Source organism: Pteronotus mesoamericanus, unplaced genomic scaffold (genome assembly GCF_021234165.1).
Source record: "Pteronotus mesoamericanus isolate MK-2021 breed Mesoamerican mustached bat unplaced genomic scaffold, CSHL_Meso_final contig_90, whole genome shotgun sequence".
In the NCBI taxonomy this organism is placed as follows: domain Eukaryota; kingdom Metazoa; phylum Chordata; class Mammalia; order Chiroptera; family Mormoopidae; genus Pteronotus; species Pteronotus mesoamericanus.
This window is the reverse complement of record NW_026555277.1, coordinates 22,026,639-22,078,943: the sequence shown is the minus strand read 5'-3', so window position 1 is coordinate 22,078,943 and position 52,305 is coordinate 22,026,639. Positions and strand designations below refer to the sequence as shown.

Here is a 52,305-nt window from a genome sequence, read left to right as displayed (position 1 = left end):
TTGAACATCTAACATTCATAACTGTGAGAAATAAATTTGTTGTTTAAGCCACCTAGTTTATGGTATTTTTTTATGGCAACCCTAATACACTCCTCTTTTGTTTTTTGGAAGACTATTTAAAGAATTAGATTTAATTTTTTCCTAAATTTTTAAAAATAGAATTCACGAGTGAATTTATCTGGGTAGGCTTTTCATTGTGGGTAGATTTTTGATTGCTAATTCAATTTCTTCACTTTTTTATAGGTGTACTCACGTTGTCCATTTCTTTTTGAGTCAGTTTTGGTAGTTGGTGTCCATTTCATTTAGGTTATTTAATTTGTTAGTATACAATTATTCAGTGTTCCTTTGTAATTCTTTCTATTTCTGTGGCATTAGTAGTAATGTCCCATCTTTCATTTCTGATTCTAGTAATTTGAGTCTATACACACACACACACACACACACACACACACACACACACACCCCACCCCCCCCCCCTTGGTCAATCTAGTTAAACTTTGTCAATTTTGTTCACCTTTTGAAAACGTCATCTTTGAGCTTAATTAATTTTCTCTATTGCTTTTCTCTTCTATATTTCATTAATTTCCACTTTAATCTTTATTATTTACTTTCTTCTGCCTGTTTTAGGTTTAGTTTGCTTTCCCTTTTTCAGTATCTTAACGTGGAAGAAACAGGAATATTGAAGGCTAAACCAAAGCATTTAACGCCACGCCGGCGTGGACCTTGTGTACCACGTCAGCTTCTAGGCTTTCGCTTTCTTTTTTCTCTTTTGTTCCTGTGCCTCTCAAGCTTCCGGGGTAGGGAATCCTGAGAGCTCACGGCCCGGTAGGATAGACCCCTGCGGACAGGACGGTAGGTGGCACCTCTCAACCCGCAGCTCCAACCCTCCTCAGACTCCCAGATCTTATTTTAGGTTTTAGCGTCACTATCGCTCACCCTGGGCCCCACTAGCCACCTCTCGCGCCCCTTGCCGAGCTCTCCAAACTTCTGCTTTCCGAACTGGCCCTGGGCGGAGGTGAAGTGGGGTGGGGTGCCGGGCAAGGGTCCGGGGAGGGGTGGCCCTTCTGGCAAGTGACTCAGTCCTGCAGATTCCTCATCTCTGGTTTGCCCAGGGGCACTGGTGGGGGCGGAGTCCCCCCTCCGCCCCCGCCCATTCCTGCCCAGGCTCCCACCACCTCACCTTGCTCTCCTGGCACCCCAGATTCTCAGGAGAGCTGCTAAAGGCTGCCGGGATCCCTGGTGAGGTCCGATTCACCAGATCCCCGGGGCGAAATAATCCTTGGCCCACACAGGCGGAAACAGGCCGCAAGCTCTGGTGCAGGTTGCCAGTGTCCTGTAATCTTTTGTTTATGATCCTTTTGAGAGTTGCCCAATACCTGGCGGAACTGTTCAAAAGATGTGGCCATTTTCCTTTCAAAAAATTGTTGAGAAAAGACGTTTTTTCCTGCAATAATATGTTCGCGCTTCCGTTTACTTGTCAGGAATTTTTACTTTCTCGAAATAGCCTAAAGTATCTCAAAGCAGTGTAATAATAGTATTTTGGCAAATTGCAAGAAAATGTTGCCCTGGGAAAGTTCAGCATAATAAAATTTATGTAAAGCCTTAGAAAAAACTTGATTTCAAGGTGTTCTTGCTGGATGGTGTCCGGGTTTGGACAAATGGCATGTTCTTTCAAATATTAACAGTGGATTGCAGTAGAACAAAGGTCACTGTAATCAGAATAAGTTTTTGGTTCAAGGAACAGAAAGTTCAAGGGACAGACAGAAGGTAAGTTCAAGGACGTTGAAACTCTCGCCAATATTTTCATTTGCTGACTTTGAAATTTGTTTACCCAACGAGAGGTAGTGCTAATAGGGTGATAGCATACGTCAAGCATTTTGGACTCCCGCAAATCCAGATAGTCTAAAAGTCACAACAGGCTCTGACTGGCCCTATCTGCCTTATTTGAAAGAGATTTCAAATAAGAACAGACTTTTGGGTATTTTCCCTCTGGCGGTTCCCTTACCTAATCTTATAAAAAGTTGCACTGGGAGGAGGAGCAAATCAACTTGGCCCAACTCCAAAACAAACAAAAAACCCGAAAACTTCTGTTTGCCATACTTAACTTTTCAGTTTTTATGCTAACACTTGTTTTGTTTACAGCTTCTAGGTTTGATGCTCTGATTAAAATGGCGTCTCAGAGACTTCGTGTTTCGTATTGTTTGTAACTGACATTCGCACTTCCTTTATTTTTTTACACGCAGCCTTACACCTGCTTTCTTAGGCGAATCCACCCGCAGGTCCGCAGAAACTGGGTGCCACTTGCGCCCTGGGGAGTCTTGCGCAGGGGCGTTAGGAGCGTAGTCGCGAGCAGATTTTTAATTTAGTTTAGTTTTTTCAGCAGTGGCAGAGTGAAACTAAAACTGAAAACTGAAGTATGTTTTCGTTACTGGGACGCCCTTGGCTCCCACCGCGGCCCTCGGGCTCAGTGGGGCGCAGCGTCAAGTGCTCACTCGTAACCATCTGCTGCAGGTTAACTTTCCCAGGCACCAGGGAGAGTGTACTATCCAAAGAGACATATCTGCCCCCTTTTAGGGTTTTAGGAAAGGGTCATAAAATTTTTGACTGGGCGGAGCTTTCCTAGAGGGCGGACTGTGGAGGAGGCGCACAGGGGCTCAGCAAAAACAAGTTTCAGGTCGCCAACAACCTGGTAGGCCACCTCCGACGCTCTGTCCCAGTTCGTCATCCCGTCCGGACAATTTTCAACTTCGATTTTTCGGAGAGTCAGATCCTAGGGCGCCTTTCCCGGCGGAGATCCAGCTGGAAGAGCCGGCGGCTGCCCCGGCGTGAGTAGACCGAGAACCCTCTCCACCCCTCTTCTTCCGACCTACGCCCCTGTGCTGGTATCGTCCTGGACTCTGGGGTTTCAGGGCACTGTCCCCCGCCCCACCCCGATCACGCAGAAACAGTACTCCTAGTCACCTGGTGTGTCGCTTTTTTAAATCTCCGGAATGGACACAGTTTGGCTATTTCTTCCTTGCAGAGGCCCCAAAGACTTATTAAACGCCTGTTTATGAGCTGAAATGCCTCCTTTCCTTTCAATTCATTATAGTCCTATCAATATTTATTAACTTCTCTACAGAGTTCTGAGTGCCGGGAACACAGAGATGGATCTGAACTTGGTTCCTTTGCTTTCCTTACTATAAACCAGAGGGACAAGGATTTATTATTATTATTATTGAAATGCTGTGTTTCCCCTTTATATTCGGCTCCTGTCACCTCCTCTAGGAAGCCTTCACAACCCGCCCAATGGGTTCCTATCCTCTATACTTGGATATACTCAGTGGCTATCTTTGCACTTAATAAGATTGCACTTAACACTCTGTACTGTCATATTTAGTTATTTATGCATTCATTTATGTTTTAGAGCTAGGGGAAGGTAGAGAGAAAGAGAGGGAGAGAAACATCAATGTACGAGAGATACATGATTGGTTGCCTCTCGGTTGCCCCCTACTCGGGAACCTGGCTCGCAGCCTAGGCATGTGCCATTACTGGGAATCGATCCTGTGAACTTTTGGTTTGCAGGCCCATGCTCAGTCCACTGAGCCACACCAGCCAGGGCATCAGTTTTTCTTTCAAGAACTTTTCAGTCAAATTGTATTATAATCATTTGGGTTAAAATACATGCAGAGTAAATAGAGGAAGCCCCCAGGAGTGCATTGCCTAAGATAACCAAAGGATACAACCTTTAAAGTGTTTTAAAAATATATATTTTCTCTTTTTTCCCTTATTTTGTATGATGTTTTTCCAATTGTATTCCAGAGCTGATGCTTTTTTTCCCTATTAATATGTCTTCTTTCCTCATGTAATTTCACTCCCCTCTGGCATTAGTGTTTCTAACAGAATTTTTTTTTCTTCTAATGACCACTTTTCTTGTTCTTGAGAATGTGTGTATCCACAGTTTACATTTCATTAATCTGCTTGTTCAGAAGCCTAAACGTTTTTTCTCCTTCCTCAACTTTGGGTTTAGAGAAATAATTTTTTTCTTTGACCCCATGCACATACAAATGAATAAATGACTATATTCACATATATAATATATATACTTTAATATTTTCTTTCCAGATAAAACTGCTTCCCCCATCCCCACTTTGACCTCGTTCAGTATTTATGTTTTCTGGTGGTCTCTGCTTTTATTGAGCCACTTTTTCTTTTTTGACCATTTAAGTTTTAGTGCAGAACAGACAAAAAGTTTCTTCATCATTTTCCTCTTATTCTAGATATTGGATTGTTGTCTTTAGTAATTCAGTATTTATAAAAGAACTAAACTCCACCATTTGATACTACATTTATCTGCATATCAAAGATGGTTTATGTCTTCTGCAGTGAACTCTTCAATTGGAAACATTAACTGATTACTATATATATCAATTTTTATAATTGTTATTTATATTTATTTCAGTGTAATTGAAAAATCCTCTTGTAGCTATGGGTTCTAAGGTTTAAAATATTTCCTAGGGTAATAGCGTCTGATTTTACAAATGGGAACTAAAACTTCCTTATGTACTTGGGAAATTCTAGAGTTTTTCTTGAACTTTTTTTTGGATTTTCCCTTTTGCTTATATATCTTTACTTTTTTACTTGAAGCATTCAAAAATAGTTTTAAAGTCCAAATCTTGTTTTAAATAGTAGGCAAGAGAAAAATATTACTTAAATTCAGAGAGGTTGGCCTGTTGCCTTTTTTTTTTGCTAAGGAATTGAAGTCTTGTAGTAAATTGAGAATGCCATGCATTGTTTTCTGTTTTTTCTCAATAACATGAGTGAATACAGCAACAGCTCATGGAAGATTAGTTGTCTGTTAAACTTACACCATCTTATACAAGGTATTAGTAATTTTGAGGCTGTCAGAAGACTGTCCTATTTGAGAAAAAAATAAATTTAAATTTCAGGCACTTTTGAGTTCATCTTAGGAAAATTATGCTGCATGTGGATGAGTGGCCTGGAGGTTTGGTAAAGATGGAAACTTTGACACATAAATCTTACAGTTTTAGAGTGTGATAAGTGCTAAAAATATGGGGAGACATACCTTTTGCTAAAAGGCCAGGGGATGTCTGGTGAGCTGGGCTGGAGATATTGTATTCTGCCAGCTCCCCAAATGCCCTACATAAGGGTTCGCTAGCTCTTACACTCAAACAAGAGCATGGTTACCTCATGTAATTGTAAGAGCTTTCTTTTACAAGCTCTACCTCCTGGATCTAAAAACCAAATTCCAACCAAAATACCTTACTTCACCACCAGCTCCATCATGCTTCATTGTAGGTTCTGAAATGATGAGTAGGCATTACATATGTGCAGGCGTGCTGAAGCTGTGTGGTAATGGCCAATTAGTTGGTTTAAGGCCTAGAAGGGTGAGCTTGGCAGACCTGGCCAAGCTACCACAGCCTAATGAAGATGAGTAGGAAATTAACCTATCACCACATGTGACAGGTACCCAAGGAGAATAAGATAAATGCCAGAAAAGAGTAAAACAATGTTATGAAGAAGGAGGAGATGACAAGATGGGATAGAGTTTTCCTAGGCAGAGACTAAGAAGAGGGAAGGAGCTTTCCAAATGGGGGAAAATACTTGAGCAAAGATGTTGGGACAGAAAAAACACTGTCCAGGGAACATTGAGATTTTTATTTGTCTTGAGTTAGATTATGGGTTGGGCAAAGGTGGGAGAAACTGTTAGGTGTTTGGGCTCTGTATGAGAAGTTTGCCCTAGTGAAAGTTGAACTTTGGTCAAGAAGGAGTGGGCCACTATATTAAATGGATTTAGCTTTATTGTCCCTAGTGACTCTGCTTAAGTTTCTATATTCAATTAGATAATTCATGATCTCTTTTTGATCTAGATCCTTTGTCATTCTGTGGTTCTTTCATTCCCTCATTTTCTCCAGCCTGGTTGTTACTGTTATGAACCAGGGAGGTCATGGACCTCAGTTACTGGAGGTCATGTTGTTGGAATCTGTGGGAGCTTCCCTGAGAGTCATGGGGCTGAGCCTCATCAAGGAACTTTATGAAATATACCTTTTAATTTTATGTCATTTTATAATTAAGATTGTCTATTGTTTGCAGGCTATTTGCTATAATTGAAATGCACTGCTTGTGAAGCCAAATAAGTTTTGATGTGTATTTTTAGCCACTGATGCATTATAATGATTAGTAACATCGTAATTTGAAATGTGTTTATACTTCAGCCTAAGCACATGGCCTTTTAGATTCTGTTTGGTATACATCTGCAGCGTTTCAGAAATTCCAGAAACTTTGTGATGAATGACCTCATTTTAAGTATTTGGGGGTGGAGCACAAAATGACATGTCACACTTGCAGGAGGAAAGATGTGTTCATCATATTAGCTGTTTGAATTGTTACACATACAGGCCTCCTCCACAGGCTCTGTACATGAATGGAGAAGGAAACTGGGTTCTGTTATCTTCAGGGTGAATGCACAGTGCTTGTGTGAGATGGCCACATTCTGTGTTGCCCAGGGGGTCATGTAACCCCTTCTCCTTTTTTTAAAATCCTCACCTGAGGATACGTTTATTGATTTTTAGAGAGGGGTGGGGGGAAAGAGAAAGAAAGAGAGACACTGATGGGCTGCCTCCCGTGTGCACCCTGACCAGAGATCGAACCTGCAGCCTAGGTGTGTGCCTTAATGAGGAATCAGATCCACAACATTTTGGCCTGTGGGACAACACTCCAACCAACTAACCAAACCCGGCCAAGGCATCCCTTCTCCTTATCTTTTCAGAAACTGCTGGGCGACTCCTTCAGGGACTTCATGTTCATATCTCAGTGGGGATTCCCAGACACCTGAAAGTTGCATTCTGCTCTCTGCAGCTGGCAAGACAGGCAGGTTTCTAGAAACTACATTTACTTCCATGCTGGGGCTCGGTGGACATGACCTTGCTTTCTTGCCATGCCATGACATTGCTTCAGGTAGAGAAGTGGCATAAAGAGTGGAATCTTATGTATGTCCTTGGATAGGTTAAGGCATCATGGGAACCAGTCAAGCTGTGCAACTGATTACAGAGACTCTTGTGTGTTTTGGATACCAGATGGTTTGGAGGCAAAGTTGACATTCTTTGAGAAGGATTGAGAAGCCTTACTAAGAGGGAACTACATTTTACTGTCACCAGTTAGAGCTAATGCTGGATGCTAAGGAGTTACGTACTTGGCAGAAGACGTTACTGACCAGGCCTGTGTGGGTTCTTCCCAGGAAAGCTTTACACAGTAGGAGACGCTTCAGGTGACGCTGAAAGCTGAGAAGGGTTTTGCTAGGCAGGTAAATGGAAGAGGAAATCCGGGCAAAGGCACAGAGTATGCATAGGAAAGAACTTGTTTGGTTGAAGCCAAATGGCAAGGTGTGTGTTAATGAGAGATGAGGGCAGGCATTAGACCACGAGAGGCCTTGAATGCAAAGAAAATTGGAGCTTGCAATGGGAGATGAGGAACCATTGGAAGGTTTGAATTAGGAAAGTGACTTGGTTCAAGCATGACCTTCAGAAAGTTTATCCTGATGGGAGATTGGTTTAGAGAGGGTGAATGCCACAGGCAGGGGGAACAGGAAGGCCGGGGGAACAGGAAGGCCAGGGGAACAGTATGGGTGAGAAATGGGAGCTAGGGCACACCCTCGTTTAAGGAGCAGGTGCAGAAAGAAGGTGTTGAGGAGTCAGAGGTTAGAGAAGAACTGTGTAGGGTATGGAGGTGCAAGGTCAACCAAGGGAGAAGGGTTTCAGGGAGGGGTTAGTCTGCAGGTCTTGGATGTGGCCCCTGCGAGGTCGCAAGTGCCTCAACACCAGCACTGTAGAAGGAATGGGACACTAGGGTGAGAAGGGGGAGGCACTCACCTCTGGCGCAACATTTAAGGGGATGCTTAAAAGCTCAGTAATCAAGATGAATATTTTAATGCGATATTTTGAAAAAAAATGACAGTGCAAAAAATCCACGAACAAAATACTAGAATTTAAAACAGGGATAGCATTAGTATTAATCATTTTTCCTTTGTTAGGGTCTAGTTTGGCTCTGCACAGAGTGTCAATGAGCAAAGGATATGGGGGGAGGGAGGATGCAGGTAGACGCATATTGAAGAGTGAATTGAAGTTGAAGTGTTTGAAGCATCGAGTGCAGACTCTTCCTTCATAAAGTCCCAGCTTCACATGAAAGGAAAAATTGCAAAGGATGGTCTCTCTAGGGGATCTCAGGCTTAAGGATTTTTTTAAAGATGAAAGAGACTTGATCATGCTTACAAGATGTGGGGAGGCGTCCTTGGAGGTAGGGGAGAGATTGATGAAAGAGTAGGAGCTCATGGAGCCAGGAGGACATGGGGAGTGGGTGGTCCTGGACAAGCCCAAGGACAAGTGCCAGCCCCACAGTGGGAATGTGGAAGGCTGCGGGAGCTCACTCCTGGTTAAGTGGCAAAGTCATTTGATGAGGAGTCATCTGATATGCGACGGCACCAGTGGGTGGCGTTAGTATGGAAAAAAGCAGTGAAGGCGGAGCCTTTGTGTGGAGCTGACCAAGGTCTTTTAAAAGCAGTCGTGGAGCAGCAGTAAGGGGCCTGCTGAGGTCGAAAACCTCGCAGTGTGGTGTGATCTTTTCCCATCCCTTCAGCAAGATTTGCTACTCTAGACATAGGAATGGAGGAGGCGCCCCACTGAGGATGGGATGCTGGGCTGACAAGCCATCCTGCTTTCCCGGAACTGAGGAATTTTCTGGGACACAGAACTTTTAGTCCCAAAACTGGACAGTCCTGGCAAATCAGGACCACTTGGTCACTCAAGGTGTCGCAGAGCTGGTGGTCAGGAGGCAAAATGGCAAGAGAGTTGAGGGTGCTGGCTGGAGTTTGTAGCAGGTGCTCTAGGTCCAGTCTGGGGAGAAAGGGAAGTGAGGCTATTACTTGGTAGTAATTTGTGAAAATTCATTCATTTGTTCATTCATTCATCCAATAGATAGTAATTGAGTGCCTACTATGAGCCAGGCACTGGGGTCCATGGAGAAGATTTAACCAAAAATAAGATATAAATGCCCTCATGCGCTATCTGTCTGTAGTGGCTAATGCCACTTGGTCCTCAGGACCCATCCTCACTTATGTCCCGAGAGTGAAAAAGGGCAGACTGCATCTCCCTGGCTTCTTTACAAGTAGGACGTGAACTTAGTTCTGCCACTTAGGTGCATTCAGGCAGAATTTATAAACAGAAGTGAGGTAGAGACCAATAGCTGGTTGCTTTTCTTAGTCTCTCTGCTGGCAAGCAAGCATTGGTGACCTGGGCACTTGGGCAGCAGCACTTACGTGTCCAATCACCAGCTTTGGAGAGTTTGGAGGCAGGTATGGTGGTGGTGGGCTGCCTTCTTATCTCTGGGTCACTGCAGGTGTTCTTTTAAAGAAAATTCTCACCAGAGAAGATGTTTATTGATTTTAGAGGGAGAAGAAGTGAGGAGGAGAGGACGGGGAGGGGAAAAAACATCGATATGAGAGGAACATTGACCAGCTGCCCTGACTGGGGATTGAACTGCCACCTAGATATGTGCCCTGACTGGGGATCAAACCCAAAACCTCTTGGTGCAGGGGACGATACTCCAGCCAACCGAGTGACAAGGCCAGGGCTCCCTGGAGGTGTTCTTGAGCTCGGTCCTCCCAGTGGCAGCCTCCTGATTCTCCACAGTCTTGTCTGAAACTCGGCCTTTGTGAGAGTCCCAGGAATCTTTCTCAGAAGCCCAGCCAAAAGCCCCTTCCTCTAGCTTTTGCAGCAATTTTGTTAACACCCATATTAAATGCCCGTCTAATGAAAATACCTGGTTCCTGTTTCTAATACCTGGCACCCTTTCTACCGGCCAGTTTACAAAAATCAGCTCTGGTAATTTAGTTCAGCTTTGTTTAAATGATAACTGGGATCCTCTCATGGCTTTCACTCAGGAAATGAAGCTGGAACTGTTTCAAGTCGATTGTGAAGATCAGGAACAGTTTGTACTCCGGTAAGGGTGTAGCAAAAAGGAAAGCATGTCATTCACTTGAAAGTTGACAGTCGCGGGGGCTGAGGGAAGAAAAGGGGAGTTTTTAAAGAATTCTGGACTATTCACACAGATACCAGTTTTGCCTAGATAGAGAAGTCTTAAAATAGTAGAGTGAAATGAAACTAACATGATATCAATCAGGAGGCCTGGGCATTTGAAAGCAGGAAAGGAAAAGGCTTGGGCTCACGTAGCTCCTCTACCCTTCACCTGAGTGGGGCAAAGCAAGTGACTCTGAGAGGAGGTGAGTGGAGTGCTGAGCAGGGCAGCTTAGGCGGAGGGTGGGAGTGGGGGCGGCGGGGGTCGCAAGTGATGGACAGTGTCCTTTTACTGAACTCTGAAGAACTCATTCTACCTGCTACCACCCTTCTTCATGCTCTACACCACATCTTTGGAGCACCATGTTAAATAAAATCTGACTTGTTCTTTTTGAACGTAACTTGGGGATGCCTCTAGGCTCTCTTGTTCAAAGGTTTATCTATGCATATACCAAGGAAGCCCTAAAAGCATTCTGAATGCTGTGAGATGTGAGTATGGCAGAGGCAGACACTGATTTTTCATTTTAAAAACCTATAACGTTTCCTTTTGGCTTGCTGTTGTTTCCTAATCTTCTTGTACTGTGGTCAGAGAATGTGGTATGAGGTATATTTATTTTAGTATCTATATACCTATTGTCCAGCTTATGAAGCAAAATATTACAAATTCAGTCATTTCCCTTCTGTGTTTTTATCTAGTCATGTTCCATTCATCCTGTAATGGAAAACAATTCAGTATTTATTATTACTATGTATGTTTTAATATTTTCACTACATATACACATATACACAAACTCCCTAAACAATATACAGGGTAGGGCAAAAGTAGGTTTATGGTTGCTCAAATGAAAAATAATACAATAATTAATAAATAATAGTACTAGAATAAACTCTGTTTCATGTACTCACAACTGGAAACCTACTTTTGTTCCACCCTGTATAGTATTATTTCGGAAACATTTAGGGTTTTGATGTATGCTTTAGCAATTTGCTTTTTGTCTAGGAAAAAATATTTGTTTTGCTTTTTGTTTGTGAGATTCATGTAGTTCTGGCTCATTTTCAGGGCTGTATAGTACTTCATTAAAGGACTATTACATTTTATCTAATCTCTTATTGGTAGGTTGACCTATCACCCTACCACTCCAACCCATTCTGACTTTCTAACCTAACATTGTCGCCTTGTTTTCATATAAATTTTTTTTCTACTTATGTATTTTTATGTAAGATGCTCCGAAACTTTTGTGAACTGAGATTATATATAAATAAAAATTTATTTATAAATAAAATAGATTCAATGTATATTTAGTGAGTCCTACCTCACTAAATATAGCTAGGTAAATATATAAATATACTTGTATGCAAATATGTAGCAGTAGTTAGCAGCTTGCCGTTGGGTTGTGTTTTCAGTTATTTATTTGCTGTGATTAACTTTTAACCTGACACGTGCTCTGATAGAAACAGACTAGGTACTCTCCCAGAACACAAACACTTCTTTACATATAAAACAGAAATTAAATTTTAGAGTAGATAGTGACTGACATTCACAGCTTAAAATTTGAAAGAAAATCAGTTGCTTTCCAATGGAAGAAGCTAAGAACATGCCCATAGCATGACCTCCCTACTGCTTCCACCCAGGTCCCATCCCAGGACTGAGATCTTTCCCCAGATCTTCTTGTCCACCTCCTTCCTGCCACTGGTACCAGCAGGAACTCTAGTGATAATTGCTGCCGTGCAGTAGGGTATTGAGAGGCAGGGGCCTCTGGCACTTTCAGGGGGGATGTGGGGAGGTGCTCTTGGCCAGAAGAGGTGATCAAAATTTGACAAGGTTCAGCTGTGGTGGCGGGTCCTATAGGCAGTCACGATGAAGCTGTGGTCAGGGCTTGGGACTGGCGGAGGATGGCAGTGAAGGTTTCTGCTTACAGGTAGAATGAGGGATTGTAAAGATGGAGAAAAACTAGGAAAAAGGGATGGGCTGGGAAGAGATGCCTCTTTCCACTATCATTTTTATATCCCACAGAGGGTGCCTTTTGCCATGACCAAGGCGAGGTCACTGGTTTCTTTCATGTAGTCAGCTGTTTAGTCACTGGGCTTTTCTTCTAGTGTGATTTCCCCTTCGCATACTACGTGGTCTACGCGGTAGTTTCTGATAAAGCATGTGGGAGGTATTTTTTCGAAAAACTTGTCTCTGGTTTCATTTCGTTTAAAATGTAAGTTATTTTCTTTGTCTGTGTTGGTTTGAGATGAGTTTCTTTATTAACTGAGGATTGCTTTTTATAGACTTAACAACCTGAATTTAAGCTGCTGGATTTGAGAGTCCAGTGAGAAAGGGAGAGCCCATATTTTGAATTTTAGGCATAAATTACATTGATAAGAGGCTTTTAAAAATTCCCTTTTAACCACAGAATACCTCCATTGGAAAGGACTCTGAGAGAAATGAAGAAAACCATCAGAAATGAAGTCAGTAGCCTTGTGGCCTTCTGTTAGCTGGACTGGTGTCTTCCTACTGCACTTCCTTGCAAGGACCCTCTACATGATGTCTGCTGAGGTCATCCATCAGATTGAAGAGGCACTCGATGAAGATGAGAAGGAGATGCTTCTTTTTCTGTGCCGGGATGTCGCTGCAGATGGAGCTGCACGTAATGTCAGGGACCTTCTGGATAGTTTAAGTGAGAGAGGAATGCTGTCTGCCATGGGCCTGGCTGAGCTGCTCTACAGAGTGAGGCGGTTTGACTTGCTCAAGAGGATCTTGAATACGGACAAAATGACTGTGGAGGCCCACCTGCTCAGGCACCCTCATCTTGTTTCAGAGTACAGGTAATCCTGGGATTGGGAGGGAATGAGGCAGTCTAGGCTTCTGAGCGAGAGAAACAAGCACAGTAAGAAAAGTCACCTCGCTGCTGTCTCTGTTCACTGATCCAGCTGATAGATAAGTTACTTCATTCCTTTATACTCTTTGCGTTCTCCTTTTTTCTTTTTTTTAAGATTTTATTTATTTATTTTTAGAGAGAGAAGAAGGGAGGGAGGAAGAGAGGGAGAGAAACATTGATGTGAGAGAGAAACGTCAATCAGTTGCCTCTCGTACGCTTCCCATCCCGGGATCAAACCCACAGCCCAGGCATGTGCCTCTGTCGGGCATTCAAACCAGTGACCTTTTGCTTTGTGGGATGACGCTCAACCAACTCAGCCACACCTGTCAAGGCAAATTCTTTGAATGCTTAGATTGTATTTGCTTAAAGTAATTGGAAGGGATAGATGGTATGTGTTTGCTGAATGAATTTAACAAGAAAGGTAGGAATGACTAAAGACATCATTAATTCTCACCAGCCTCTGAGATATGAGTGGCCTTTGTTAGCTTGATTTTCTATGATGTCAGACCTGGCGATTTTCCTACTGAGAAAGGAAGTAATTCTGGTGGTGCTCTTGCTCTGTGATCCCCTGGAAATCCTCACTGGTCTTTGGCCTGCTGGGGTAGCTAGTGAATTGGGCCTCCTTCTTGTGAAGACCCTGAACCCAGAAGCTGTGGGAAGCCCAAACTGAACATCTCTGCAATTAACCACCTCTCAGCCCCCATCAGTTCAAAGAGGAATGTCTGCTGGAGTCCTCTTTAGTTCAGACAGCCTTTAAATTGTTCCTTCTTCCTGTTCACACAGTATTCTCTTGGAGGTTCTGGGGTGCACAGGAGCCACCAGAAAAGCAGTTTTGGGGGGAAATGAAGAGAACTTATCTTAAATTAGCGGTTCATTTTTCTTCAGACCATCAGCCTTTAGTTATATCAAATAACGTATGTTTTGAGATGATGTATATTATTAAAACTATATTAAAGAGAGTTGAAAGCAGCATGGACTTTGGAAAGTATCTGAGACTTGAGGTCTGAAGGCCTGACTCAAGCCTCAGAATTGTCAGCTACAGGCCTGGTAGGCTGAGTCAGCCACAAACATTGGTTGGGGCTTCTCTTTCCTACTTGTAAAGCTAAGAATAATTTAATAACTAATTTCACAAGTTTGTTTGTGAGAATCAGTTGTGATAATTTAGTGGGTGAAGTACCTTTTAAAACTGTGAAGCTCTCTAAAATGTAATTGCTGTTGTTATTCTTGATCCTCTTCTACCTCTCCAACCATCATATAGCATCTATAATCTTAAAACCTTTTGGGAGGCACTGGCTGGGTTTTTGTGAATAAGTCACGGGGCATTCCCTCCATTTCCTGTTTCCTGTCTGTGGTACGTGGAAGCAGTTTTCAGAGGCCTCTGGGCAGAAAGGCCAAGGAGTGGGAGGTGAGTGCTAAATTCATTTATTCATCTGTTCAGTAGGCTTTTTGTGGGTTGTCATATGCCAGGTATTTGGGAAGTGCTAGAGCAAAATGAATGAAGACTCTTCCATCCTCAAGACTCTGAGGGTCTAATCGGGAAAACAGCCTTCTAAGCAGTGATGACAATTTTAAGGTAATAATGCTAATCATGAGGTGCCCTGGGATTCCAGATAAAGCAGGATAGTAGCTCTGACTGGAAAAAGGTGACTGACTCAGGAGGGGCTTCCTAGGGGACTACATCTGTGGTTATGGCCCTGAGGCTCTAAATGACCTTTACCCTTTGAGTTTCAGAGTGGGCTGGCACATCCCAGGTGTTACTTTGCTTTAGAATCTTGTGACTCAAAGAATAGTCCCTGGGTCATCATGAGTATTATCTGGAAGCCAGTTAAACAGAGAAGACAAGATCACTTTCAGTCCTATTTCTGTCTTCATCTTAGTCATTCAGGTTCTTTACTTACTTCTTCGTAACTCCTTGGGGACCTAGGGGATCTTCAGGAAAGTTTTTATTCTCTGAGTTGTTTTCAGAGCAGTTAGTTGGAAAGAAAGATACCATCTCCTATTGAAAACTGCGGGGGTGGGGGGGAATGAGTTTCCTTTTTGAGTTTCCTTAAGATCTCTTTTTACGGTAATCTAGGTTTTCTGTCTTATGGGGGGTACATAGAAATGGGGACAAGAATTAGTCTCTTTAAAAAAAATTTATATATTTTTTTGTTTGTGATATTGAAGTTGTCCCAATTTTTCACCCTTTGCCCCATCCTGTCAGCCCCCCTACTCCCTCAGGCAGTCCCCACACCACTGCCCATGTCCATAGGTCATGCATATCTGTTCTTCAGCTACTCTCTTCCTTATGCTGTACTTGACATCCCCGTTACTATTCTGTAACAAACAATTTGTACTTAATCCCTTCACCATTTTCCTCTGTTACCCTGACAACCCTCCCATCTGGTAAACCATCAAAACATTCTCTGTAACCCTGCCGGATGTGGCTCACTGGATTGATTGCTGGCCTGCGAACAGAAAGATTGCTGATTTTATTCCCAGTCAGAGGACATACCTGGGTTGCAGGCCGGGTTCCTAGTTGGGGTTATGCCAGAGTAACCAATCAGTGTTTCTCTTGCACATTGAAGCTTTTCTCCTTCTCTTTCCCCCTCCCTTCTTCTCTCTCTAAAAATAAAGAAATAAAACCTAAAAAGAAAATTTCTCTGTATCTATGAGTCTGTTTCTGTCCTGTTTGTTTATTTTAATTTTTAGATTCAATTGTTGATAGATATGTATTTATTGCCATTTGTGTTCATATGTTTGATCTTCTTCCTAAAGACCTTTAAACATTTCATATAACACTGGTTTGATGGTGATGAACGCCTGTAGCTTTTTCTTGTCTGGGAAGCTCTTTATCTGTTCTTTGATACTAAGTAATAGCTTTGCTGTGTAGAGTAATCTTGGTTGTAGGTCCTTTCTTTTCATCACTTTGAATATTTCTTGTCAATCCCTTCTGGGCTGCAAAGTTTCTTTTGAGAAATCAGCTAACAGTCTTATGGGAGCTCCCTTGTAGGTAATTAACTGCTTTTCTCTTGCTGCTTTTAAGATCCTCCCTTTGTCTTTAACCTTTGGCATTTTAATTATGATGTGTCTTGATGTGGGCCTCTTTAGGTTCATCTTGTTTGGGACTCTCTGTGCTTCCAGGACTTGTGTGTCTATTTCTCTCAGCAAGTGAGGGAAGTTTTCTGTCATTATTTTTTCAGATAGGTTTCCAATTTCTTGCTCTCTCTCGTCTCCTTCCAGCAACCCCATGAAGGAAATGTTGGTATGCTTGAAGTTGTCCTAGAGGCGAGTTACACTATCCTCAATTTTTTTGAATCTTTTTAAAATTCTAGTGTTCTGATGGGTTGTTTTTTGCTTTCTTATATTCCAAATTGCTGATTTGATTCTTGGCTTCATCCACGATACTGTTGATTCCTGTAAATTTTTCTTTATTTTAATTAGTGTATCCTTTATTTTTTACTGAATTTTTTTTATGCTCTTGAGGTTCACTGATCATTTTTATAACCAGTGTTTTGAACTCTGCATCTAGTAGATTGCTTGCTTCCATTTTGTATGGTTCTTTTTCTGGAGTTTTGTTCTGTACTTTCATTTGGGCCATGTTTCCTTGTCTCCTCATTTTTGCAGCCTCCCTGTGTTTGTTTCTGTATATTAGGTAGAGCTGCTACATCTCCCAGGCTTGGTAGAGTGGCCTAATGTAGTAAGTATACTGTAGGGTCCAGTGGCACAGCCTCCCCTATTACCCAAGCTGGGTATTTGAGGTATGCCCACCATGTGAGCTGTGCATACCCTCCTCTTGAACCTTGAGTGCTGTTGGCATATCAATGGTCAGCCACTGCCTGTGTTCTGTTAGGGGTCACGCAGCATAAGCTACAGAGCAATTTGAAGATGGCTGCTACTTGTGCTGGGTTTTTGGGTGCCTAGGAGAGGCCAAGCTTTGAACCAAGGCCAGCTACTGCTAGTGCTGGGCCTGAATCAACTTAGTGAGAGGTGTGGGAGATATTGAGGCCAGATGCTGCTTGTTTGAGAGAATTTAGGAAAATATGAAGCATGTGCCAAAATAAACCATTCATATGGAAAAGCCACTGGAAACAGGTTGGGTGGGCCCAAAAGTTGGGTGGAACAGGGCCTTAGGGGATCATCAGGGTGGGGCGAATAATGTGAGCCAGTTTGGTGAGTGTCAGATACAATGTATGCCTGCCAGCTCTGTGACTCTGTTGGGGAGGGAGGGCTCAGAAAAACAACAATGACCTCTGCCAGCACTTCTGTCTGGGAAGAAGCTGTCTCCCAGCTCTTGCCCTGATGCTGGACAATTCAGTTCCTCCCCACATGTGTCTGGTGCCTTTTAGTCTGCTTCCCCTGTGCTGGAACTCAGAGGGAGTGAGTCCAAGTAAGTCTTTGCATGGGCCCTTTAAGAGGAACTGCCTGAGACTCCAGCAATTTCTGTCTTTCACAGCCTCAATCCCTGCTGGGTTTTACAGCCAGAAGTTATGGAGACTTATCTTCCTGGCACTGGAACACTGGGCTGGGGAGCATGTTATAGGGCTGGCACCCCTCACTCCTGAGATATCCCTCCCGATTTTTATCTGCTACACATGGATGTGGGACCAGCCCATTCTGCATCTCCACCCTTCCCACCAGTCTCAGTATGGTCCCTTCCTTAATTCCATGGTTGTGGGATTTCAATTCTTCTTGATTTATGACGGTTCTGAATGATGGTTGTTCTACAGTTCAATTGTAATTTTGATGTGGTTGTGTAAGGAGTTGAGTCGTGTTTACCTACGTTGCCATCTTGACTGGAAGTCCAAGAATTAGTTTTTTAACCAATTATTATCAAAGAGGAGGCATAGACTCTTGGTATTCTCATTGGTACTGGTATCTGAATTTTAAAGAAACTTGTCTCTTTTACAGAGTGCTGATGGCCGAGATTGGTGAAGATTTGGATAAATCTGATATGTCCTCATTAATTTTTCTAATGAGGGATTATATGGGCCGAGGCAAGACAACCAAGGAGAAAGATAAGGTGAGGTTTTTTTTCTTGGTTCATATTCCCAAGAGCCTATCAGAAGTTGGAGGATACTCTTTACAGTGTGAAGAGAGGGAAGCAGGCATTTGAGCAGGGAGGCCCAAGATGGGGGTGAAGGCAGAAAGTGAGAAGAATATGGTTTTTAAAAAATTATTTAAAGATTTTATTTATTTATTGTTAGAGAGAAGGGAAGGGAGGGAGAACAAGAAGGAGAGAAATATCGGTGTGTGAGAGAACATCGATTAGTTCCCTCTTGTATGCTCCCCAACTGGGGATCAGGCCTACAACCCAGGCATGTGCCCTGACTGGGAATCAAACTGGTGACCTTTTGGTTTGAGGGACAATGGCCAACCAACTGAGTCACACCAGTCAGGATATTTTTTGTTTTTTAAATAATGACACAATGGTAAGAAAATTGGTTTATGAATTGAGAGGAAACAGGGAGATATCTTCTGGTATGGTCCTGTTTGTTTCTCTCATCCATGTTTTTTATTCTTTGCTTGTGTTAAATCCATAGGCCTGGCTTATACATCAGTTTTTGTCCCCAATTTGACAGATTGTCTGGTGTATAGGTGGTTTCAATTGCTCATGCTGAGTAGAAATAGGTGAGAAGTGTTAATCCACTCTCATCTTGCTCTCATACTTAGATGTCTTTCTCCTCAGCTAGCTCAAGGTCAGTGTGGAGTCATTAGGCTGCATGTGGAGATATGTCCTTGTGACTGATATATCCAGGGAATGGCATGAGTAGAGATTTGGGGTTGAAAACTAGGTAGGGGTGAAGATCTCAGGGATGCTGTGATTTCTAGAAGAGTATTTAAACTCCAGCTGGCCTTATATGGTACAGCTGACCTAAAGACAGGCCAGGAAGAACTCAGGTCTCTAGTATTTGACAGTACATCCATAAGGGACCTGTTGAGGAAATCATTGCTTGGGGATTCCCTCATGTTTCTCAGTGATTATAGTTTCTGAAATCCAGGAATACAGAGTAATTATATGCCCCCTCCATCAAATGGAAAATGGGGAAGGAAAATGAAAAAAATTGAACTCTTTTTTTGGTGTTCCCTAATCAACTTATCTCCCAGTCATTTATATGGATTTAATTATGGTTATTATATTTAAAAATGAACATAGCACTAAAGTAAGCAAATGTTAAACAGAAGGGAAATAAAACCAAAAGCAATGCCTATTTATGCAATATAGTTCTTTCACAATTACTGTGGTCTTGTGTAAATGAATAGCAAAGTGCCATACCCTTGAGATTTTGCCACCTCATATCCTCTGAGTTGGAGTGAGTTGAAATATCTGGCATTGATTAAAATGTGTCATTGGGATTTTTCTAGCAAGAACTTTCCCCAAACTACCTTCTCTCTTCCTTTTTCAGGAAAGCCCTTAGAGTTTTTCAGTAGAACACCAGCTTGACTTTCAAGAGAAAAAACTCAGGAGGATTTTACTTTATTTTTAGGCCTGCTCTCTCACCATACTCCTTGATGACACAAAATGGCCTATGTAGTCATCTCCAACCTAGGTACAGGTTGGCCACCAAAAGGCTTATGTCTACCTCTTTGCTGAGTAAAATTCAGGAGTGTAATTTGTATCTGGCCTTGGAGGGATTATCAAGCAGAGAGGTCTGGTTTAGGATCATGAAGGTGTGAAGGCGCTCCACTTGCCACCTCTTCTTGCTGTTGTGATCCACGGCCTGAAGTTTTGCATCTGGGGCTTAGTAGTCAGCCCTATTGACATTATTTCTTGTTGGTGCCTCTTTTAGAGTTTCTTGGATCTTGTGATGGAATTGGAGAAACTAAATCTGGTTGCTCCAGATCAATTGGATTTATTAGAAAGATGCCTGAAGAACATCCACAGAATAGACCTGAAGACAAAAATCCAGAAATACAAGCAGTCTGGTAAGCAGAATTTTGGCTTCTCAGTGGCCTAAGGAAAGTACCCCGTGCATGGTAGGTTTGGTTGGTAAATACTCATTGTTGGCTGGGTAGATGGAACAGAACCTGGATGTTCACAGCCCCTGCTAACCTGTGATTAGCGATCATATCCCTTTATATCCTTCATATCCCAGATCTGACTTCATTACTCCATGCCCATAACCACAGAATCTTGGCCTTCCCCAACATGTTACCAAGCAGTTCTTAACACTCCCGCCTTCAAGAAAGAGTTTGTACTCCAATTTTTTGCACCAGGTGGAGGTGCTTCGGACATTCAGGGCTTTTGAATATATGCCAAGCCATGCTGCCTTGCTCCAGTGTTTGCCCTGACCACTGTCCAACTCTGGGTGGTTTCTTGTCACTGGGGACTCATAGCTGCCATGCCTGTATTCTGAATTTCACAAAACCTTTTCATGAAAAAGGATATCTTTTCTGCTGATAACCCCTTCCTCTGTAAAGGGGACCAGATTCACACTGGCCTTCTCTTGTGTGCCACCCTTCCCCCTTTGACTTTTAGACTCAGCCTCAGCTTGGGCTCTGTTAGCAGTCTGCTGCCACCAGAGTCACAGCCTAAAGGGCATGGCTGACACCCAGTGATCTATAGACTCTTCCCCATGCACCCCCACACCTAAATGGTACAAAGAGTAGCATTTTTAGTCTATTCCTAAAGACACTGGTAGAGGAGTCATCCGACCTGATATTTTGAATTAAGGAGGTTGCTGGTAAGGTTAGGGTGTTTTCAAAGATGATGATTGACCTTGGACTAAACCATTGTTGAAGATTCGTTTGGTAATTGGAAAACCCTAACGCAGTCCCTCTCTCCTGCTTACAGCTCAAGGAACAGGAACAAGTTACGTAAACTCTCTCTCAAACCTGAGTCTTAAGGATCCTTCATATAACTTAAGGGTGAGTCTGGAGCAATATTATGGAATCCCAGCATGAAGGAGCTTCAGAAAGTTAATTAAAATATGCCTTTTCTCACAGCATGTACTTTATTATCTGAAAAAAATATGACAAATATGCATTCATTTTAATAATATGTATAACTTCTTATGATTACAATTCATTGAGATAATTGGGAAAACACAGAGATATATAAAAGAAGAATAAAAAAATTACCTCTACCCCACAACCCAAAGATAAGCACTGTAATCTCATTATATTCCTTTCTAATCGTTTTTCTATGTCTGTTGGTGTATGACATATATAATTGAACATTTTTTCATTGTTCACTTGTTCTTTTGAAAATTTAGCTTTTTAAATAAAATTGGGCAGAACATGTCTATGACAAAACAAATTCAAAATGGTACTAAAACTTTTTAGAGTATGTTTCCTTTTAGAAGCATCTGTAACTATCTTCTTCTCTAATCACCCAAAAATAGTCTGTACACATATCATATTTCATTTTTGTTTTATGCACATTGTCCTGTTTTGAGAATTCTTGGAAATTATTCCATATGAATCCTATGTAACTCCTATATTTGATCATTATTTTAATCGCTACACATGTTTCTACTCTTTAGATGTATAACAATGTGTTTAACCTTTTCGTATGTATGTATATGTAGATTACTCACAATCTTTTGTTATGCAAACAGTGCTTTAAAATAAATACCTTTATATTTACATCTCTGGGCATTTGCTTTTTATTGAGCTTATTTTAGTGATTTCGGCACAAGTGTTTTTGTTATTGAGAAATGTTACTGATTTGTGAACACAAATATCACATAGTCACTTCTGGTTTTTGTGTTAGTAGATGGTGCAAGGTATTCTCAGAATTATTTTTTGGTCAGTGTTTTATCCTGAGAAGTTAATCTTAGTGTAATCTCATCTTCGTCCCCATATAAAGATGTGTGGAATTTGTAGTGAGGACTTAGACCATAGTGCAATTTCATGGTTAAATTATAAACACTTTCATAACATAACTACCGTTGTGATGTAAATAGTTTCATGAAAAACATGAGCTGTAAAAGATACCACTGAGCAATGGAAATCAGAGCTAAAATGGATGTTAAGGATTATGGCATCCAGCCCCCTCAGTGAGCAAATAAGAAAACACAGTCCTACAGAACATTAAGTGATTACCCAACGCCAGCTATCACTAGAATTGGGCCCAGTCCCTGCTCTTTCCTCTGTACTGTGGTATATTTAATAAACTACTGACTAGACATGCCATCACTTAGATATAGCTATCATTTTTCAAGAATCAGTTATGATTTCCTTTGTCTTTCTGAATCCTTGTGATACAAAATCATGAGACAAAACTGATTTAGGATGCAGATCTAGATTTTTCTAAGCTTCCTCTGCTATTGTCTATCTAATATGAGTTGTATTACTGTTCTCAGTTAAAAGCCTGCCATATTTTTACTATTGTCTTTCTATTTTGTTAATGAAAGTAACTGTATTCATTGCTTATGTAGCCTATGGAGAACTCAGATGCTCTGTGTGTAAACTTCTTAAATTTGCTATGTTAACCTGTGACCTTGATTATTCATTCATTTAGTAATCAGGCACTGTGGCATAGGAATTCAGTGAATTTCTCACAAGATTTAGGAAATGAATATCTGGATATTAACTCATACAAAACTGCAAAAGTGCTTTAAAAATTACGGTGACATTAAATGACCTATGATACCAACATATTATAGAATCTAATCCTTTTTATTTTATATTTTTTGCAATATAATGCTATTAAAATCTAGCTTTGATGTAATGTTATAGATTTTTAATAGTATGCAGAAGTGAATGCATATCCATATGGGACTTGAACTTCTATTTAATATCATCTACCTATAGTTAAGTCACTGGTTTTTAGGGATAAAAGCAAATTACATGTTCTTCTTTAATTTAGACACACAGACTTAAAGACACAGGTTAATGAACAGTATACTTCTCTCTTTTGGCTAGGATAGCTTCAGAGGAGAACTGTCATTTGAAAGCTGAGCGTATCAAATGATTGACAGTATGTGATATGTGTACCTTACACAGGACCTGTCATCTGAGAAGAGAAAGGGTCGGTCAATCTTTCATTCTCTGATTAATCTCACTGTAGCTCTCAGAAGTGGTAGCAATTATCAAGAACCAAGCCCACATGTGGCTTATGTACAATTAGGCAATTATAGGAAAACAATAAGTGGGCATTTATTAAGCACTTCCATGTGCTTTGCATTGTCCTGAGTGCTTAATATACATTTAACTTTCACTTTTGAAGATAAAGAAACAGACATATAGAAGTTAAATAACTTGCTTTAAGTTACATAGCTAGTAAGTGGCAGAACTGAGATTTATAGCAAGGGTTGTTCGGGCTAGAGCTCCCACTCTTAACCATGAATACATTGCCTCTATGTTAAAGATCAGGTTGAAGGTCAATTGCATGTTTTAACAACTTGTTCTATCTTGGAGTTCTTATAGTAACTCCACCATAACATCTGACTTGTTTGAGCTGTTTTGAAACATTCTAATAGGCTAGTTTAGCATATTTATGCATTAATTGTATTTTTACTTTTTGAAAAAATAAGTTGCCTTGTTCTTTGGCTACAAGATAGAGGATTCATGGAGTTAATGGCTCTCGCTATTCCCCTTTAGATAATTTAATCTTGAATGTGATATTTTTATTTTTTCCTGGGTAAAAATCTTATTGAGATATTTAAAGAGATGTGCTATAATGTGACTCTGAAAAAAATAACAGGGAGTGTGACCTTTTTCTTTATATTTGAAGCTTCAGAATGGGAGAAGTAAAGAACAAAGACTCATGGTGAAACAGCCTGACATTCAAAGTAAGACTAACTTCTCTTTATATTTGTTCTTTATAAATGCTTGATAATTCCAGTACAAAATGTTTTATTTTTTAGAGTTGGCCGTTTTCTTTATCTATACATTCTAATTAAAAGCTCTTGAAAAATAAAAAGCAGTTAAACTCTTAAAATGTATTTGTTGGTATTTCTAGTTATTTACTGAATCCACTTACAGTATTTGAATTTAAACACCTCTTACTCTACCAGCATCATCATCTTGGCTATATATTTTTAAGAGATGTAACATTTCTGCTTGAAATGGAACAGTATAACCAGGCCAAACATTAAGCTAGCCATGATAATGAGCCAAGTTACACCAAATATCATGGAGTAGGATGAAGAAAGTTTACTAGGGTCTTGTTTTATAAGCCCACTTAATAAATCTAGGTACTCTATAGATGACATCCTCCTCCCCTAAAAAAAAAAAAAGAAAAAGAAAAATACAATAAAAATCTAGTTATTTCTATCTGTATGATCTCTCTCTTCTCTTAAAATATCAGCACTCAATCCCATATTTTTAAAAAAGTGTATTTCTTTTGCTTGTCTTGAGTCCTCCTTGAAGGGAGGGCTGAGACTCTGCAGTGGAGAGGGCTGTGCTTCGGATCTCCTGGAGGCAGGCAGGGATTGACAGGAGGGCAAGGAGGGCCCGCTCTGCCTCACCCGAGGAGCCTGGGCTTTGTCCTGCGTGCAGCAGGGATCACGAACATTGTAGTGGGGCAGTGGCCTGATGGAAGCCGTCTTTGTGTGGCAGCCTAAATGCTGTCTGCGTGCACCTGGAAACAAAGCCTTTTGTCCCGATTAGCCAGATGGTGAAGCTCATGCCTGTCATTTCCTACCTGAAGTTCCACTCTCCGGGAAAAGCTACTGAGAAGCGAATTAATTCCTGAAATGGCTTCATTTCTTAAAACACTGGTGAGGTGGTGAGAATTAGCATTCCCTAGTTCTCCTTCAAACAGAAAACTGTTTAAAGGGAAATAGGAGACTGGGTAGGTTTGGACAGGAATTAAAAGCAATCTGTGTTCTTTCCATTGTGCTCCCTGATGGCAGGTGTATCCTTGATCGGAATTATACAGGTGAGGTAAGTGAGGCCCCGACACCCTCGATGATACTGGGGGGCCTGCTTACCTGCTTTTGCCTCGATGTGATTTATTTGCTAATAAAAGAAGAAAACATTCTGATAACTTCACCTAAATCTAACAGAAGTTTAAAGTGATCATACCAAGTATTTATATTACTTTGGATTTCTGAAGAGATTTCATCTGGGTGATGATGATGATGATGATGATGACGACGACAAGGACTACAATTTATTACACTCTTACCAAGTGCCTTCAACTGAGATATACATATTATATAGATTATTTTGTGATTCGTTAATCTGTTTATCCATGATTGCCAAAATTGAAAAATATAAAGTGAAATTTCCTCTTAATTCCAAGTATCAGACATAATCACTATTAATGTTTGATTTATATGCCTCTAAGGCTCCTATTTTTCACCTGTCTATGTGTAAATATATGAACACAAATACATATTTTAAGTACAGTGGATCAATATTATATTCTTTAGTAATCCATTTTTACTTAATATATCCTGCATAGCTTTTCATGTCAAATATATGAAGAGCTCTCTTATCCTTTTTAATATTGCATAGTATTCCATTTTATGTACCATAATTTACTTACCCTGTTTCATCTTGGTAGATCTTTAGTTTCTTTCTAGTTTGGGGGCATTGTAAATAGCCATTCAGTGGGTGCCCTTGACATTTTTGCACACTTGCTCTGTAAACTTCTACAAGTAGAATGTTGTTTTAAAAGGCGTTGCTAGTTGTTTTTTAGAAAGGCTGTTTGAACTTTTGCAGCTTTGGTATTTGAAAGTGCTCATTTCTCCTAAACCTTATCAACTCTAACGTTATCTTTGCCTGTCTTTAGACATTATTTCCCATGTTTGCAACAATATTATAAAGTAGATACTGGTTTGCTCATCTTAGAGATTTAAAACCCCCCTGAGACTTCAGGGAGAAACTTGCCCAAGATCACAGAGCTTGCCAGTGCCAGGGCTAGGGATCAAGCCAGCCCTTCATGGCTTTGAAACTGGTGCTTTCTCTACCTCCTTGGGCTAATAGCCATTTCTGTCTAACAAAATGTGCTTTAGGCTCATCTACATTTGCTAAGCTCACTATCCCTTATCTTGCCATTGACATTTTATTTTACGATCTTCCAATATCACCGGACTAAGAAAACATGGCCATCTGTTCAGTCCCTAAGGCTGTTCCCTTGGGTGTTGTCCACAGTTTTAGCACATGTTGGAAATATTTATAATGTTTGCAGTGAAGTTATTAGATTCTCCCCATCAGGTTAAAAACTCACCAGTCACCTGGTCCTCACCTGGAGAAGGTCAAGGGAGAGCCTTCTTTCACTCGTTATTTAAGCAGTCTTTCTACATGACCCCTGTTTAGCAGGGAGACCTGGGTTTCCTTACCAGTTTTTCACTGAGGTTGGAACCTTGGGGCTGAATATAGCTGAAGAAAGTTGATAGGGGAAGAAAAAACAGGAAGAGACAATTGTGGTATGAAGAAATGCAGCCAGCATGGGAGTGGGTTTAGTTCTCTTTCAGCTTTGTAAATGGTTTCTGTCTCATTTTCTAGGAGAACCAGTGAAGACATCCATTGAAGAATCAGGAGCATTTTTGCCTCGGGTACAGAATAAATGATTGATTTGGTATTGTAGTGTGTGCACAGTATCTGTGGAGAGCCCTGACTTCTTTAAAAATATCTGTCCATTAAGAATTTGTTTTTGTGACAACAGTGGGGTTTTGAGAGTGTTACTCCACTGAGTACTTTTCTAAAGGGGAACCTTGGTTGTAGCAAAGAGAAGTGGATTTCATTAGTGGAATGCAGAAAAATTCCGAAGTGGCATGTCTCTTTTCAGCTGAGTGAGATACCACTTGCACAAATTCACGTTACTGAGAAAAGAGGTGATCTATCTTTTCTCTTTGTTTCAAATTATCTTTATCCTGCAAAGCTAAGACAACATGTATGGAGACTACAGTTCTCATTAAAATTAAATAAAAACCTGAAAAAGCTCGTTGTCTTCAGCACATTACCCGAATAGAGGAAAAATTTGATATTGATGGGAAATGTCAACTGTGATGACTTCAGGCTCTATCTGTTGACTGACTTACCTGCCAAAAGAATGTCCAAGAAAATCCAAAAGAAAAGATGGTATGTAGGTGGGACCTTGTAGAAACAGCAGTATCCAGAGTCTTTAACAATCCCTGCTTTCCTTTCCAGCACATACCAGAAGAAAGATACATGATGCAGAGCAAACCCTTAGGAATCTGCTTGATAATTGACTGCATCGGCAATGACACAGGTATGTGTGGCTGCTACAGATTAATTGAAGGAGAACTAAGCCCACTCCCACAGAGATCACAGTGAGATCACGTGCAGGCAAGCTGTGTTCATCAGTGTGATGACCACTTGCTGCTGTAACAAACTGCTGCCAAAATCTGTATAAAGGGGAATTTTTGTTCATGACACAGTCTAGTGTGGATTGGGCTATACCTGACTATTTAGCCAGGGCATTGACCTCAAATAACAAAATGAAAACAGTCAACATAATAGCCATCTGGTGTGAATGAATCAAAACTATACCTATTTTTTTTTGTCAGATTGATAAACAATACCTTTTTTTAGTGTGCTGCAGAATTTTAGTAATTAGTTTATGTGTGCCAGGAGATGAAAATGGTTGAAAATCGCTGGGCTAGGGGGAGCTTTGTTCCACGTGGCCATTTAGTAGCTTCATCATCTGAGGCCTTAGAGTTTTCTACAGGATCTTGTAGATCTAGCTGGTGGATAAAGAAGTGTATGATCTCACGTACATTTGTGGACCAGGAAGTACATTTCCATCCACATCCTGCTGGTCAGAGCTCACTCATATTGCTCCATCTAACCCCACTAACTAGGAACTTAGTCAGCTGTGTGTCAGCAGGAAACTGACAGGGGACTTGGGGAACAATAGTCTTTTGTCTGGCACAAATGTGTAATTTGTGAAAGTTAGTGAGCTTTCGTTTTTTTCTTTCCATGCTGGATGCTGTCGCAGGGAGGAGTCCTGGGGCCCTGGTGGCATTCAAATGGAAGGCTTTCTGGTTTCAGTGTTACCAGATGCCTCATCATGTCACCCACATAGACCATGAAAGTTTTTCTGGAGTACATTAAAGATATGATAAATGAGTGTTCTCTTAGAGGCAATGTGTCACTTAGTTCTGCTACCCTGTACTTTGGCTGCTGCCCTCCGCCTGCTACCTGGGTGCCACTATTGTTTGAATCTGAATGGATTCTTTTGTCCAGTTGTGGTTGGATGTCTGATTCAAACCAGATCAGTCACTGGTGATGCATCAAAAGGGAATGAGAAATGTCTAGATAAGTGGAATATGGTTATGTTTAATTATTCATCTCTTTGAAAAGGTTGGTCATTCTGTTTCCTTCCAGCTTTCCAACATTTAAAAAAATATATTTCATTGATTATGCTATTACAGTTGTCCCAGCTTTTTCCCTTTTCCCCCTTCTGCCTGGTACCCCCATTCCCTCCAGCAATCCCCACCTTAGTTCATGTCCATGGTCATGCATATAAGTTCTTTGGCTTCTCCATTTCTTATACTGTTCTTGACATCCCCCCTGCCTATTTTGTACCTACCCATTTATGCTTCTTAATCCCTGCACCTTTTTCCCCATTCTCCCCCTTCTCCCTCCCAGCTGATAACCCTCCGGATGATCTCCATATCTATGATTCTGTTCCTGCTCTGCTTGTTTGCTCAGTTTGTTTTTCAGATTCAGTTGTTAATAGTTGTGAATTTGTTGCCATTTTAGTTTTCATAGTTTTGACCTTCTTTCTCTTAAATAAGTCCCTTTGAAATTTCCTGTAATAATGGCTCGGTGATGATGAACTGATGGGAGACAGACTCTGGTCCGGCAAAGCCGCTCCGGGTCGCCATGGATGAAGAAATAAAATAAGTTGTTCCAGGCACTTCTCGGTCTGCCAGGGAAAGGGGATGGCAATTCCCTCTAGTGGAGAATGCCCCAAGCCCCTGTGCTCGATGGCTTTTATTGAAAGGGTTATCAGTGGAGCACAGGTAGGAGGAATGCACAGGTAAACGCATTACATCAGTATGTTAATGTTTACAGAGAATAGGTGATGTTTGAAGAAGACAAAGGGCAGGAACACACTGATCTGCATGGGTCCGAGACGAGTAAACATAAGAGCACCAAATGGTTTAGGGTCAGGGTCTATGAGTAATGTAAATTTCTTTTCCAGCTTGAGCCAGTTATCATAGCTTAGGAAAAACAAAGCATGTTTCAAGGAGAGTAATTTACTTCTAGGCCTGATTTCCCCCAGGAACTGCCCAATCCAATTTAGGGCTACCTCTAGTGTTGTTTCAAGCCTGAGCCAGGCGGGTGGAGCAGAGCAGCCAAGAAATAAAGGAGACTTCTTTCAGGTAGAATGAGGACTCTGGCCATAACAAAGCTGAAGGGTGAGGGTCTTTTGTCACTTCTCTGTGTCCCCCAAGTCCTTCCCTGATGGCTGCCATGCGGCTGTGTCTGTCTTAGGTTGCCCCTGCCATTGAAGGATCTTACCTGTTATTGACTAACCTGCCATCCTCTGGGGCCAAGCAGGGTGATGGAGGGAGGCAGGGGCATATGCCCCTGCCAGGGGGGACAAGTTTTGTTTCCTCAGTGGCCTATTTTCGCAAGGCCTCTTTGATTAGCTCCAGCCTTGAGTCCCTCTCACCTTTTGGTGAAGCTACAGTTCCTGAAACCAGGTGGGATGGTTCCCAACAATGGACTCCTTTAGCTTTATCTTGTGGCAAGCACTCTATCTGCCCTTCAATTCTAAATGATATCCTTGCTGGATAGAGTAATCTAGGCGATAGTTCTTTGCTTTTCATCACTTTGAATACTTCTTGGCAGTCCCTTCTAGCCTGTAAAGTTTCTTTTCAGAAATCAGCTGACAATCTTATGAGAAGTTCTTTGTAGGTAACTCACTTCTCTTGCTGCTTTTAAGATTCTCTCTTTATCTTTAACCTTTGGTATTTTAATTATGATGTGTCTTGGTGTGTTTGGGATTCTCTGTGCTTCCTGGACTTGGATGTCTATTTTCTTCACCAAATTAAGGAAGTTTGCTTTCATTATTTTTTCAAAGAATTTTTCAGTTTCTTGCTCTTCCTTTTACCCTTCTGGCATCCCAATGATTCAGATGTTGTTATGTTTGAAGGTGTCCCAGAAGCTTTTTATACTATTCTTGTTTTTTTTGAATTCTTCTTATTTCTTTTCTGGTTGAATGTTTATTTCTTCCTTATGTTCAAATCATTGATTTGAACCCTAGCTTCCTTCTCTTCACTGTTGGTTCCCTGTATACTTTTCTTTATTTCACTTGCATTTTGGGCCATATGTCTTTGTCTTCTCAGTTTGACAGCCTCCCTGTCTTTATTTCTGTGCTTTAGGTAGAGCTGCTTTGACTCCCTGTCTCAGTAGAGTGGCCTATTGTAGAAAAGACACCTGTAAATTTTGTAGGGGCAGAGCCTTAGATAATTACCAAGGCAGGGCAACCTGCTTTACTGCTTTGTGGCTCTGTGTGGGAGGAGGGCTTGGAGAGGGGACAGTGTCACTGTCAGCCTTCTGTAGGTTTGCCCAGAACTGTCCCCATTTCCAGTGACTTCACCTACTCCCCATATGTGACTGGTGCCCTTCCTGCTGTTGCCCTGGTGCTGAATCCCAGAGTTGGTGGGTTTGCATATGTTCTAAGATCATACAGGCCCTTTAAGCGGAGTCTCCTGAAAATCCCATAATTTCTTCCTCTGCCCAATCCTCACTGGTTTTTACAGCCAGAAGTTATGGGATTTATCTTCCTGGTGCTGGAACCCTGGGCTGTGTGGTCTGGCCTGGGGCTGGGATCACTTGTTCCCAGTGTATCCCTCCCAATTTTTATCCACTACACATGAATGTGGGACTGCCCATTCCACAACCGCCACCTCTCCATGCCACACTGCGTCTTATCTGCCTCTCCACCTGTCTCTGCCTCTCCACCCCTCTTACTTGTCTGGATTAATGTGGCTTTTTAAAATCCTTTGTTGTCAGACTACCATACAGTTCGATTTTATGACAGTTCTGGGTGTTATTTGTTTTGAAGTTTAGTTGTAATTCTCTCTGTGGTTGCACAAGGAGGCAAAGCGTGTCTACCTATGCTGCCATCTTGACCAGAAGTCCTTTCTTCTTAAAAAATGCTCTCCTGGTCTCAAGTGGGCTCTGGCTGACATGGGGTTCTGTAAAAACGTCACTGCTGTGGCAATCAGTGGCTCTCAGTGCATCACATTTTCACTTCCTGGATAGAGTTTGTCTGGCTTGGCTCCTTTGCCTGCTCCAAGGACACCATCTTTCTGAGGCCTGACTCATCTTCCAACATTTTCTTAGAACAAGTCAGAGATATCTGTTAGACTCACTTAAAATGTGACTGTGGTGAGATTTATGGGAAGAGAATCAAACAAGAGATCGAATTAACAAATACTAGGCCGAATGTCCCAAGATTTCAGATATGATCTCCTGTTCTCATGTCCTATTTTTGGTTAAATATGACACATGCTGTTTCCTTAGCTATTGATAAATGTTTATTTTTTTTATAGCTGTTAGAACCCATATAAGGAAGAGAAAATATTTTTTCAATGAGTAATTTCCTGCTTTAAAAGAGATTATATAATTGACTTGTATTTTCCATTTTAATCAGATCTCTTTCTCCCATTAAATTTCCCCTGGTGCAGGATGTATATCTGTTGTATAAAGAGAACTATAAAGATAAAGCCATGGTCTGCTGTGAATTTGTGGCTAAAATCCATTGTCTATGCTTGCTTCCCTTGCTAGGTTATGGGACTCTTGCCAGCAAGGACTGAATGAATATTTGTATATTTCTGCATTGCAGGAATATGGTTAGAGTTGGACCCTGTAATATGACTGCATGGGTGTGAATCATGGCCATGTTCTAGCTTGTGATCTTGGGCAATATTCTTTTCTATGTCTCAGTTTCTCTTCTGTAAAATGGGTTATTAAAAGGACCTACCTCACGGAGAGATTGGGAGGAGCAAGGGAGTAAAAGGCTTAGTGCAGTGGCTGGCACACTGTAAACACATACTAAATGCCAGCTAACATTATTTTTCCAATTTGTTGTTTAATTTTAGTTGCAAAGCACTGAGCTAGAGTTTGCATAGCTGTGTGCATGTTAAGTGGAGTCTGATCCCAGACGAGTGCAGGACTAGAGAAGTGGGGGCCCTGAGGCCTGCACTGGGCTCCACTGAGTGGGGCAGACCCCTACAGGTTGGATGGAAGCGGGATGGAGAGGATAACTTGAGAGGACAGTGACTTCTGAAGAAAGTCCCAGTTGGAAAGCTAGGCGGACCACTCCTACCTGTCATCAATATGAATGGGCCTGGCAGAGAAAGGATCTGAGCGCCAAGGCCAGGGCGGAGTGAGGGAGGGCGGGAAGACCTGATTAGAGAGAAAGGTGGAAAGGAGGGTAGAATTGGAGGTGGGGCGGGGCACTTGTGTCATTGGACTGAGGTATGAGCAGGTTTTGGCTTCTAGTGCATTTTTAGATCTGCTTCCTTGACTCAAGCCTCTAGGAACAAAACAAGTAAGGGCTTGAGGTCTCTTATATAACTCCTCCTGGGCTCAGGTGACTAATTAACAGGTACAAAATAAGACAGCACGATTTACTCCATTGTGCTATGGCTTTTTCCTGCCAAGGGGCCCCAATCCATCACGGGCCCAGCTGAGGCTTGGAGCAGCGGGATAGTGGTAATTAACGTGATGTGGAAGGCACAGTCTCTTCTCACACTCTCTCTCTAGGCCTCCAGCTCTTCATTTTCCAACTCCTCTCTTGGTGATTTTTCACTGAGGCCTGGAATCCCGATTTGGTTGACAGTAGTCTTAATTATACCCAGTACTCTTCATTTCCATCTAAACAGCGGGGGTGGAGGGGGGGCGCTTCATCTAGAGTGATTATGTGGGGTGTCCTTTGCCTCTTGCCTAGTTAACTTTGTCATGTTGTTAACATTGAACATTTGGGAGGATTGTAGGAGTCTGGTAATAAACATTATTGCCAAGTGAAAGAAGGGATCTGAAAGAAACTGACAGTAATACCATAATACTAACTTGGGAGTGGTAGTGATCAGAGTATAAAATTTATTAAAAATCTTCCATGTGCCAGATGGTAGGGTGGTTAGTGACAGGGATTGTGAAAGAATTTACAAAGAGAAGAAAGCGCAGAGAGCAAAGTTTTTTTTATTTTTACGTTCCCAAGGGAGGAAAAGGGCTCGGTCTGGAGATGTGCACTGGCCCCGAGGGGCTGGGGCCTTGGGCTTCTATCAGGTGATGGGGCAGTTGTAGAACAGGCTGTTTCAGTTGGGCCTCAACTTGTTCCGATGCTATCTTTGAGTACAGGGTCTGGTCTGGTCGTTGTTGCCTGGTCTGTCCTGTTGTGTAAGTTTCTGGTCGTTGTCCTCTGGTTTGTCCTGTTTTGTAAGTTCCCTGGAGCCTCTGAGCCTTCAGGGCCCTTCCAGTAATTTTCTAGTCCTGAGGATAAAGGCTCATAAAACAGTTAGGGTCAGTCACGCTTTAGGGGGTCTAACCAGCTCTGGCAGAGGGGCTTTTGTCCTATTACCAGGTACTTTGCAAATTTCTTTACATGGATTCTCACTTAATCTTCATGAATAATACTGTAAGGTCGGTAGGTACTCTTGACACGGGAGGGCTCGTGCTGTCACCACTTAGCCATGAAGAAGAGACAAAGACTGGGTTATAATTGTGCTTTTATTAATATCAGAGGCCAGCAATCTGAGAAGGTGGTGGGCAAAAACCTGAACATCCATCTTAACTTGAGTTTTCAGAAGCAAGTTTATGTAGGGGAAAGGTGGGAATTCTGGAGGGGGAAGTTCCTAAGGGGAGCGCAGACTTGCCATTTCTTTTCGGAGGGGTCCCTGAAAGGGGCCTCCCACAGCTCTTTCCCATGCTGGCTCCCTTTGTTCACATCTTATCTTTGCTGTTTGCGTTAGAATTCTTCTCCTCCCCCACACCTGTGTTCCATGGCCAGAGAGGCTCTGAACTCTCAGGTTAGGACAAATAAGGTCTTGTAATTCACCAGCTGGCTGTAAATTGCTCACACTGTTTGGCTTTGTTTAATTTCTTGTCCCAGTTTCCCCATTCCACTTGCCTAGGAATTTCCCTAGCTTCTTACTATACTGTCCCACTGTTATCCCCATTTTCGAGGTGAGCCACCAGAGCACAGTGAACTCCCTTCCTAACTTTTCTAGTAACGAACAGGACTGAGATTTGAAAGCTCAACTCCAAAGCCTCTGCTCTTAGCTACTTTGCTGTAATGTAAGTTCCATGAGGGTGGGGGGCTTGTCCATCCCTTTTACTGTGTCTCCAGTACCTGGAACAGTGCTTGGCACATAGGAGCCCGATACATACTTAGTGGGTAAATGAATGAAGGAATATGCCCTTCTAATCTCAGTGTGTTTCTAAAACCATTCCTTTGTATCTGCAGAATTTAGCAGACTCTCCTTATACCTATTTTCTGTCCTAAAAACAAAATGAGACTTTTATCCAGAGAGTACGCAGGTCTTGAAAACATGGGTAAGTTTATTCTTCCTTTGTGTCATAAATGTTTATCGAGCTCCTACTAGATGCAGGACACCATGCTAGGCCCTGTGTGAAGTAAATATGGAGGCAATGTAATGGAGTCTGTTCTCAGAGCCACGTTGTGAAAGAGGTGATTTTGCGGGTGGCTTTGTTCTTAAGAGGAATCCTCAGTAACCTCTTCTTGGAGCAGATGTGGAGGCTTATGGATTTGGGGTCCGTTCTCTCAGTTTGGCAAAATTAGAAAATAAGTCCTGGTGTTGCACCATCTGTGTCAGTGACCTCGCAAAGCCAGGTCTGTGTCAGGCCCTGATTCTCGTGGTACCCTGACACAGAGCTGAGTTTTGATCTTGTCAGGAATGCAAGAGTCCTGCATCACAGGCAGATAAACTCCAGGCTTTGATCTAGAGGTCTGGTTGGTTTGTAGGCTCCTGAACAAAAGATGGTATTTGCAGATTTTAAGAAGTGTTTCTTCCTCTCTCTTTTCTCCCTGGATGTTTATAGAAAGCTTGGGGATTTTTCTACACTTTTTAACCAAGCAAAGACTGGTTCTTCTAGCAGATGCTGCATATTTCCCTCATAAATTTTGAAAAAATAAACTTCCTCTTCTAACAGAGCAACAGGAAATATGAAAGCCAGAGGTTGTCTGCTGAGATGGTTTGCAGCGGGTGCTGACCTTTCACTTCCTAGACCCGTACTAACTGCACTGCAGAGTCTGAAGAAAACCCCCGTCATATCAGAAAGTTGGTTTGAAAAAACAATTCAAATTAACAAAGATAGGGCTGGGTCAGGAGTGGAATTTCCAGAGGGAGTAGAATGAGAACTGCAGTTTGTTGAAGTTTTTATATTCTATTCAGCCCACGAGTTTTTCTTCCCCTATTTGTGGGGAAGGACAAGGAAGTTATAATGCTATAAAAAGGCACAGAATTTAAGTGCCCTGAGCCCTTCTTAGTTTCGAATGTAGAGACCTCTCTCTCCGTTCCACAAGCAAGATACACTACAGGCTCCGCACTTTGTGATTTGAAATGGCTGCCTTTATTTTCTTAAAAATTAGTATCTTTTGTTGGTAAGCACTCACAGTTTGCAAAGCATCTTGGCAGAAACCTCATTAGATCCTCATAGCTTCCTTCTGAGGAACATAGTGTAGGCATGAGTATTAATCCCAATTTATAGATGAGTAAACTAAGGCTTAACTTGTCACGCTGTAACTACCCCCTTGACCCTATAAAATAAACTGGACTATCTCCATGTTCTTGCTAGCCCAACAAAGAACATTGCCGTTCCTAGCTGACACTGTCAGCTTTTCATCACAGCCTTACGGCCTGAAAGATGAAAGATATGATATTAATGGGAAAATTCAGCTGCAATGAGTACAAGCAGGTCTCTTGAGTGACTGTCTTTCCAGAGGGATAGTTAAAGGATGCTCCATCTTGGTCTGAGGCCCCATCCAGATTTGATGTTCTTAATTTCCTATTCTTGGCATTGGGGACTTGTATGGGTTTTGGCTTTGCCTCCAGCTTTAGCCTTTTTTCTGCTGTTCTATGAAGTAAGGATTTCCTTCTCTGACCTCAGATTCCCATCTCTTTCTTAGCCCCTCTGCTGATGTAAGCTAGTCCTTTTTCAGGACTTGGCAAAGTTCAGACCCAGCAAGTATGGCGAAGAGCCAGGACTTAAACTCAGATCTTGTGATTCTGAGACTGGTTCCTCTTTTGCCCGGTGCCACACAGCTGCCTGCTCACTGCCGCATGACAGCTGCTGCTCCAGCAGGAACCTACAGGGAGCCCAGATAAAGGAAGGAGATGGAAGGAACAAGACACTGTGCTGACAGTACCCCTGCATATCGGCGTGGAAAGATGGCCGGTGGCTTTCTTTCTTTTTTTGGCTTAGCCTTTTTATTTTTTTACATTTTTTTTTATTTTTCAGTTACAGTTAACATACAATAGTATATAAGTTTCAGGTGTATAATCCAGTGATTAGACATTATATAACTTGCCAAGTGATCATGCCAATAAATCTAATACCCATTTCATACCATATGTAGTTATTACAATAATATTGACTATATTTCCTATGCTCTACTTTACATCCCTATGACTATTCTGAAACTACCAATTTGTACTTCTTTTTAAAAAATGATTTTTGTTTGTTCTATTACAGTTATCCCAATTTTCCCCCCTTTTCCCTCCTCTGCCCAGTCCACCCCTGCCCGCCCGGCTCCTGCAGTCATTCCCCACACGGTTGTCCATGTCTGCGCGTTATTCATACCCGTTCTTTGACTTATCCCTTCCCTTTCTTTCCACTATTCCTTCCTCTCTCCTCCCCTCTGGCAGCTGTCAGTCTGTTCCATGTTTCCATGTCTCTAGTTTTGTTTTGCTCATTATTTTGTTCATTAGGTTTCTCGTATAAGTGAGATCATATGGTATTTTTCTTTCAAGGACTTTGGTAAGGGAGGACATCTATCAGCCAAGAGAGGGTTTAAAAAATGAACCTTCAAAGATAACAAGTAAACAAAGCTTTGAGCTCAGTATTTCCTTGTTTGCTTCTGCCCCCTAGAGGAAAAAAAATTCCATTATTACAGATATGTGAGTCCTGAAAGAAACCACTTGGAATAAAACAGCAACAATGGAACCCAGGACCTAGTCTAGGTTGTCTCGATGTACAGTCCTGGGTTTCATCCTGAGCGCAGTGCTGGGAACTGAAGCCTTGCCCACTCCCTCAGAGCGATGGCCAGAGGCCGCGCTGCGAAGGCTTTTCTGCTTCCCTGAGGTTCTGTGATGACCTGTGAGTTATTTAATAGGATAGCGGCAACCTGTGTATCATGTCCTTCATTTCCCTGGTAATACTTACTTATCACAGGGTTTTAAGGAGGTTGGCACCTTCTTTATATGTCTTAATTATTATGTGATATACATGATTCATTTTTTTCCATTTTGCCTGTGGGCTAGGCAGAGGAGAAAAGTTAGTCCCACTACAGTCCTAAATCTTGGTTATTGCCATTCCCTTTTCCTGACAGGAGAGATCAAAGAACTGAGCTGATGACTTATTTATCTAATTATGTATGCAACACACTCCAAAATTTAGAGGCTTAGAAGACCAAAACTGTTATCTCTCCCAGTTTCTGTGGGTTGGGAATTTACTAGTGGCCTAGCTGGGCTGTTCTGGCCCATAGTTGTCTTAGGAGGGAGTGGCCAAATGTCAGCCAAGGTCATCTGAAGCTCAAGTGGGGGTAAAGGATAATCTCAGGTGGCTCACTCATGTGGCTGGGGGTGTTGGTGCAAAGTTTTGGTTCTTCATGTGGGCTCTACATGGGACTGCTGAGTATTCTCAGGACAGGGCAGCTGGCTTCCCCTAGGAGGAGCAGTTCAAAAGAGAGGAAGAACCAGATGGAAGCCATATCCTTTTCGGGATCTAGATTTGGAAGTCATAGTATCCCTTCTGCCACATTCTACTCTTTAGAAACGAGTTACCAAGTGTGGTCCACATTCAAGGGAAGAGAATTTCTCTATATTTTTACGTGGTACCTTCTGTTATGTATTTCCTCTTGATCCTTTTCTGTGATGCCAAGGCTGGTATGAGATGGGATCCCTTTGTTCTTTGGTGGAAGTAATAACTGTTCTAATTACTATTGTGTTGTTTGGTTTGGGGCGAATGCAGTGATAGACTTCTGAAAGACCATTCCCCAGGGGAAGAAGAGCCGTAGGCATGTAGTCACATGACATGGAAACAAACCCAGAGAAGTTCATGGGTTAATAAGTTTGGGTGACAACCTGAATTAGGAGATACTTGTTTAGCCTCTGGGCTTTGGACAGAACAGGGTTTTTTTCCCCTGCAAATAAACTAAAAACTGGAAGCATCTCTCAGACAAGGAGCAGAAACTTAACGAGTGGCTCAAAAGAATGTGGGATTTTTGAGTGAGGAAGAGAAAGATGTCTCTCCACTATTTGGAAGATAAAACAATTCAGGAGGCTGTGTTTATTTCTCCCATGAAGCTAAACTGAGCAGATGGGAAAGAAGTGGACTGTGTAGAGTGTCTGGGGTTCTAAGGCCGTAGAAACTTCTAGAGTGTGGACACAAAGATTTTAAAAAAGACAATAGGAACTAATTTTCATTGAGTACCAGGAGCTTTATTTGTTTCATCTCATTCAGTCCTCACAGCGTTCTCATAGTGTGGGCATCACCACTTCCATTTACAGCTAGGAAGAACCATTTCCTAAAGATCGCGCTGCCCATCGATGTGGCAAGGTCAGCAGACTCAGTCTGCTTTTCCTCCAGTGTTCCACAGCTTCTGGAGTCAAAGTCAATCCAGGATTCCTGGAAACTAGAAAAATCTTTGGGGACACTGTAGGAAATCTTGGCCAAGGGTTCTCACTGCTTAGTTGGAGGTTACACTGGGAAACAGGTTGTGAGAGGAACTGGGGAGTCTGGAAATAGTCACAATTTACACCCTAGGGACCCCCATATCATCCCCCAGCAGGTGGAGGTGAAGGGTCTCGTGACCCATGCTACCCTTTCTTCAGCTGTTTGGATCTAGGTTTGGATCTGAGCTCTGCAGCTGTATCCATTCTTATGTACTTGTCTGTTTTTTTCCCCAGAGCTTCTTCGGGACACCTTCACTTCTCTGGGCTATGAAGTCCAATGTTTCTTGCTTCTGACTATGAAAAATATAATTCATATTCTTCACCAAGTTGCCCATATGCCTCGACACCAAAACTACGACAGCTTCGTGTGTGTCCTGGTGAGCCGAGGGAGCTCCCACAGCGTGTTTGGCGTGGATCCGTCTCCGTCAGGGTTCCCTTTGGATCGCATCAGGAGGATGTTCATGGGAGACACATGCCCTTATCTCTTAGGAAAGCCAAAGCTCTTTTTCATTCAGAACTATGTGAAGGCAGAGAGCCATCCGGAAGACAGTGGCTTCCTGGAGGTAGATGGGCCAGAAGTGAACAATGTGGATTCCAAGGTGAGGCAGCCTGGGCCTTGCATGGTTCACCGAGAAGCTGACTTCCTCTGGAGCTTGTGCAAAGCAGATGTGTCTGTGCTGGAGCGGGCCTCCACCTTGCCATCCGTGTACCTGCAGTTTCTCTCCAAAAAACTGTGGCAAGAAAGGTGAGTCACCCACACCGTGGCTGACCCTTCGACCACTTGTTTATTTTCCTGATGCTGATATGGAGGTGCCCTTCATGGCCGAGAAGAAAGAGAATTTTTTAATTCTCTGTTGGGGTTGCCTTAGGAATATGATATATACTCTGCATGGAGTATAAATGCTTCATGCTTTAGGAGGTCACTTAGTAGTCTGCTTATAGTTTCGATATTTTTCTTCAAAATGAAGAACTTTTAATTGTTATTTTTTTAATTATAAAAATGATACATACTCCATATTGGAAAAAAATAATTAAAAGTAGAGGCTGATAACAGAACATATGAAGCAGTTATAATCCTACTTTTAGAACCAACTTCTGTTAACCAAATTTTGATATATTGCCTTCCAGATCTTTTTTGGATACCCACACAATCATATATTAATATTTTTAAAGCCAAAACAGAATCACCACCTACTTTTACCTTATAATCTGCTTTTAGTTTGTGCAACAGTATATCACAAAATTTTTACATGTCAGTAGTCACATTTCTATAGCATTGTTTTAATGTCTGCAGAGTAACCCATAATATGGCTATAACATAATTTACTTGCTCAATCTTCAAATCACTGGACTATGTTTAGCTTTCACAAGAAGAAGGTGTTAACGTCTTTGTTTTCTTGGGAATAATCCCAGAAGTGGGATCGCTGTGTTGAATGATACGCATTTTTTAAAGCCTTTCATGCATCTTCTCAGGTCGTCCTCCAGCACAGTTAGACCAGCTTTGTCTGAGAGTACGTGCGTCCCTGAGCTCTCATCGACACTACATGCTTTTATATTTCTCTGAGTCTTGACAATTGGATAGGTAAAAAGTGGTACCTGACCATTCAGGTCTGCGAGTTTTTATCGTATAGACATTTTTGATATTTATTGGCAAAAATACTTTTCTAAGGGAAACATTGGTGACCTCGTTTCCGCTGAAGTTGATGAAGCTACCCTCTCCCTCAAATGTAAGATTAGCAGTCTTTTTTTCAGTTGCTCCCCAATTACAGTTTAGAATGATACTTCTAAGCCACCTGTGAAATGCATCCTGTTGTAGCTCTGGGGACCCAAGGAATAGATCTTGTGGCCTGAGACCCCCAACCTCTCCCTGGTGGTTCAGCAGTGAAGGTACTGCTGAAGCAGGAGTGACTGACTCTGCTTTCCAAGGTGGATGCTCTGTGGGCCAGTGGTATTATAGCCTTTTTATGCGCATCCTGCCTTTGCTTAGGCAATCCAGGTGGGTCATCATTTAGCTGTTATGTCTTCAGAGTAAGACTCAGGGGTCCCTTGACAAAGGGGACTGATGTCACTGGGCCAAAGTGCTGCGAGCTGGTTTGAATCATTCATGAAGCAGCTTGTAGAGTATTTAGAAACGTGCAATTTCAAAGCACTTTTACCTCAGTTGGCTCATTTCACCCTAATGACAATCTGTCTCCTCTTTGATATTTGTGTGGCATTAATTTTTGCCTTTCTCCTTCTCTCCAGAAGGCGACCACTTCTGGAACTCCACACTGAACTGAATGACAGTGTGTATAACTGGAACAGAGGCGTGTCTGATAAGGAGAAGTATTATGTCAGTCTGCAGCATACCCTGAGAAAGAAACTCATTCTCTCTTGCAATTGAAAAGCCAATTAATTCTCCACATGCTTCTATATAAACAAGTTCTTTATATAGAACTAAAATGTAGAACAACCATCACAAATTGAGCTCCGTAGACTTCCAGTTAAGATAGAGGTGTAGGAAGACACATTTTACCTCCTCGAACAACCAAAAGACCAACAACAAATTTAAAGACAAAAAATAACAAGAACATAAATCGAACTGTATGGAAGTCCAACAACCGAGGAGTTAAAGGAGCAACATTCATCCAGACTGGTAGGTGGGGCGGAGACAGGCAGCAGAGGCCGTGTGGCAAGGTGGTGGCTAGAGGACCAGGTGGGCGAGGAGGCAGCTGGCAGACAAATGGTCCTACATTTGTGTGCAGATAGACCAGGAGGAACAGCTGGGAAATGAGACAAATCTCACAATCCAAGGTTCCAGTGCAGGAAAAGAAAGCCTCAAAACCTCTGGAGGTAAAAATCTGTAGGGGTTGTGGTGGCAGGAGAAACTCTGGGCCACAGGAGAGTCTCTTGGAGAGACCTACAGGGTCCTAGAATGTACAAAAACCCACCCACCTAGAAATAAGCACTGGAAGGTCCAATTTGCTTGTGGATAGTGGGGGAACTGGCTGAAAGCCAGCAGAGAGCCAAGCAAGCGGCATTGTTCCCTCTGGGATGCCTCCTTCATACACAGGGTCACAGCTCAGTGACCTGGGTTGCCCTGCCCTGGTGAATACCTAAGACTCTGCCCCTTCCAATGTAGCAGGTGCACTGAGACAAAGAAATATGGCCCAAATGAAAGAACAGGTCAAAGCTCCAAAAATAGAACTAAGCGATGAGCAGATAGCCAACCTATCAGACGCACAGTTCAAAACACTGGTAATCTGGATGCACACTGAATTGGTTGAGTTTGGTCACGAAATAGAGGAAAAAGTGGAGGCTATGCAAAGTGAAATAAAGAAAAACATACGGGGAACCAACAGTAAAGGGAAGGAAACTGGGACTCAGATCAGCGATTGGGAGTAGAAGGAAGAGATAAACATTCACCCGGAACAGAATGAAACATTCAAAAAATGAAGAGAGTCTTGGGAACCTCTGGGACAACTTCAAATGATCCAACATCTGAATCATAGGGGTGCCAGAGGAAGAGAAAGATAAAAAATTGAAAACTTATTTGAAAAAAATAAAAGAGAACTTCCCCAATCTGGCGAAGGAAATAGGCTTCCAGGAGATCCAGGAAGCTCCGAGAGTCCCAAAGAAGTTGGACCCAAGGAAGCACACACCAACACACATCATAATTAAGTTACCCAAAATTAAAGATAAGGAAAGAGTGTTAAAAACAGCAATAGAGAAGGCGAGAGTTACCTAAAGAGGAGTTCCCAAAAGACTATCAGCTGATTTCTCAAAAGAAAGCTTGCAGGCCAGAAGGGGCTGGCAAGAGGCATTCAAAGTCATGAAAGGCAAGGACCTACATCCAAGATTACTCTTTCCAGCAAAACTATCACTTAGAATGGGAGGACAGATAAAGTGCTTCCCAGATAATGTCAAGTTAAAGGAGTTTCATCACCAAGCCCTTATTATATGGAATGTTAAAAGGACTTATCTAAGAAAAAGACAAAAAACTGAACAGTAAAATGCCAACAAACTCACAACTATCAACAACTGCACCTAAAAAATAAACAAAACCAGAAACAAACTAAGCGAACAACTAGAACAGGAACAGAATCATAGAAATGGAGATCAGAGGGGAGGGGTGGTGGAAGAATTTGGGGGGAAGGTACAGGGAATAAGAAGCATAAATAGTAGGTATAAAATAGTCATGGGGAGGTTAAGAGTAGTGTACGAAATGGAGAAACCAAAGAACTTATATGTATGACCCATGGACATGAACTAAGGGGAGGGTGTTATAGGGCGAAGGGGAATAAAGGGGAGAAAAAAAATGGGACAACTGGAATAGCATAATCAAAAATATATATATTTAATAAAAAAGTAAAGAACATTTATATTTATAAATAATTTCAGCATTAATTAAACAGGGAGAAAAAGTGAAATGATAAAGCAAAAACCATACAGCTAGAAAGGACCTCCAAGATGACATAAGCCCCTCATTTACAGATGAAGATCCTGGGATACCCAGAGAGGAAGTGACTTGCCCAGGGTCACCCAGGAAAAAAAGAGAAATTGAGCTGAATGGAAGTCTGACAAATATGGAATTAGAAAAACCATATCCATTGAGACTGGTAGGAGGGTTGCAGACAGGAAACAGGCTGGTCCCTCACCCACGTATGGTGGATAAAAATTCAGGAGGAGTGAAGAGTCCTACCCTGACACCAAGCAGATACGTCCCCATGAATTCTGGCTGCAAAAAGCTAGCAGAGATTGAGTTGGTAGAAGAAACTCCTGACGCCCCAAGCAATTCCTCTTAAAGAACCCACACACGAACTCACCTACTCAGACTCACTCCCTCTGAATTCCAGCACTGGGTAGCAGCCTGAAAGGCACCAGTGGCACACGGAGAAACTGAAGTGTCTGGCATCAAGACAAGCAGAGGGCCACTGTCCCTTTCCTAAACAGTCCCCTGACAGAGCTGGCAAGCTAGTGCCGTCTCTGACTCCACCCACTAGGCGAACACTGTTTGACCCATCTTGGAGACCCCCAAAGACTTTGTCCCACCCAACTTACAGGCCCACCCAACCTGCTTTTCCATATGAATGGCTGGTCTTGGCTCATGATTCACAACTTCCTAAATCCTGTCCAACAAGCAACAGCTGGCCTCAGTGATCCCCAGGTCCACCCTAACAGCAGCCAGCCTAGATTCACAGCCTGGCTTCGTCTGAGGATCTCAGCCCAGCACAAGTTGCAGCCATGTCAGGTTGCTTTATAACTCAGGCATGGTGGCCCTGGGCAAAACACAGGTCGGGGCTGACCTTGGCCTGCATCACCCGGGAAGCCCCAGGGCCAGCGCACCCAGTGGACAGCTACAGACCACTTCGCAGCACCACCACCCTGCCCCTCTGGACAGCTGATCATCCATTGTGGGTGGAGGTTGGTGGTGAGTTGTCTACCAGAAACAACAACAGTTAACCAAAACTTTGTGTATTGTCCTGCAAATTTATTTCTGTATACTGAAGATCTGGAAGTAAGGCAAGGTGACTGTTTTAGTCTGCTTGAGCTGCTGTAACAAAGTACCATGGACTGGACAGCTTAATCGAACATTTATTTCTCACAGTTCTAGAGACTGGGAAGTTCAAAATCAAGGTGTCAGCAAGTCTTGGTGTATGGTGAGGGTCTGCTTCCAGATTTGCATATGGTCATCATCAATTTTTGTGTCTGCACATGAGAAAGAGCAGAGAAAGAGGAAGAAAGCACTCTGGTATCTCCCAAAGGCCTCACTTTCCCCACTTCCTAATACCATCACATCGAGGGTTAGGATTTCAACTTATGACTGTAGGCTGGAGGCATACATGCAGTCCATGACCTTGGCAAAGCCCTTATGACTTGAATGGGCTTCTAGGCAGTGAGCTACAGGTTCTTCTTAGATTGTTATGTCTTGACTTTTAATTCTTTAAAAGGGTTTTAGATGCAAGTTGTACACGCTCATCAGCTTGTGAGACTCCCCTTTCACTTTATTTATTTATTTATTTATTTTGCTCTTCAACACTGATCTGCACCCTTTGCCCTCCGCAGCACTTGCCATGGGTCAGTACTGTACTATGTTTGATGTCGTCCTTAAATATGCATGCACGCAACCTTATAAAATGAGTTTTATATGCTTATGCTTTTAAATGACATAAATGACATGCTATAAACAATAACAACAAACAGTCCATAACAGTGGCGGTTGCTTGTCCATTCATCCAGGGACTCACATGGCATTTTACAGCTAATCACATACACTTCTCTTTCTCGGATTTGAAGGTGTTACCTAAAAGGAGACCATTGTTTAAAATATCACTTAAAGTTTTTATTTTTGTTGTAAGCAGCTCCATTTATCAGAGTCAATAAATAACTGACAAACATAACAAATTTAAATACATTTTCAAAAGCTTGCCTGTATATATAAAATTCACAGACATTGTTCTTTTAAAAAAATAAAATCTGTTGACAGCACCCTTGACATAAAAAAATGCCTTACTCTTGTCCTCTGACAGGACCACTTAGCAACATCTTAAAGTAGGCGGGCTCTCTTTGGAGAGGCTGAGGCCTCCTGGAGAGAAGGAAGGGTTTCTACTCTGACCGCTTACCTCACCCACGTCCATCTGAATTGTGATCCTTCTACAAAAAGCAGGTATATAAAAGCAGACTCAGTGGATTGGGCATTGTCCCAGATCAGGACACATGCCTGGGTTGTAGTCCAGGTCCCCGGATGGCAGCATGAGAGAGGCAAACAATCAACGTTACTCTCACTCATTAATGTTTCTCTTTCTCTCTCACTCTTCCCTCTCTCTAAAAATAAATAAAATTGTGAAAAAAAAGTGAATTAAAAAAGGTGACAAATAAAAACTTTAAAAAATAATACTCTACAACATATTTGAAAATGGCTGAGTATAGGTCTTAAAAGTTCTCATCACAAAAAAAAAATCTCTAACTATGTGTGGTAATGAGTATGAATTAAAATATTGTGATCATTTCACAATATATACAATGATGAATCATTGTGTTGTACACCAGAAATTAAAACAGGATCCAGCAGAAGTAACACCTGCTTGGGTCTGCTTGATAGAGTAATAATAGGGGTATAATAATTTATAGTTTTAGTTTGAACATTTCACCTAAAATGTCATATGACATGATTGAGTGTGATATTGTTACGTTACTGAATTATATGCATGTGATTTTGTAATAAAAGATTTTGTAATTGAAAGGGGTATTATTTTTGCTGAACCCTGTAGAATGTATGTGAGCCATACCTCAATTTAAAATTTTTAATAAAAACTTTTTACATTTAACAAATTAAAATGTTTTAAACACATTTAAAAATAGACAAACAATATTACAATAATTACAAAACTGATCAGCATACTTTTTTCTTGAGTTTACTTTTTATTTGACCATTAGCTTTATTTTTTATTTTTCAATTACAGTCCACAGTCAATGTTATTTTTGTAATAGTTTCAGGTATACAGCATACTCCTTTGTAATCCTATCCAATGAGAGAGTTCTTATGACTGCGTTGGTAATGTGAACATCATCATTATTATTATACCACACTATGGAGGAGTTATTTTGGAAAGGTTGAACAAAACCTTGAAAAGTTGGTGGAATTTTGGCAGGTTGAAATGGAGAAGAGAAAATATATTGCTGGAGAGGAAACAAATCAAGTGAAGGAACAGAGAGAGGAAATACAAGGCATGTTCTAGAAACTTGGAGTGTAACTTTTAGTTGGAGTGGAAAGTGAGCAGTGGTGGGGTGGAAGCCAGGATGCTGTGGTTAGAATGTTAAGAGCCTTGAAGGTCCCCATCTTTGTCTTTTAGTCAGTTATCATGTAAGTCATTTTTCTTACTCAGTAATGGAATCTATGACTCTTTTCTTTGGCACTTTTGTATACAAGCATTTGATTACTAAATGCTAATCTTAGTTTTCATTGAGTACAGTTTATTTTGGAAGACTACAAATATAGTTACTTATTATACATACATATCATGGTACACTTTTCACTTATATTGAGTATAGTTTTCAATGAAATATTTTATTTTTATTTTTTAAATGATAAAACTTTTTTTTATTTTCAGTTACAGTTGTCCCCATTTTCCCACCATTGTCCTCTCCTGTCCTGTCCAACTCCAATTCCCAAAGACAATCCCTTCCCCCTTGTCCTTGTCCTTGGGTCCTTTGAACATGTTCCCCTTCTTTCCCCTGCTATCTCCCTTTCCCCCTCCCCTCCGGTCCCTGTCAGTTTGTTCTTTATTTCCATGTCTGGTTCTTTTTGGCTCATTTTTTCTGGTTGATTAGGTTCCACTTATAAGTGAGATCATATGGTATTTGTCTTTCACCGCCTGGCTTATTTCACTTAGCAGAATGCTCTCCAATTCCATCCAGGCTGTCGCGAAGGGGAGGAGTGCCTTCTTTCTTTCTGCTGCATAGTATTCCATTGAGTAAATGTACCACAGTTTTTTGATCAACTCATTTACTGATGAGCATTTAGGCTGTTTCCAGCACTTGGCTTTTGTAGATAACACTGTTATGAACATAGGGGTGCATAGATTTTTTTTGAATTGGTGTTTCAGGATTCTTAGGGTATAATCTCAGCAGTGGAATTGCTGGATCAAAAAGCAGTTCCATTGTCATTTTTTTGAAAAAATTCCATACTGTCTTCCACAGAGGCTGCACCAGTCTGCATTCCCACCAACAGCGTACTAGGGTTCCCTTTTCTCCACTATCTCACCAGCACTTGTTTGGTGGCCATTCTGACCAGTGTGAAGTGGTATTTTATTATGGTTTTATATGGTTTTGATCTGCATCTCTCTGATGGCTAGTGATGCTGAGCATCCTTTCATATGTCTCTGGGCCCTCTGTATGTCCTCCTTGGAGAAGTGTCTGTTCAGGTCCGTTGTCGATTTTTTAATTGGATTGTCTTCCTGCTGTGGGGTCATGTGAGTTCTTTATATATTTTGAAGGTAGTCACTAATTTCTTGTAAAACAAACTTGGCCCAATTTAGCAAAAGACTTTGACAACCATCAATATTCTCCCAGGTTGCAGTTTCTATCTCTGGTCGGGGCACTTAGGAGAAGGCAACCAATCAATGTTTCTCACATCGGTGTTTCTCTCTCTCTCACTCCCTCTTCCCCTGACTTTCTCCATGAGAACATGCAATGATTCAAAAAAATCTCTGATTCTGATTCATTCTATTTTCCAGCGCTTGGTATCACCCAGTCCTTATCACACATCTCTCTGGGCTCTGGCAAAGGTGGGGGCAGAGTGGGCTAGAGATGCCTGAGGAGAGACTGGGGAAGGAGGCCTTAGAGAGAGAACTGAGGGAACAGCCAGAAGGATCCCGATGCTGACTCCTCCCCCATACAGCAGCAGCCAGTCTTGCTCAAGGAGACCCTTCAATGAAATATTTTAGACATACTCAAGAGAATTATATTTACATAACAATATGATGAATGCTCATGTGTTAAAATATATATGAAGACTCTTAAGATATTACCTTAAGTTATAGTCCTAAATGCAAAAGAGATAAATGTACTAAAATATTTTAAATCCAATAACATCCCCAAACTGAGAATTAGCCAAGTGTTCAATAATAGGGCATGGATGGTTATGAGGTGTCTATGGCTAGAGTTTTATGTAACCATTAAAAATATATACACAAATCATAACAGCTTACTTACATTCAGCTGTTAGCTCATTTTACATGAAGTATTTCATTTAATCCTCACCTCTTTTAGGTAGGTATTATTGTCATCACTATTTATTCCTATTGTGTAGATAAGAAAAATGGCATTAAAAAGCTGAATAGCCCGTTGTATAGATACACCACAGAGTGTTCATTCACTTATTGAGAAATATCTCATTGCTTCAAATTTTGGCATTATGAATAAAGCTGCTACAAACTTTTGTGTGTTAATTTTTGTGTAGACGTGTTCAAGTCATTTGGGTAAATACCAAGGAAAGCAATTGATGAATTGTATAGTAAGCCTGTGTTTAATGTTGAAAGAAAATATTAGTGTTTTGAATTTTAGCCTTTTTAGTTGATGTGTAGTGGTATCATGTTGTTTTAATTTTTGATTACTTAATGCCATATTATGATAAGCATCTTTTCATATCCTTGTTCGTATCCTGTATATCTTTGCTGAGATGCCTGTTCAACTCTTTTGCTTATTTTTAAATTAGCTGTTTATTTTCTTATTGTTGAGTTTTAAGAATTCTTTGTATATTTTATATACAAGTTTTTTTGTCAGATATGTTTTACAAATATTTTCTTCCAGTGTGTTGTCTTTTCATTTTCTTAATTGTGTCTTTTACAGAGCAGAACTTTGTAATTTTAATGAAGTTGAACTCATCACTTTTTTCTTTCATGGATTATGCTTTTGATGTTGTATCTAAGAAATCACTGCCCCACCCAAGGTCATCTAGGTTTTCTCCTATGCTATCTTCTACAAGTTGTATTTTGCATTTTTACATTTAAGTCTATGATCCACTGTGCTATGCTGAGCTGATTTTTTTCTGAAAGATGTAAAGTTTGTGTGTTTTTTTTTGTTTTTTTTTTGCATGCCTGTTGTTCTGGCACTATTTGTTTGAAAAAAACTACTTTTTCTGCATTGAAGTGTCTGTTCTTTTGCCAAAGATTAGCTGATTAAATTTATATGAGTCTATTTCTTGACTCTCTATCTATTCCATTGATCTTTTTGTCTATTCTTTCACCAGTACACTATTGTTTTGATTACTGTATATTTATATTAAGTCTTGATGTACTTAACATACAGGAAATCTTGAATAAACAACTGTATTATTTTCATTTTATATAGAATATGTATTATTGTAACTTTAAAAAATAAAAATTACTTATTGTATGGTGGCCTAGTCTCTAATATATATAAACACAATGTTTTATGTTAAACATAAGTGGAATACTATTTTAACAGTGTTCTCTCTTTTCATGTATGTGGTCATGTCTTTATCTCTATGTCTCTGTATGATATTTAAGTCATTCAGTTTTTCACTGTTTAAATGATGATATGAAAAACTTCTCCCACTGCCCCCCCGCCCCGCCTTGTTTGGTAAGAACTTCCTACACCAGACCTAGGAATCCCATTCCCTTCTTAGTCCGTCTTCTGCCATACCTCAATCCTCTTTGAAGACTGAGCATTATTTAAAGTGACTGGCAACTTTAATCTCTCCCTTTGTCTTTGATTCTTCAGTGTAACCGAGCTTTGACTCCCCTACCAAATAAAGTTCCTCTCTTTTAAACCACTGTCTTATGTAAATTTTAGGCTGGTGTCTACTTCCTCCACTTTTGCTTTTCCCATTTACTTCATACTTCCCTGCTATCTGGATTTCACCTTAATCATTCTACCAAATCTACAAGATCCAAGGGTGACATTGACCTTACTTCCCAAACCAGTGGTCCTTGGAGTCTTTGGGGTTATTGCCCCCTTCCTCTTTCTCCAGGGTATTTTATTATATAAGTTGTATCAAGGACTTCTCTGGCCAAGTCTTCGTGGCATCTTTCTCTTCCTGATCTCTAAATGTGGACATTCCCAAGGATAACTCCTTTTTTTCTCTCCTGACAACTTTGTAGCTTAAATAACTATTGCTATGCCTCTAACAGGATGTATCTTTCTAGCCCAGACTTGTCTCTTTAAGTTCAAATCTCACCCTGCAACTTTCTGGTATATGTTTCCACTTGATTGTCCTTTTTTCACCTCAAACTCATATTCCAAACATTAAAAAGAAACAAACAGCCCTGGCTGGTGTGGCTCAGTGGATTGAGCACTGGCCTGTGAACCAAAGGATCAGTAGTTCGATTCCCAGTGTAGGGCACATGCCTGGGTTGCAGGCCAGGTCCCCAGCAGGGGGTGCGTGAAATGCAACCACACATGGATGTTTCTCTCCCTCTCTTTCTCCCTCCCTCTCTCTAAAAATAAATAAACTATTTAAAAACATTTTAAATAGCTCTTCTTCCTGTTGCCAGTTTCAGTTTATCACATCTCAGAACATCATTTTCACCCTGGTCCACCTTATCTTGTGTTTCTTTATCCAGCAATTCTCCAAATCAGGTTCGTCTTGTACCTATAATGTCTTTTTCATTTCTTTTCATCAGTACACTTTCCCTGTCTTCATCATCTCTTCCTTGAAATATATACCACATCTTTATCTATTCATCCATTCATGGGCACTTAGGTTGTTTCCACATCTTGGCTACTATAGATAATGCTGCAGTAAATATAGGTGGCCTCTTCGTTGAACTATGGTAATAGCTTTCCCACTGATCTTGCCCCTAACTTCTTACTCCTACAATCATTCCATACATGGTAACCCAAAGAATCTCCCTAAATGCAGCTTTGTCATCTCTCTCCTTAAAACCATCAAGATTTTCCTGTGTAGCTCTGACTGGTGTGCCCCAGTGGGTTGGGCATCATCCCACAAACCAAAAGGTCGCTGGTTCAATTCCTCGTCAGGGCACATGCTTAGGTTGCAGGCCAGGTCCCTGGTTGGAGGAGTGCAAGAGGCAGCTGATCAATGCTACTCTCAAGCATTGATGTTTCTGTCCCTCTCTTTCTCTCTCCCTTCCCCACTCTCTAAGAATAGATAAATAAAAAATCTTTAGTCCTGGCTGGCATGGCTCAGCGGATTGAGGGCTAGCATGTGAACAAAAAGATCACTGGTTCAACTCCCAGTCAGGGCACATGCCTGGGCTGTGGGCCAGGTCCCCAGTTGGGGGCGTGTGAGAGGCAACCGGTCAATGTATCTCTCCCAAACATCAATGTTTCCCTTTCTTTTTCCCCACTTTCCCCTTTGCTCTAAAAATAAATAAATAAACTATTTTTAAAAATATTAAAAAATTATTTTCCAGTGCATACACAATAAGATTATGGTTGGAGGGTGGGATGAGGGATGGAGTGGAAGAGTGAGAGAGTGGAGAAGACCGCTCTTGTAAGTCCTGGAGTCCACAGGCCCACAGGGCCAGGAACTCCAGTGTCTGAGGGCAGGAGGAGATGAACATCCTCACTGAAGAAAAGAGAAAGAGAATTTGCCCTTTCTCCTTTTCATCGGACCCTTCTTGGATTAGATGTTGCCCACCCACATTGGTGAGAGATTTTCTTTACTCAGTTTACTGATGGAAAATGCTAATCTCTTCCAAAACACCCTCACAAACATACCTAGAAATACTACATACTGGCTCTTTGGGTATCCCTTAGCCATCAAGTTGATACATAAAATTAGCTATGACAAGGTTGTGGCATGTGATTGTGAAATATCCTAAATCTCATTTCCTTTTTTCATTGAGATATAATTCACATATCATAGAATTCATCCTTTTAAAGTGCATAATTCCATGGTTTTTAGTGTATTTACAGTTGGGCAATCATCACTATGATCTAATTTCAGAACATGTTCTTCTACCTAAAAAGAAACCCCATACTGCCCTGCCATACAGCTTAGTTGGTTAGAGTGTCATCCAGATATGCCAAGGTTGGGGGTTCAGTTCCCCACTCAGGGCACATACAAGAGTCAACCAGTGAATGCATAACCAAGTGGAACAACAAGTCTCTGTCTCTGCCACCCTCTCT

The 52,305-nt window shown here is 41.4% G+C and overlaps 1 protein-coding gene across 5 annotated transcripts; it reads left to right on the top strand.

The window, feature by feature from the left end:
• Positions 1-764: 764 nt before the first annotated feature.
• On the top strand, positions 765-45,542 carry CFLAR (CASP8 and FADD like apoptosis regulator). 5 transcript variants are annotated; one of them, XM_054585841.1, is made up of 10 exons: positions 765-852; positions 12,467-12,878; positions 17,822-17,933; positions 19,702-19,837; positions 20,706-20,779; positions 23,592-23,649; positions 26,315-26,364; positions 26,960-27,041; positions 38,944-39,454; positions 40,954-45,542. In XM_054585841.1, exons 2-10 carry the CDS (start codon positions 12,517-12,519, stop codon positions 41,090-41,092), a joined length of 1,524 nt encoding a protein of 507 aa, XP_054441816.1. In that variant the 5' UTR covers positions 765-852; positions 12,467-12,516; the 3' UTR covers positions 41,093-45,542. The 5 variants fall into 5 exon arrangements, with proteins under 5 accessions (XP_054441816.1, XP_054441815.1, XP_054441817.1 ...); XM_054585840.1 differs by lacking the exon at positions 765-852 and adding an exon at positions 2,267-2,825; XM_054585842.1 differs by lacking the exons at positions 765-852; positions 12,467-12,878 and adding an exon at positions 2,267-2,825.
• The last annotated feature ends 6,763 nt before the right edge of the window (positions 45,543-52,305 follow it).

Coding starts and splice junctions, on each gene's coding strand:
- CFLAR (XM_054585841.1), top strand. CDS start 12,517: ATGAAGTCAGTAGCCTTGTGGCCTTCTGTTAGCTGGACTGGTGTCTTC. Junction 17,934..19,701: donor CAACCAAGGAGAAAGATAAG/GTGAGGTTTTTT, acceptor TGCCTCTTTTAG/AGTTTCTTGGATCTTGTGAT. Junction 23,650..26,314: donor GAAACAGCCTGACATTCAAA/GTAAGACTAACT, acceptor CTCATTTTCTAG/GAGAACCAGTGAAGACATCC.